Source organism: Cryptomeria japonica, chromosome 8 (genome assembly GCF_030272615.1).
Source record: "Cryptomeria japonica chromosome 8, Sugi_1.0, whole genome shotgun sequence".
Classification (NCBI taxonomy): Eukaryota; Viridiplantae; Streptophyta; class Pinopsida; order Cupressales; family Cupressaceae; genus Cryptomeria; species Cryptomeria japonica.
Genome location: NC_081412.1, coordinates 706558432 through 706630520, shown reverse-complemented (window position 1 = coordinate 706630520; position 72089 = coordinate 706558432). Strand labels below are relative to the sequence as shown.

The window sequence follows — 72089 nt, the reverse complement described above, 5'->3', positions numbered from 1 at the left end:
AATGTGCATGGACTACAAACCCATTGCAAGAGTAAATTAAAGTTGATAAAGTTGATTATGAATTATCTATTGGATGTTTTTTTTGTGTGTATTGAAACAATGCATGAAGAACATTTCAAACAAGGGATGTTAATAAATAGTCAAAGAAGAAGAATCAACCATATTGCTAAAATTTGTCTAAACAAACTAACAAATCTTCAAACTAAAACAACAAATACAATTACCCAAAGGCCCACAGAAAGAGGTGTTCAAAACTAAATACCAAGACAGATTATAATCAAATTTTTAAAAAACTTTATAGCTCTCTAGAACATATGACAATTTCTTTATGTAGCTGAAGGAATTAGAGTTTGATCTTTTCCAAAAGAAGGTTGCTTTTAGCTCGATCCCTGGTGACCCCTTGCAATTGAAAAGCAAGTGAGACAATTTGAAACAAGATATTGGCATAAAACTTTATCATTTCTGCTTCTTGATAAACGAAATGATTAGAAAACACAACCAAACATCTGCCTTTCCAAATATTAAGTAAAATAGTATACCTACAAAAATCTACCACCATATTATTATGAAGATCGTAACCCAAAATTGCAATTTTCCAACTCAAACCATGACAAAAAAAAATAATAAGGAAATGAATGGCAACAACCTTCCATTTTTTATCATAGAATCAATCCCAAAAAATATGTTTAAAACTTCTATGATGTTGACAAAAAGGACATTTGATTGGTTGAACCATCATACATTTCAAACTACTCGTTACATTTCAACCTATCTCAACGAGTAGTTTGAAATGTAGGATTTTCGAAGCCAATGTTTGACCAGTAGCCTCATCTTTAGACCTCCATATTTGGGCACTCAACTTCCTCCATGTCTTTTCATAAAACCTGCAATTCCATGTATGGTTCAATCTTGGGTTTACTTGCATATTCAGAAGGAGGCTGAAATAAACTTTCTTTAGAGGGAAGCAATAGAAGGGGGGCTTAGAAATACATGAACAATCTTTACAAAATTTGCATTGTAATGTGGTGCAAATCTTCATAATCAGTCCAATTGACACCAGAAATATGACAAAAATCAAGAATCCTTCAGACTTGTTGTTTAACTGAAACATTACTGGATGTTAGTGGTAGTATGGAAATGGCACACCTTTTATGCCTATTTGGCAAGTGGATTCTTAAATCTATGAACCAAGTGTTTGACATTGGTAATCAAAACCAATGTGAACTTTGACCACATAAATATTCTGAACCACAAAAGAATATAAGTACCTAGAACATTATTTGTTTGACATTTAAATAGTTTGTAATGTACACAATAACATTTGCAAGGTATAAATCTTCAGAGAAAGCTATCAATTGTTGCTACTATAATGAAGATCAAACAATCCCTCTTTGCTCTAATACTACTGTCATGTCAAGATTGAAAAATGGAACAAATCGAAATATTTAAAAATTTATTTATGGATAAGTGACAAGCAAATAAATTGAAAAAATAAAACTATAAAAACCAAATGTTATCAGAGTTGTGATGTTTTTGTTGTTCATAATAGTGAATTTGAATGCTTTTAATTTCAATTATGTGTATCTTTTTGTTATCAACATTTTTAGATCATATTACATTATCTATAATCAAGATGAAGAAAACAAACAAAAAAATTGAATCATAGGTCATATAATTTGATCCAAAATATTAATAACAAAAGACACATAATTTACATTTCAATTCATTATGCTATGTTAACCAATATGATTCACCTATAAGATTAATAATTTTGATTATCATATTTAATTTTAATGCATTGTGCCAATATCACTACAATAGAATTATCCAAACACAATTCGAAATGCAAGATGAGAAACTTATGGTATGGTAAATGAAAAGCTCATTTAGGGTGTGTGTGTGTATAGATATAATATATACACACATGTTTGAAAATAGGTAAACAATTTTCAAAAAAAAAAAAAAAATTAAATAAGCATGCAAGTTTGATTCAAACCATAAAATAGAAGAAAGGAGTCCATTTGTTGAGTATTGAGGAGTGATTAGTCTATCTTTAGAGGTGGAATAAGAGCCCACTCTAGCCAACAAACAAGGACAAGTATTTCTTAAGTGTTGGGTTATTTATTCAAATTGCATTGATTTTATTTGATTAATTTTAGCTTCTAGTAATTATTATTGTTTGTTGTAGTTTATCATTTAATTAGATTAATATTATTCTCCATTGTCATTCATGATTCTATTAGATTAATTTATGTTCAAACAACTATAGAATAAATGAATAGATATTCAGTCAATCCGTCAATTTTCTTTAAGTTATTAGGAATAGAATACATATTTAAAATTTGCTAAGAGAACTAGTAGGTAGAGGTCTATCACAAATGGCCATGGACATGCCTCAGATTTGAGGTTTAGACTTATAACTCTATTTAGATGTAAGGTGTACAATGACCCTTGTCATTTATGTTCTTTTTGGGGGACTAAAAGAATTAATAGTATTCTTTAAAGTAAGACCTAATGAACTTAATTTTTGGATAATTTAAATAGTATTATTTGTAATGTTCCCTTTTGGAATCTCCCTTATTCGGTCCCTAGAATAACAATTCCAGCTTAAGTCTTATGGGGGTAATTTATATTTAACTTAAATTTTCAAATATAATACATGTTTCACAGTAATCCTAGTTTATGTCCAAATAATATTAATAATCATTGAACTTATAAATATTCACATTAAACCCCAATTTCCATGATTCTATATAACAATGTAATGCCCTAGCTAGAGTAGAATGAGATTAGGAATGCCTGGTATTCTTAATGAGTCCTTGTAGGCAAGTTAGAAGATATTAAATTATGAAATGTGTGATTATAACAAATTCTAAGAACTTATTTGAGTAAACCATGAATTCATTTTAAAATAAATTTGTTATAGAATAGGAATAGGATAGGGTGACCAAGTGTGGTGCCCAAGAAACCATCTATCCTAAGCTCAATCGCAACTTAACCCCCTTTACCTCATGTGGCCCATGCCATCAATGAGGTAGCCTACCTAGTGAGGTTCCCTATCACCATTTTCCTCCACTTGTCATACTTGTCCTATAACCCATGGTTTACATATTCATTCAGCATGATAGAAGGTATGAGGGTTGTTACAGTAAGGTGCCCAGGAAGTATATTATTCATACACCCAAGGGTAGAATCTTTGTGCCCCCTTGGCCTCATGGGACTCCCCGATCCTAAACCATGAGGTGGTGTTCCTACAAGATAACCCCAACACAGTTTTCCTAACTATAACCTCTCTCCTTTTATCATGTTTATTCTAGTACTTAGAATAAACCCTCAGAAATATATCATATTTCATATTTATCATAACAGATATGAACATAGTGTATTATCTATCATGGATCTCAAAATATCGACAATAAACAGTATAGATATGTAGAACATAGGTATAATGGATATGTAAAAATAGTTATAACATTGTTGCAAAGTCTAAACATATGTGCATAGGAACTCATACCAAAATATCATCCTCACTTAGCAGTAGTTGCAGATTTGATCTCTTTATTTTGTTCTCTCCTTCCAAAATTGTTCCTTCTTCTATTCTTCGATCATACTCAGAAAATTTCTAGAACAGGTTTACAGTACTATTCCACATATATGAATTCAATATATTATCAACTAGGATTCCTCAGAATTTGCTAATATTCATCATGCACAAAAATACTTATGAAAGCAGTGATATATTTCATTTGCCAATGTGCATAAGCTTATTATATAAATGATGTTAATGCATGATAGCCTCGGTAAGATAAATGATTGAATGAGAGATAAATGAAGTCTCTCATTCAAACATTTATTATCGTGAAGGGGCACGATCAAGTGATGTCTTGATTGGCCATGTGCAAAAGACATGGTCGGTCAAGGCATCACTTGACCATACCCAGCCCACTACATATACCAAATGAAATGTGTGAGAATGGACATGGAAATAAAAATGCTCCTCCTCTCCTGCAACATAAAAGAAGACAGTCAGATTTATACAACAATTCAGTGATAGATAATACATAGAACAAGATAAATTTTAATTCTGATCCACAAAATTAACATGGTATCAGAGCCAGGTTTCCTTCTATAAATCCTAACCGCCTGAAGGAAGATCCGATTAAGATTAGATTGATATCTTGTTGAAAGTCTTGAATGGTCACATTGCAAGAACTTGTCCTCTCAAACTTAAACTACAAGCGTCCCTTGCTGAAGTCAAAAATTCAGACGTATGTTCAAAAAAATATGTTCTCTAGAAGAAACTCAAGATACCTTGTGATTGAGAGGGAGCTTACTAATCAAGATTGAGCACTTCTGAGGTAAAAATTGTAAATATTGATTATTATTATTAATACTAATAATTATTTTATGGGCCCTATGTAAATCATAAGGAAGTGACGACTTCCAAATGATTTCCACTTGTATTTTTGAGGTTATTGGAAGGTGACGATCTTACAATAACTCAAGATTATGGATAGAATCGCCGACTGAGGCAATCCATGTAAAATCTTGTGGATAGAATCGCCGATAGAGGCAATCCACATAAGAGCTTATGGATAGAATCACCGACTAAGGCAATCCACATAAGAGCTTGTGGATAGAATCGCCGATTGAGGCAATCCACGTAAGAGCTTGTGGATAGAATCGCCGACTGAGGCAATCCACACAAGAGCTCATGGATAGAATTGCCGACTGAGGCAATCCACACAAGAGCTCATGGATAGAATCATCGACTAGGGCAATCCACGTAAGAGCTTGTGGATAGAATCTCCGACTGAGGAATCCACGTAAGAGCTTGTGGATAGAATCGCCGACTGAGGCAATCCACACAAGAGCTCATGGATAGAATCATCGACTAAGGCAATCCACGTAAGAGCTCATGGATAGAATCACCGACTGAGGCAATCCACATGAGAGCTCATGTATAGAATCGCCGACTGAGGCAATCCACACAAGAGCTTGTGGATAGAATCACCGACTAAGGCAATCCACACAAGAGCTTATGGATAGAATCACTGACTGAGGCAATCCACTCAAGAGTTTGTGAATAGAATCATCGATAGAGGCAATTCACATCTTGAAACTATGGTCCCAAGATAAGCATCATACAATTTATGAATATTGCTCCCAATACCTTTTACATTTATCTTAGGGAGTGTTAATGCATGATAGCCTCAATAAGATAAATGATTGAATGAGAGATAAATGAAGTCTCTCATTCAAACATTTATTATCGTGAGGGGGCACGATCAAGTGATGTCTTGATCGGCCATGTCCAAAAGACATGGTCGGTCAAGGCATCGCTTGACCGTACCCAGCCCACTACATATACCAAATGAAATGTGTGAGAATGGACATGGAAATAAAAATGCTCCTCCTCTCCTGCAACATAAAAGAAGACAATCAGATTTATGCAACAATTCAGTGATAGATAATACATAGAACAAGATAAATTTTAATTCTGATCCACAAAATTAACAAATGATTGTAGCATAGAAAATTCATACTAGGCTTATGTGACTAGGTTACTGCCTTAAATATTTCCTTTTTTCTTTCTTTATTCCATTTGATCTTCTTCTCAGATATTTCTCTTTGCAAGTTGCTTATAGTAATCACTAACTATTGTGAATATGAGAAGTTTTGTTGATGTTTGATCTGCTATGGGATAGGAATCATATTCATGTCTTTCCTTTATATCTATCACTGTGAGGGAGGGGTCACACTTCTTCATCATGTATGCCCTTTGGCAAGAGACACACCCTTTCACCATTAGCACCCTAAGAAAGAGTCCAACCTTCATTATACATTCCCTTTGAAAGGGACACAACCTTTCACAATCAGGGTTGCCCCTCCTATTTAAATAAGATCTACACTTCTTATTTTTAAATTATCCCCCCTCAAATGAGGTTCTCTTCACACTTTTCCTTTCATGTCCTTTGACCTTTTAACTTAATGAAATTTTAATTATATTTAGTTATATTCTTTTATATTTTAATTTTATTATTATTATTTATTATTAAATTATATTACAGAGTGGGGACATTACATTATTTTAATAAATTAAAAAGTTCTTTTAAACACTTAAATATGAAAAGTTATTTTTAAATACTTGGAGGGAAATTTAGGTCCAAGGGTCCAAATTGAGAAGGTTGATAATCAAGTTTCATTATAACATCCTTCATTTCAAAGTTTTGTATTTTAATTAGCATCCAAGAACAAAAGCCCTTGGTTGTTTTAAAGGTTGAGAAGGTTGTAAACCATCTTGGATTTCCATTTGCAAATTTGGGGACAAAAACTTTGATATTCACTTACAGTATTTGTTGGCTTTTTCTGTGGCATTTTGTCCTTGATGTCAAAATTGGCTTTGGTTGGTGCCTTGGCTCATTTGGTTTCTCAGATTGACTCATGGACACTTGGTTCATTTTGGCACATTTGATATGATACAGATGACATGTTTATTTGGTTGGCATCTTGATTTACACTTGGTCATACTTCAGTGGTTTGGACAATAGTTTGTTTTTTTAATAACTCTTCAGTTGTATTGGCGATTATTTCAATTTAGTTTGGATGCTCTTGCACTATTCAGATTTTGTTACTTTTGGTTGGGCTAATTCCTTGTACTCATGTGCGGTTGGTAAGGACAGGTTGTTTGTCATCTATTTGTAGAAGATTTTTGGTGATATCATACTCATTGGTATATGGTTATTGTTACATCTCAATGTAACTAATTACACATTCTTTCATTGAATTATATATAGCATACATTTAGAGTTTGATAAGTGCTTTGATAAGGACTAATAGTTTTTCTCATTTATCAAAGTTTATACTTTAGTGACATATATGTCTTTATCTGGTTATTGTGATTCATTGGCAATATGAATAATCTCACATTACTTATTCAGATGACAGTTGTAACATGGCATTGGAATGACATATATAGGTTGTAAGGTCTTTCCAAATGAAGGTTTTATTTGCTCGAGCCACACATGTTTAACATAGCATCTTCTTTGTGATTTATATCGAGCTTACTTTATTATTGAGCTTGTTGATTTTCATTTGATATTGACTTAGGATTGAGCTTCACATATTTCAAATTGTGTCGATATATCATTGGGCATTTTATAATTCATATGATTTATTATATATTTTCAGGCTAAATGTTTTGGCACTTACATTTGGTAAAGAATAGTCTTGAAGTGACACTGGGATAGTCGGCTTTATGTGGTAGTGAGCCTCCTTTTTATGATTGTCATCTTATCATATATCACATGGCATTTTGTCTTGGACAGTCAGTATATTGAGTAGTTATAATTGTGTCGAGCTTATCGTCTTGGCAATCTGGTTTAAATGATGACTCAATCACATTCTGTAAGTCACATGGACAGTGACATAGAATGGACAGTATTATTTGGCAACCAATCTATCAATCTTTATATCAGTGGTATTTTGATATTCACATGGATTTCAAAAGATATTATCTATCATTTGCCTCGGACTTGAAATGATTATTTGTTTTGGCAAAGTTCTCAAAACTTTGCAAAGGGAAAATAGGGCAAAGTTTTTATTATTTTTGTTTGAAAAGGGTTTTTGAAACCCTAGCCACCACTCTCAAATTGCAAAACCTGTATGGTTACCATGGAAACATTATTGTTGATGCTAGCTAAAAGCAAGGAAAGGATAGTGAAGAGGATGTTTGACTCGGTCGAGCTGGATATGGAGGTAATCTTAGCAGTATCTATGTGGTTTCATTTTGGCATTTGGTTGGCATGGAAGAGGTAAAATCTAGATAAGATCTTTGTCATTTTGAAATGAAAATGCAAATGATTTTTTTTTTTCAGTGAAAGTGATAATGGTAAATATCTTTAGTTTGGTTTTTCCTTCTTCAGTTGGAAAAGTATTTTGAAACAAGGAAATACAAATCAATTAAGAGTAACTATATTTTTCAGTTTTTGTTTACCCGAGTTTAAACTTGAGGGTTTTGAAGTTTAGACAAGTTTTTTTGCTCTTTTAAAAAGAATGGCATTTGGCCATTGCTCGGTTACAATTTCAGAAGGGAAAAATGAGTTATTCTTGTTATTGAAAAGAAGGAATATAAATGTTCGTATCTTTGGTTTTACATACAGAGATAATGATTTAAACTTAGGAAGGTTGTTTATTCAAAACACAATATTACATGGAGTTGGTGCTCCTAAATTGAATTTGGTGCTTCAGATTTTGGTATTGGAGTTGGTGCTCCACCACCATCACAAATTTGGTGCTCTTTTGAATGAATAAAAAAGGAAAGCTTACGAGTGGTTTTTTATACCCCATGAGGGTTTTTCCACTCAGGAAAACATTGTGTTATGTGATGATCTGTTGTGGTTTCATTTTGTCTATTCAATTTTGTTTTTGTTTACATGATTGTCTACAAACTTGCATAAAAGTTTCAGTATTCATTTCATTCATATGTCAATACAAATTTGAGTAATGGTCTGATACTTGAATTAAATGTTTCATTATGTCACAAAAGTTCTTAAATGTATGTGTTGGTGTAAATAGTTATTCATCTTGGATATTATTACATATTGCTTAAATTTACTTAGGAAATGCATTTCATTGTAGTTTGGGTATGAGACACTTGGGTGTTTGTGCCACATTGGGATAGTGTGTGTAGGAGAATTTTCACCTTTTGTGGACTTATCTTGTTGTTATATTTCACATTCAGTGGGTGATCCACCTCATGTGGAATATTATATTGTTTATCCTACCTACCCACACCTATTTCCTACCTACCCTTGTTTCTTATTGAGTCACATGTCATGTTTGTGTGCTCACATATCCATATAGCCTTACCTATATAAGTAGGCTCATATTCATTGTATGTAACGCTTGCTGATCCAATTGATTAGTATTTTCTTGATCGAATACAGTTTATTCCTATCATCTATTTTGTTCCCTTTAATTTGTGCTTTCTAGTGCCTCTAGATCTTGGAAAAATCTCACATGATATCAGAGCAATTAGAGTGTCATTGGTTTGTCAATTGAGAAAAATTTGATATTATTTGGGGTTGTGTATTTTGGAGCTTTCTATTGCAGGTTTTTATTGAAACTTGATAAGTCAAATATGAGGTCACCATTGGATTGAGGAGGTCTAAGAGATTCAATTTTGTCTTTTGTTTCATTCAAATCAGACTTTGGAGGCCAAATCTAGAGGCATTTGAAGTTTGAAGCTACGGCAGTAATTTTCTAGAAATTATAATTTTCCAGGCAGTTTTCAAATAGTGATATCTCACTCATCCGGACTCGTTTTTTCAAGCAATTGTTTTTGTTTTGGGGTAGAATTTTGTGATCTGTATAGTGGTGTAGGATTTTTCTATTTTTTGGATACAAATTTTTCAAAAATCATGAAATCCCAATTTTTACAACTTTGGAGGCTTCGTTTGGGCTCATATGGACTCCTTTTCAGGTGCCTTTTTTTTTTGAAAGTGCATAATTTTTGTCTACTTTCATAATATGTCATTTTTTTGTAGTGATTTTCAGTAAAAATTTTACTTTTAGTATTTGGCCATTTTTGGCATATTTGATGCTTGCATTTTGCTTGGATCTTGATAGTTCTGATACTTAATGTTAAGTATAGATGCCAAGCTAATAAGATGAGAGGGGGGGGTGAATCATACAAACTTAATCTTCCATAAAAACAATAGATTCAACCTCGGTAACATATATTTCAGTAATATAACCAAAACTACTAAACATGCAAACTCAAAAGCATATAAACATCATAATACTCATAACACCAGATTTAACGTGGAAACCCAAATAGGGAAAAACCACTGTGGGATTTCGGACCCACTAAGAAATATACTCTTCTAGAGTATGCTCGGTTAAAAGCAAATTTTGTTAAAAATTACAAACACATTGCTAGATGTGACCCGGTTAAGGGATTTGCCTCAGATCTGTTAGGATCTTCACCTTGTTAGAGGTGACCTTGTTAAAGGATTTCAAACACTCAATCAGAATGTCACCTTGCTAGAGGGTTTTACAAATAAGACTGTTAAGTCCACTTGGTTAAGAGATTTTATGTCACTTCACAAAATAACAGTAATAAAAATCTATCTGCAACTTCACATCTAAAATGCTAAAGCAGATTCTTATTTGCTCAATACAATATAGGACTTATCTTGTCCATCTGCTGGGCTCTGTACTCTGTTATTCAAACATGTCTTCAAGCTTCTGTGCTCGGTAATCACTATGTAGCATCCTTGTGCATACACTTGCCCACATGCATTGTTTATCAACAGTTCCTTATTTATAAACAATTTGCTAACCGCTTAATCTCCTTGATCACATTTCTCATGATCAATCATAGCCATCAGATCTTCAAACTTGACCAGGTTCAATGTATCCTTCGATCTGAAAACGTTTTACCCTACCTCGGAACTTGTGCTAGGGTATTGCGGTTCAGTCTGCGTTGTAGATCTTCCTGCCGAAATTCCTTTGTCATAGATTCTTTAACAAACTTCATACACAGCATACCAATCATTTAATCATAACCAGCTCATCAGCTTCCTTCATTAAATAACGCATGTAATCATTTAATGCATTCTGTTATTACTCGGTTGCAACTCAGTAAATACTAAACTTCACTCGGTAGACATTCTGCCTTCATTAACCGATAGCGATAACCTTAGGGTTTACCGACTAGGTTCCTTAGGGTTTACCAACTAGGTTCTTTTCTCAGTAACATAGTATAGTATTAACCTTATAATCAACAACATATGTATGATATCAAAACAATCTAAACATCATGATCTCATCATTGTCTAACTCGGTAATAGTTGCCCATTGAATAACTTATTCCTCCCCTTTATTCATCACATTATTTCTGTGTCTTTTACTGATAACTTTATACTCATCAAATCATACTTCTTAAGATATGGCAACATCATACTGAATTAGAAAATCAATTACTTGACATCAATGACAAAATAATAATATTAAGACAGTAAACATCCTTAATCAGTTATATCCATAGTCATCAACAACCTTCTCAATATCCTTATTGAAATGCCAACAATCTCCCTTTGTTTGTTATAATGCCAACAATCTCCCTCTTTGGCATTGATGGCAAAACCAATTGATTTGACCTAATTGATTTGGATTGTTGTGAGATGCTGAAATGCTCTCCCCATGTCATCAGTCTTCTCCCCCATACATTAGTCTTCTCCTCTTTTCTTCAGTCTTCTCCCCCTTTGACAACAATGCCAAAAAGAAAAGAACTAAAACATAATTTCTTCCTGTATGAAGTGATTTCCTACTGTTATGTGTCAACTTAGTCTTGGTCAGAGCATTTTGTCTTCAATTCCTGTTCCCAATTATGTTTCCTACACACCTTTAGAAAACATCCTAAAGTGTGTAAATCAGCATCAATCCACACATAATATTTTGTAGATTCATCGAATTGATGTTTTCACCGAACTCGGTCAGTGAGTAGAAGATAGGGGTAGGACCCCTAACTTACTTCTGAGATACTCAAAAGTGTCCCTTGGCAGTGGCTTGGTGAAGATATCTGTTATTTGTTCCTTTGTGCTAATATACTCCAACACCACTTTCTTCTCTTGAGCTTCTTCTCTAAGATAATGATATTTGATAGAGATGTGCTTTGTCTTAGAGTGCATAATAGGATTCTTTGAAATGTTAATGGCACTAGTATTGTCACAAAATATAGTTACTGGCTCGGTAAATTTCTCATTTATACCTTCCAACAGTTGTTTGATCCATGCTATGTTGGTACAATTCAATGCTGCAATACGTATTCAGCTTTTGTTGTTGACTATGAAACACATCCTTGTTTCTTGCTAAGCCAACTCACTAGTCTATCTCCTAAAAAGAAAGCTCTTCCACTTGTGCTTTTCCTATCATCAATGTTGCATGCCCAATCAGCATCAATATAAACTTTTAAATCAAAGTCATTTCTTTTCTGATATACTAAGCCATAATCCTCAGTGCCTTTCAAGTATCTGAAAATTCTCTTGATTGTTGTCATGTGTGTTTCCTTGGGATCTGCAGAGAATCTTGCAACTATACCTATTGCATGTGCTATGTCTGGTCTGTTGTGAACAACATATTGTAGCTTTCCAATCATGGATCGGTAAAGTGTCTCGTCAACAGATGCAAATTCATCATTCTTTGATAATTTACAGTTGGTAGTCATAGGAGTGCTTACTAGTTTTGAATCCTTCATTCCAAATTTCTTCAAGATTTCCTTTATGTACTTGGATTGAGTAATGAAAATCTCATTTTTCATTTGCAATATCTGTAAACCTATAAAATACTTTATCTCACCGATTAATGACATCTCAAATTCTTTGCTCATTTCATTTTCAAAGTTCTTGCATAAAGAGTCATTTCCACAAAATATAATATCATCAACAAATATGGCTGAGATCAGTATTCCATTTTCATCATTCTTCATGTACATATTGTTGTTTTCACTTGTTCTTTTAAAACCAATCTTGATTAAATAAGAGTGCAATCTTTCATACCATGCTCTAGGTGCTTCTTTCAAACCATATAAAGCTTTGTTCAATTTACATACCTGATCTTTATTCTTGTCTTCAACAAATCCTTCAGGTTGTTCAATAAAAACTTCTTCTTCTAATATACCATTCAAAAATGCAAATTTGACATCCATTTGATATACCTTGAAAATTTTGAAAGAAGCATATGCCAACAATGTTCTTACTCCTTCACGTCTTGCCATAGGTGCAAACGTCTCACCATAGTCAATTCCTTCTTCTTGGGCATAACCTTTGCAAACTAGTCTTACTTTATTTCGAATGACCTCACCTTTTTCATTCAGCTTGTTTCTAAAAATCCACTTTGTACTGATTACATTTTTGTCCTTCGATCTTGGGATTAGTGTCCATGTGTCATTCTTCTTGATTTGATCAATCTCTTCTGTCATAGCATTTATCCAATCTTCACTATTAAATGCCTCTTTCACGATCCTCGGTTCAAATTCAGATATCAGACATGTGTTTTGTCTCAATTTGTTCCTTGTCATCACTGGATCATCCTTATCTCCTATAATCTGACTTGATGCATGATGTCTTCTGACATACTTGGCTAATACAGGCTCGGTAGGCTCTGTATGTTTTTCTTCATCACTCGGTAACTGGATATTCTTTTCATTTTCTTCAATAGTTATCTCGGTAAGACTTGTCGGTTGAACATAGACAAATTCATCATAATCTTCTAGTTCCTTGGAATTTCCTTCATCATTTCTTTCTGCAGATTCATCAATTTTCACATTTGCACTTTCTACTATTTTATTAGATGATTTGATCAGACATTTAAATGCTTTGCTTCTAGAGGAATAACCTAGAAATGTTCCTTCTTCACTTTTCTAATCAAACTTTCCATTTCTATCATCTTTGTGTACATAGCATCTACTTCCAAAGATTTTGAAGTAACTTACATTAGGTTTCTTGTCATACCAAATTTCATATGGTGTCTTCAAATTTCCTTTTTTCAGTTGTACTCGGTTCAGGGTGTAAACTGTTGTGCTTATTGCTTCTCTCCAAATGTTTGTGGCACTTTCTTTTCAATCATCAGGGTTCTGGCACAATCCACAATAGATCTGTTTCTTCTCTCAGCTATCCCATTTTGATGTGGAGTTCTTGGTGCAAAGACTTGTCTTTTAATACCATGATCATTGCAGAATAAGTTGAACTCATCAGATGTGAACTCTCCTCCTCTATCAGATCTAAGACATTTCAGTGGTCTTCCTATTTCATTTTCAACTCTTGCTTTGTACCATTTAAACATTTGAAAAGCTTCTGATTTTTCTTTTAAAAACATTACCAACATCATCCTTAAGTAATCATCCACAAATAATATGAAATATTTATCACCATAATAACTTTGAACTTTCATAGGACCACAAAGATCAGTGTGCACAAGATCTAAAATTCCCTTATAAGTGTAGGACTTACTTGTAAAGCTTGATCTTGTCATCTTACCCATATGGCATCCTCGGCACATAGCATTCTCAAGCTTTTCCAAACCCGGTAGACCTCTTACTTGGTGCTTCTTACTTATCTTGATCAGATTATCAAAATTTATATGACAAAACCTTTTATGCCATAACCAGGTATCATCTATCTTTGCATATAGACACTTATTCCGAGTTGAGTCAAGGTGAAATGTGTTACCTTTTGTTTGTGTCCTGGTAGCAGCTAACTTTCCATTCTTGTCATGAACTTTGACAATTCCTTTCTGAAATTCTATTCGGTAACCTGTGTTGTTTTGTTGTGCTACACTCAACAAATTGTATTTCAATCCTTCAACCCAATAAACATCATTACATTTAGCATTGTCAAGAAGTGTTATAGATCATTTACCTTTTGCCGAACATGGTGCATCATTACCAAATCTTGCATAGCCTCCATCATAATCTTCTAACATAACAAACTTATGTTTATCACCTGTCATGTGATGTGAGCATCCACTATCTATGATCCAAGAATCATTAGTATTTATGTGAGATATTAGGGCTTTTTCTTCATACCTTTCTTCATCTGATCCATCTTTGATAGCCACATAAACTACTTCCTTTGTATCAATTTCATTTGATTTATCATCATTTGATTCCTCATCGGCTATTAGGCATGACTTTCTATCTCTTCTTTTGAAATCTCGGTATCCTCGATAATGATTATCTTTCTGTATGTCATCTCGGTAATCTCCCTTTTTAGTAGAATCTTTGTCAGGATAGTTAGAAGCCATATGTCCTATCTTATCACAATTGAAACATTTCAAAGGTAGTTTTCCTTTATACTTACCTTTGCCTCTCGGTAACCTTCTGGCTAATAGTGCTTCAAACTCTTCTTGCTTTCTGATTTCTTCATACAGTTTGTGTACTTCCTCCATGTTCTTATGAAATCTTTCACTTGCTCCACTATGATCTCCTTCAAAATACTTACTCATTCTATCATTGTAATCATTAGATTTACCAAGATGAAAAGAACTGAATGCAAATTCAACTTTATTTATCGAAGACCCACTGTTATCAAAGTTACTTAACTCAAATGCATGTAGCTTACCAATAGTAGCATCTAAAGAAACTAGCATATTGGGTACAGACATCAATTCATTGATTGCAGAGACTCGGATTGCATAAGCTGGTAGAAGGGTTCTTAATAACTTACTTGTTATATCCTTTTCTTCAATAGTTCCACCTGCTCCTTTGATTTGATTGACAATCTCCTTTAGTCTTCTATTGTACTGGGTTATGTTCTCACCTTCATTCATCCTCATAGATTCAAGTTTCCCTCTTAGACTGTCCACTTTTTCTCTTTGAACATGTTCATCTTCACCATACACAGATATGAGCTTGTCCCACATTGCCTTTGCATCATTGCAGCCTTCTAGATCATTAAACTCTGAGTCGGTCAATGCAGATGTTATTTCAATCATTGCTTTGATATGTTCTTTCTTTGCCTTTATCTCTTCCATTGTCAATGGATAGGTGCTCGGTGTAATGAAATCATTCTCCAAATAATATACAGCATATTTTCCAACTCCTGATACGTGCAGCTTCATCCTTTTATGCCATGTAGAAAAACTTGACTTGTTCAGCTTCGGTGCATCCCTCTTATACATCTTTGGATCTTTGCCTCAAGTACCTTTAAACTTTTTCTTCTGGAGTCCAAAGCTCTGATACCAATTGATAGTTCCGATACTTAATGTTAAGTACAAATGCCAAGCTAATAAGATGAGAGGGGGGGGTGAATCATACAAACTTAATCTTCCATAAAAACAACAGATTCAACCTCGGTAACATATATTTCAGTAATATAACCAAAACTGCTAAACATGCAAACTCAAAAGCATATAAACATCATAATACTCATAACACCAGATTTAACTTGGAAACCCAAATAGGGAAAAACCACTGTGGTATTTCGGACCTACTAAGAAATATACTCTTCTAGAGTATGCTCGATTAAAAGCAAATTTTGTTAAAAATTACAAACACATTGCTAGATGTGACCCGGTTAAGGGATTTCCCTCATATCTATTAGGATCTTCACCTTGTTAGAGGTGACCTTGTTAAAGGATTTCAAACACCCAATCATGAGATCATGATGTTTAGATTGTTTTGTGTAAAGCGGAAAATCGAACCCCAGGTGTTCCCCACTCCAAAGAGAGAGAAAGGAGGTCACTAGGATTGACGGTTTTCACTTAGGAGAGACTTTACATTCAAAAGAGGGGTTGAAATTCACAAGATTCAATCCCACACAATGCAAGATTGAATTCTAAATGAGTTTCAAGGGTTGAGACAGCAAGGATACCCTCTTTTGTAAAGAATGTAGATAGAAGGATTGAACTAGGAGTACATGTGAAGTAGGAAAGATTCGCTTGTAAACGGAGATAGGGACACAGGATGAAGCTACGGACCTGAAATTAGCAGTAAAATGTCGAGATGATGTTGTCCTACAAATTTGAGCGAAAGTTGACGAGACGATGGCGCCCGGAGTGCACATGGTCCTCCGAAAAATCCGCGAAACGAAGGGGGATCTGTTCGTCTCTGCACAAGGATTCAAGATCTTCAATCATAGCCGTGTACCTGCAACCTACACACAGATAAGAGAGGAGGATTGGGGGGTTAGGGATTAGGGGTTTTCCTTTAGGTCAAACCCCGGTTTTGGAATTAACCAAGAAATGAGAATGTTGTAAATGTAAATGTTTGTAATGTAAACAAGTACTGATACCTTGTTGTAAGAATGTTTGTATTCCTACATGTGAAGGTGTAATGATGTTGTATGTTGTATGTTGTAGGTGATCTCCTCTTCAATGGTTGAATCCTTGTCTTGAATGCAACACCTAGCCTTGAATGGACACTTAGAATGCTCAATTGCTTGAAGGAATGTCTGAATGCTTGAATGTTTGAATGTTTGAATATTGCTTCCGCCTCTTGCTACTACCACCCTTTTTCTAGGAGGGGAAATGTAGTTTATATACTTGTCAATTAGGGTTAGGAGACTGATTTTTCCGACCTTAGGCCGACCTAGAAGCATTATTTTCCGAATTGCAAACTTAAAGACCCGATGCCCAACAACAGACCGGGCCCAAAATAGGGCCAGGGACCAGGGCACTGGGCGCCATGGTCCCACCTCCCGGGACAGCAGGGTGCAAGGAAGGATCAGGCCAAGGTGCAGAAATATGCAGTTTTTGATGTTGTAAACAGGTTTCGGGGTCTCCATTCAGGTTCAACGTTGCGCCGCCATCGTGAAGACCCAAATGCAGTCGAAATTGTAAGTGTCACAATTTTAGGACGCTACATTTTGATATCATACATATGTTGTTGATTATAAGGTTAATACTATACTATGTTACCGAGCAAAGAACCTAGTCGGTAAACCCTTGCTAGAGGGTTTTACAAATAAGACTGTTAAGTCCACTTGGTTAAGAGATTTTATGTCACTTCACAAAATAACAGTAATAAAAATCTATCTGCAACTTCACATCTAAAATGCTAAAGCAGATTCTTATTTGCTCAATACAATATAGGACTTATCTTGTCCATCTGCTGGGCTCTGTACTCTGTTATTCAAACATGTCTTCAAGCTTTTGTGCTTGGTAATCACTATGTAGCATCCATGTGCATACACTTTCCCACATGCATTGTTTATCAATAGTTCCTTATTTATAAACAATTTGCTAACCGCTTAATCTCCTTGATCACATTTCCCATGATCAATCATAGCCATCAGATCTTCAACCTTGACCAGGTTCAATGTATCCTTCGATCTGAAAATGTTTTACTCCGCCTTGGAACTTGCATACGTTTCTTGGAACTTGTGCTAGGGTATTGCGGTTCAATCTGCGTTGTAGATCTTCCTGCTGATTTTCCTTTGCCATAGATTCTTTAACAAACTTCATGCACGGCATACCAATCATTTAATCATAACCAACTCATTAGCTTCCTTCATTAAATAATGCATGTAATCATTTAATGCATTTTGTTATTACTTGGTTGCAACTCGGTAAATACTAAACTTCACTCGGTAGACATTTTGCCTTCATTAACTGATAGCGATAACCTTAGGGTTTACCGACTAGGTTCCTTAGGGTTTACCGACTAGGTTCTTTGCTCGATAACATAGTATAGTATTAATCTTATAATCAACAACATATGTATGATATCAAAACAATCTAAAAATCATGATCTCATCATTGTCTAACTCGGTAATAGTTGCCCATTGAATAACTAATTCCTCCCCTTTATTCATCACATTCTTTCTGTGTCTTTTACCGACAACTTTATACTCATCAAATCATACTTCTTAAGCTATGGCAACATCATATTGAATTAGAAAATCAATTACTTGACATCAATGACAAAATAATAATATTAAGACAATAAACATCCTTAATCAATTATATCCATAGTCATCAACAACCTTCTCAATATCCTTATTGAAATGCCAACAATCTCCCTTTGTCTATTATAATACCAACAGATCTCAATTTAGATCACTAGCAGTATTTGTTGAAGTCTCTTATATCTCATTTTGAGAAGTTGTAAATCAGAAGTCCACTTTGTCATTATTTGCAAGTGCCAACATGATATTTTTATGGGGGGTCAGTTGTTCATTTATATCTCTTGGTGAAATTCCATTCGGAGGCATCTTCAACTGCAGTATTCTACAGGGCTTCTTTGTTGGTGGCATCATTTTCATGTTTCCACATTTGAATATTTTATCATGATGTATGCTCTTGCATGAGAAATGTTGTACTTGCACTATCATAAAGTGTCACACCTCTTTGTATCTTGTTATTGTTGACATATTTGATGTAATCCTCTTGTACACATAGATTAGGAATATCTTGTGAGACTTGGTGCATGGCTCCAGTTGAGACTTAGATTGTACACATTTGTGCATGGCTCCCATGAGACTTGGATTGTACCAGTATTTTTGTTATTTCTGAGTATCCAGATGATGCTCACAGCAGGTTGTCTCCATGCCTGATCTTCTTTTTGTTGCAGCGAGTGATTCATTGTCATCGACTTGGTACCTGGTTTTGTCTCTTTATTCTTTATGGGGAGGTATTTTGGTCATCATCATTGGACCATCTCTTATGGGGGGACATAGTTTGCAGGAAATTTGACATTGAGGGAGGCTTCATGGTCTTTCTTCTCTCTTATGGGGGGGACATAGTTTTGTTCTTCTCATTCATCATTGAGAGCATTGTGTGCTTTCATCATCTCTCTTTTGGGGGAGAGTTTTTTCCCATTGGGTTTTTCTCTCTTTCCTCGTTTATGGGAGATTGCATTTGCATTTGTACATGGGTACCTAACATGGCCTCATAGCCGGGACCCATCTTGCATTTCTTAGTTGCATTGTAGACTTTAGTGCATTCCCCTAAGTTGCACTTAAGGGGGGGTGTTGGTGTAAATAATTATTCATCTTGGATATTATTACACCTTGCTTAAGTTTACTTAGGAAATGCATTTCATAGTAGTTTGGGTATGAGACACTTGGGTGTTTGTGCCACATTGGGATAGTGTGTGTAGGAGAATTTCCACCTTTTATGGACTTATCTTGTTGTTATATTTCACATTCAGTGGATGATACACCTCATGTGGAATATTATATTGTTTCTCCTACCTACTCACACCTATTTCCTACCTACCATTGTTTCTTATTGAGCCACATGTCATGTTTGTGTGCTCACATATCCATATAGCCTTGCCTATATAAGTAGGCTCATATTCATTGTATGTAACGCTTGATGATCCAGTTGATCAGTGTTTTCTTGATCGAATACAGTTTATTCCTATCATCTATTTTGTTTTCTCTAATTTGTGCTTTCCAGTGCCTCTATATCTTGGCAAAATCTCACAGTATGCATAAAGTTGTGTGAATATAAAGCATTGAGAAAGAATTGTTCAAGTATTGCTATATGAACAATTAACATTATGCTTTAACATGATAATGTGGAGTCATTTGTGATCATTCATTATGTTTTTAATATCTCTTTAATATGTCCATGTTCACTCAACAATTAAAGGTAAAATTAAGCTACTCCAAGGTCATTGTGTTTCTTTTTAGTTGCTCCAAATCAAATTTGTGTGTCAAGTTAAAATTTGGAAAAGTTTTATAATACTCTGATTCACCCCAACCCCCCTCCCCCCCTCTCAGAGTATTTCGTCTTCCAATAGTATCTCCATGTAGGAGTTGCATATGAGTTGAATTTGGTGTTGATTTTAGAATTTACAAAATCAACCAATTTATATCTTGCAAACAAATTGACAATTTATAGGGAATAAGGATTTTTATGCTCATTTGATGACCAACCAACTAAGTGATTCACCTTTAAAATATTATTTTAGGGTAATTAGCATTTTTTTAGTGTGATCTAATAATTAACTTGTCATTTGTGAAGGGATTTTAGGTTTCCAACATAAATGACAACATTTCAACAACATATTGTGTGTGATGGAATTGCGAATTCAAAGTATTGTAAAACTTATAAAGATTCAACCACATAAAACCCTAGTTCTACAATGAAATCCACCATACATCAATGAAGAACCTAAAAACCTACAAAACATCACATATGAAATATTATACCATTCACATTCTCATTAGGGTTTGATCTTCATTATCTTCCTATCTTCATTGATCTTGCTTGATATGATTATGGTTGCTGTCATATTTTGTAGTGTGCACAAGAGCTCAATAAAGGATGGATTGTGGTTGTGTATGTAATTCAACAGTATATAGATGCTTGATTGATTGATTCCCATATGGAGAGATGGGGAAAAGATCTCTTTTATAGAGAATACCTTAGAAATGGAGGGTTGGGATTAAGAAGTGGATGGATAAATGGTCGGCTTAGATTAGAGGGTATGTATAGAAAATAGGAAAATATTAAAGAGGTGGTTAAAGGTAAATTAAGAGATGAATGATAAGTGTCATGGAGGGAAAAAGCTAATGAATTAATTTAATTAAATAAAAATATGTTTAATTAATAGAAGAGGTGGAATCAATTAAATAAATAATATTTATTTAATTTAGAGAAATGACAATTTAAATAAATAAAAATATTAATTTAATGGAGAAAGGCTAGAAGAGGATTAATGAGTTAATTAAATAAATAGAAGGCTTAGGATAAAAGAATTAAATAAATAAAATATTTATTGAATTAAGTTAGGACAATTTTAGGTGTCTAAACATTTTTTTTTTAGCAACCAACAAGATTGTCAACTTTGGGAAGCAATTTTTATGTTTTAGAGGGTCTCATAGAAGCAAATATCCTTCTTGTGAATGTCTTGACATTCTAAAAGATTTAGATATTTTCAATTTCTTATGATATTATTGGAAAAATGGGAAAGAAAGAAATAAAGAAACAAAATAAAAATAGTTCATAATTTTTTACATTTAAAGTCATTCTAAATATAGAGAGTGAGAGTGAAAGTAAACAATGTTATTAACTCTCCCAAAATGATAATGAATCTTTAATGCACTAAAAAGCAACTAAGGGAAATATGACTCTAAGATACATTAACCCTACTATTCCCCTTAAATATGGAGTCAAAAATAATAAAGTATATACAAAATGGTCACTATAATTGACAACAAAAGTCTCTCCAACCTCTTCAAATTCCTTTTTAAGTTTACACCAATGCAACATTTGTGCCTAGCATTTTAGACAATATTGTCTTGTCTAAACAATGTTTCATATTAATCGCTTTGATCAGCAATATTTCATATAAGGTTGATGCTAATATTGATGCCCATATTAATTGATCACAACATTGATATGGATACTACTAAACACCATATTGATTAAGAATGTATAGTTCGCAACAAAATGCTATTGATCAATAATTGGAAGATTACTGATCACAAAAGGAGTTATGTCAGAAGATAATCATAATGACAAGAATCTCAATAGGTATGCAATTATTAAGAAATCTCTAACAATTAAAATTCCCAAACAATTGTCTCATTTCATATAACTAATTTACAAATGAAAAAACAACGTAACCATTGACAAGGGGAAACAACGAGTCAACAACAACAATAACATTTGTTATGCAATCATTGGGGATAGGCCATGGACTCAATCGTTGGATTATGGGGGCCTCCCCTTTCATTGTAGAAGATGCTTCTCAATGGGTCAATTAGCTTTGGACTGTTCTCTCTTATGTCGCAGAGGTGTTGCTACTTGGTGGAAGGATGCTATTGAAGATCACTTAATGGTCAATGCTTCTGGGTCTGATTCTGTCAACTCCTCTTTGAAGGATGATGTCTCCACCCGTGATGAGGTGCCCCTTACTGCTGATGAAACCTTTGTCGATGTTACTGCTACCATGGACTCTCCTGCCCCTTTGGCTCCTACATTTGTTGCTCCTACTCCACAACTCCACTCTACTCCTAGCGATTATACTCTTGTTGTTGTTTTGCAATAGCAGTCTAGCAGTAACTTGGCAGGGTCTTCCCCCCCTGATTTTTCTTTGAATGTTCCTAATAATAGTGTGGCCTGGACGGTTGTTTGTCGTAGGTGGAATGGGAAATCTGCCCAAGTTTTGGGTGTTTCTCCCCACTCTTGAGTTGGGTTTTGGGTTGTTGCAGGTTTGACAGGTTTGTTCAACCTATCTGACCTTGTTTATTTGGGGTTTATACCCCTACTTGGTCTGTTTATCACCTTTGGGCTGTTGTTTGCTTTTTTATAGCCTTTTGGCTATGTAAAGGGTTAGCGCCCTTGTTAACGTTGTTTTTTTAATCAAAAACATTTGTTATACAACAACAATAACAAGTTGAAGGATAGCATAATCATTTGACAATTTTGTCTAGTAATGACTACACATGAATAATAAATAATGATACCAATGACAATTGAGAGCGGGGGGGTGTGAATCAGTTGTCAATTAAATTTAAACCAAAAACAACTTAGCCAACTTAATGCTTAATACCGATAAACCAGTTCAATATGTCGGTAGACAGTTTTAATAGTTAATTACTATACTGGTAAGGATTAGTGCATGAAACATAAACACAAAGTTATCCACAACACATAACACCAATATTTGTACGTGGAAACCCTGTAAGGGGAAAAACCATGGTGGGAAACCTTACCCACAATCAAATAATACTATTGCAGATAGTAAGTGTACATAAATGGGGTCTGCACATGCAGAAAGGCCAACTGCCTAGAGCTCACTACTCAATCACAAAATGGGAGTCACACTGACTACAGTTGGATGGTTAAATCCAATAAGAATGTACTGCACAAAATAGCATCTTCATATGCTGGATTCAGTACCGGTGTAGTTCTGATTGTCTTCAAAAAACCTTCCTTCAATCTTCAAATGATGTATGTGTGTATAGCTCTGCTTTTTTTCGCATATACCTTCACACAATCCTTTTTTGCATTCCACATTTGATCTTACAAATAAGATCTTACATTTATACCATAACCTAAGACCAATTTTAGTAGGTTGGCTCTACAAGCTATTACAATAAAAACATTTTACAAACAATATAATATCTGATGCAATAACCGATTGAACATGTCAACTTAATGCATTTACAACAATAATTAATCATCTCCATAGCGTGCCATGTTGATATGGAAAAGATAAACCTGTCGGTGTAACCCTAGACCTATTTGCTGGTAACAGCAAATATGCAACTATGAATATACCAATGAACAAAACTCCAGGACAAGATGTCCAAACGATGTCTTCGACATAACCATGTGTTTTCCATATCATTCCAAGTGTCGGTGATCATTATATATTGTCGGTGTACCAGATATCGGTGACTGTGCATGAGTCACTTGCTTGCCGGTGAATGCTGCTAATTCTCCAAAGTGCCAAAGTTGATAAGAGTTTAGTAGGTGTTGACATCAATGACAAAACCATACCAAAATACCAACATGTTTATTGTAACCATAGGAAATACTCATAGTCACTAGTAACAACAATCATTTTTTCTATTCACAAGGCTTTCAAACCCAATTATCCTAGGTGTTTTCACTAACATAGATAACCATGTTCTTGCCTCAATTCTAGCTGCCGATGCAAAGGTTTCATTGTAGTCAATTCCCTCTTTATGTGAATATCCTTTACACACTAATCTTGCTTTGTTTCTGATTACCTTACCATCTTCATTGTGTTTATTTCTAAATACCCATTTAGTTCCAATTACATTTTTGTCTTTAGGCCGGGGAACCAATGTCCATGTATTATTCTTTTCAATTTGTTCTAATTCATCTTCCATTGCTTTAATCCAATGTTTATCTTCACATGCCTCAATAACAGATGTTGGTTCAATACGAGAAATTAAGCATACCTCTTCATTTTTCAGTCTTCCTCTTGTCATAACACCTTGATACTTATTCCCAATTATCTGACTTTCAGAGTGATTCAGTCTTACATACATGGGTTTGTTCACTTCTTGTTGTTCTTCAGTCACTGTGGAATTCTCTGATGATGTTGATGAGACTAGATCCACACTCTGTATTGATTCATTTATGATCATCTCAACTGCCAGTTCAGAATCTATAGACTTTGAATTTCCTATAAATTGTTCATCTATCTTTACATTAGCACTCTCAATGATTTTCTGCAATCTTTTATTAAAACATCTATATGCCTTGCTCTTAAAAAAATAACCAAGAAATATTCCTTCATCACTTCTAGGATCAAATTTACCAATATACTCATCTCTCCTTATATAACATTTGCTTCCAAATATTTTGAAATATTTAAGAGTAGGAGTATTATCAAACCATAGTTCATAAGGGGTCCTACCGGTTTCACCTTTGATGTGAACTCTGTTAAAAGTGTAAATCGTTGTATTTACTGCTTCTCTCCAATACACATGAGGTAGATTTGCTTCCAATATCATGCTTCTAGCTGCATCCTGAATAGTTTTGATCTTCCTTTCCACAATTTCATTCTGTCGAGGTGTCTGGGGTGTTGATAGTTGTCTTTTGATTCCATTCACTTCACAGAAGGTATTAAACTCCTTAGATGTAAATTTTCCTCCTTGATCTGATCTTAAACATTTGATTTTCTTACCGGTTTCATTCTCTACCATTGCCTTGAACAGTTTGAATTTTCCAAAAGCTTCTGATTTCTCCCTGAGAAAAGTAACCCAACACATTCTAGAATATTCATCAATAATTAGCATAAAGTATCTATCTCCCTATAGACTTCTTGTTCTTGTCAGACCACACAAGTCAGTATGAATTAAATCAAGAACATTATTGGATTTCTCATAAATACTCTTAAAAGTTGTTCTAACTTGCTTTCCCATTTGGCATTCCTTACATACTGGATTATGAGGTTTTACAATCTTGGGTAAATCCCTTACTGCCTCAGTTGAACTGATCTTTACAATGCAATCAAGATTTACATGACAAAGTCTCTTATGCCATAACCAACTTTCATCAATATGTGCAATCAAGCATGTCTTTTCATTGTTATTCAAATGAAAGATATTACCTCTAGTATGATTACCAGTTGCAATCTCCAAACCAGTTTTATTCATGATTTTGCATTTATCATTCTTGAACTGTAACTGAAATCCGTTTTCAACTAATTGCCCAACACTCAAAAGATTATGCTTCAAACCTTCAACATAATAAACATTATCAGTATTGTACTTACCATCAAAAGATATAGTGCCTTTTCATTTGATCAAACAAGTTTTATCATCCCCAAATCTTACTAGACCTCAATTGTATTCCTGAAAAAATAAGAATTTACTTTTATCACCAGTCATATGATGTGAACATCCGGAATCTATGATCCATTCATCTTTTTCTTCAATTTTAGTTGCCAGGGCCTGCTCTACCAGTGGAACAGTAGGTGTCAATTGATCTTCTTTTATTGCAACAAAAGCCCATCCATTATCTGTCGGTTCTTCATTAGAATCGTCAGTAACTCCTTCATCAGCATAGTAACTGTTAGGTCTCGGAGACAACTGAGAGGGGGGGGTGAATCAGTTGTCAAATAAATTCAAACCAAAAATAATTTAACCAACTTAATGCTTAATGTCGGTAAACCAGTTAAGTATGTCGGTAGACAGTTATAACAGTTAATTGCTATATCGGTAAAGATTAGTGCATGAAACATAAACACAAAGTCATCCACAACACATAACACCAATATTTGTACGTGGAAACCCTATAAGGGGAAAAACCACGGTGGGAAACCTTACCCACAATCAGATGATACTACTGCAGATAGTAAGTGTACATAAATGGGGTCTGCACATGCAGAAAGGCCAACAGCCTAAAGCTCACTGCTCAATCACAAAATGGGAGTCACACTGACTACAGTTGGATGGTTAAATCCAATAAGAATGTACTGCACAAAATAGCATCTTCATATGCTGGATTCAGTACCGGTGTAATGCTGATATGCTTTCACAAAAACCTAGTTTCACCTTCAAATGATGTCTTTGTGTATAGCTCTGCTTAATCTCACATATACCTTCACACAATCCTTTTTCGCATTCCACATTTGATCTTACAAATAAGATCTTACATTTATACCATAACCTAAGACCAATTTTAGTAGGTCAGCTCTACAAGATATTACAATAAAAATATTTTACAAACAATATAATATCCGATGCAATAACCGATTGAACATGTCATCTTAATGCATTTGCAACAATAATTAATCATCTCCATAGCGTGCCATGTTGATTTGGAAAAGATAAGCCTGTCGGTGTAACCCTAGACCTATTTGTCAGTAACAGCAAATATGCAACTGTGAATATACCAATGAACAAAACTCCAAGACAAGATGTCCAAACGATGTCTTCGACATAACCATGTGTCTTCCATATCATTCCAAGTGTCGATGATCATTATATCTTGTCGGTGCACCATATACCAGTAACTGTGCAATAGTTACTTGCTTGCCGGTGAATGTTGTTGGATCTTCAAAGTGCTAGTGTTTTAGTAGGAGTTGACATCAATGACAAAACCATACCAAAATACCAACAGTAACATGATTTATCTTTGTTCTTCTTAAATCCGTATCTCTGATATTCAGGGTTAGGCTTATATGTCCTTTTAGCTTCCTCTCTCAATCTTGCATGTCTACCGGGACATCTAGATGTCATATGACCAACTTTATTGCAATTAAAACATTTAAGTGGTGCTTTACCTTCATACTTACTTCCAATAGGATCTTTAGGCATTTTTATTGCAAATAGTGCTTCAAGTTCTTCATTTTCCCTCTTGATATCTTCAAGTTCTTTTGCATAAAGTGTTTTCCAATCAGATTTGTCAAATGATGATGATGATGATGATGTTGCAGATGATGCTTTGAAGGCTAAATCTATCTTAATTGTAGCAACAGGACCAAATTCCTCAAGTTCAAATGCTGAAAGTTTTCCAACCAAGGTATCTCTAGATACTGATGTATTAGGCATTGTTCTCATCTCATTAATAGCAGTTACTTTCATTTTGTATGTCAGTGGCAATGCTCTCAAAATTTTAGAAACAATTTCATCTTCACTTAAGGATCATCCACAACATTGTATTCCCAAAACAATTTCATTAACCCTTTTCATAAAAGCAAAAATTATTTCATCTTCTTCTATTTTCAAATTTTCATACCTGACCAGGAAGCATTCTAGTTTTGCAATTTTGACAGTGGTATCTCCTTCATTCAGTATCTTCAATTTATCACAAATAGTTTTAGTAGTAGATCGGTCTGATAATCCCATGATTTGTTGTTCTGACAAGGTGCTCAAGAGTACTTCTCTTGCTTTGCAATCATTCTCTTGATCCTTACCCAGTGTGGGTAGATTAAGTTGATTCGGTGTAGGACCAACATGGTCATTCTTTGTAACTTCCCATATGTCTCTTCCAATGCAATTCAGATGTGTCTCCATTCTGATCTTCTATATACCATAGTTAGTTTCATCGAATTTCAGATTGTCCTTCCGAAAAAAGTTTGTTGTCATAGAATCTCCTCAAGTTGTTAAACTTCTGCAAAAAAAGGACTTAGCTCTTATACCAATTGTTAGGACCCAGGAGGTAACTAAGAAGGGGGGTGAATCAGTTGACTATGAATTTCAACCCAAATACAACTTAATCAAACTTGATACTTAATACCGGTAAACCAAACTTAATGTCGATTGACAGATTAGCAGTTAATATTAATACCGATGAAACTTAATGCATAAAAGAGAAAGAGAAACAACATCCACAACACATAACACAGAGATTTGTACGTGGAAACCCTGTAAGGGGAAAAACCACGGTGGGAAACCTTACCCACAATCAGATGATACTACTGCAAATAGTATGTGTATACAAATGGGGTCTGCACATGCAAAAAGGCCAACCGCCTAGAGCTCACTGCTCAATCACAAAATAAAAGTCACGCTGACTACAATTGGATGGTTAAATCCAATGATAATGTACTGCTCAAAGTAGCATCTCCAATGCTAGATTCAGTATCGTTAAGTTGTGATAATCACCTTCAAACCTTCCTTGAACCTTCTCTATGGTTTGCTCATATGATCTTCAATATTCGTACATACCATGTTACAATACCATAAACCATATACCGTTACATTCCTATACATTATCTCACAAATGAGATCTTACATATATACCAAAACCTAAGACCAAAAGTGTAGGTCGTCTCACTAAGAATATTACAATAAAATCAATTACAAACAAGTTAAAATGCGATGCATCATGTCGACTCAATACATTTATAACAATATCCAATCAATGAATCATCTCCATATCATGTCGTGTTGATCTGGAATAGATAATGCATATCGGTCCATAACCTAGACCAATTTGCCGATATCAGCAAATATGTCAGCCCGATTAGACCAATAAACAAAATACCAAAATCAAGTATCCAAACCATGTCTTTGACATAACCAAGTGATCTCCAGATGATAACAAGTCATCCTCAGTGTCAGTGAACAATATACCGGTGACTGTGCATAAGTCACTGAACATGTCGGTGAACACAAAGTGTTGGTTCATCATAACCATAGATCTCCAAAAGGATAAATGTTGACATCAATGACAAAAAAAATGCAACACATCCATAATACCAATAATATCACCAATAATTTATGTTGGTAAAAATTTCAATCAAAGCTATTTTTAAAAGTCGTGATATTTTTGAGAAAATGTTGAGAACCGTATCAAGAAAAGATATATCAAAATTTATGGCAATATTTTAAAGATATCTACTTTTATGCACGATTTTCAACCATACAAATTGCTCTCCAACTCATGCCATGGTTGTACAACTCCTTCTAGCTAAGTTCCAAATCAATGATTTTGAGGGTTATATTAGAGTGCTACACCAGATATTTGGTGAGTTGTTTGAGCTTTGGGAGTGTTGTACCAACATTTGGAGGGTTAAATCTATTATGGGACTTTATTTCCATTAAAGAATGTAAAGAGAAAGTGAGAAAGTATGAAGATTTGAATAAGCTAATTAGGACATTTCTCTAGTCCAAATGGGATGGACATGTTAGTTTTATTGCTGCCTCTTGGGATCATTATCCCACCAAAACACAAGGGTGGCTTAGAAGTTATTGACCCTAAAACTCAAGGGTCGTGCCTTCCTACAAAATAGATCATCAAAGAGATGGAAGGGGATGAACCTTGGAAAATATTGGTTCATACTTCGGTTTGTCGAGATGCAGCTAATCACAAATGGTAGTCTATTAATTGGGTAGATAAAATTATTATGTCCCCCTTTTTCAAAATGAAGGTCTATTTTCCTTTGCAGACCATTTGGAAGGCTTGGCAACAAATTTGCCATTTTCTTGAGTGGAATGGTTCTTCACTACAGCATGGTTGTAGTTTTGCTTCGTCATCAATTTGGTGGAATAAACTTGTAAATTATCATAATTTAACTTTAGCTATTTGTTTTCATAAACATGCTTATTATTTGTTTAGGAAAGATGTCTGATAGTTTAAAGATATTTGGGATTTTAATTCCCTTGATTGGACTGCATGGCTGAAAATCAAAGAACAATATGGGCTCCATGTCAAGTATAGAGATTTCTTATATTTGTGCAATCATTAGTTCAACCAGAGTTAGCCATGAAATTATGTTCTCCTAAATATTGCATTTTTTTAAAAGACTAAAAATGGATGACTGCTTCTCATTTCCATTATTTTCCGCTTAAGAAAATATATCTTTATTCTCTGCCTCCTTGGAAGATCCTTTCCCGTCTCAACCATAAATGAAAATATAAAATCACTGCTAAAAGGTGGACCAAAATGAGTGCACAAATATAGAAATCCAAAATTGATGTGGATACCCAATTGTTGGCTTGAAAAGTTCTACATCATAAGTTATCCATTGGTAATAGATTAAGATGCATCAAAGTTCAGCTAGCTAACTACTCTTTTTGTTCATGCATTTAAAACATGAAACACATTTTTGAGACTATCCCTCTACTAAAAAGGAATGGAATGGTATCTTTAAAAACTTTTATGCTTATTTTCTTCATAAGTTGATTTGGAAAGGGGCACTCGGCTTTGGTTTGCGTGATGATATCATTGTCAATTCGCTCAAACAAGTTATTTCAAGACATACTTGAAAAAATAAATGTGTTGCTATGTTCTCAAGTAATTATTTTTAAGAAACCGGTATTCTAAAGCTTTACTCTAAAATTAATTTTCAAATCGCTTTTTTGTTTTCATGGCTTCCAGACTTGGCAAAAAAAAATGTTTTGGCAATGACACAACTTCAACTTCAGGATCAAGTTAATCAACTTCAGAACAACTGTAACATGAACTTTTGTAGAGTGCTTCAGCTAAGTAATCCTTATGCCATTTGATGGCTCATCAGTGTATGTAAGAAGTCTCGGTTCTATTGTTAAAATTTGTAATATGTATTCAATTATGAGTCTTTTGTGAGCTGTTATTCTCTTATCTTTTGCTACCTTTTGGTAGCTTATATTATTTGTAAATTTGTTTTGTTCAATACAAAAAAAAATGTAAAGAGATAAATGAATACTTATGTAATAAAAGAGGTTTATATTGTTAAGTTAAAATAAATAAAGAACATATAGAATAGTTGTTAATTTTCACAAGATGAATTTATATAATATAATATTTGTTAAAGACGGGTGTGACGAATGGAACCACCCTTTATTGTTCTAATAAACCTGTGAACACTATTATGTAAGGCAAGGGAACAAGAAAAAGGAATTATTGGGAGAGACTGTAGGAACGAGATTTCAGGTTAGTGAGCATTGAAAAAGGGGACACGCAGCATGTGTCCAACCCAACGTATGGTGTGCACTCGACACTGTCCTGGGGAGGTCTTGTATATTGACACTTGTGTTGAGCATTGTTCCTTGTGGAACCATCACCTGTGTAGAGCAACACAGTGCGCTTATTCCTCCTAGATTGCTCACAAACGAAAGACGCTGAACCAAGGATCCATTCCACAGTCTATTGGTTTTTCTGCACAATACAATAAAGATAAGTATTTTATGGCATTATCAATTGAGTAATGAATTTGTGATGTCATAATTTGTTATCTTCAAATTGAATGAATGAAACCTAACTTGTGATGCTATATTTATTTGTTGTTCTTTTTAATTAAGTGCACTTTGTGGTGCTATATTTATTGCTGCATAGTTAAATCTAAGAAGTAAATTTTATTGCTGCATTTAAATTTTGGAAATTAGTGTGATTACAAAATCAATAACAAGTGTTGTTTTCTACCAGCATTATAGAAAATTATATTAATCACATGGGATGATGTACAGTTGTATCAGACAATTATAGTGTTGTACCTGAATTTGGGAGTGCTGGGGATTCATTTGGAGGCCTCTATCAGCAGCCATGTTGCATAAATTCCATCATTCACCCACTTGCGAGTTAATCCGAGAAAATTTTAATTCTAAAAACTTGTTTGCAGCTTCCATACCAGTATCATAACCAAAACTTGTTTGCAGCTTCCGTACCAGTATCATAACCATTTCCCCATATTGTAACTCAATAACATTGATGTTGTTGTTGGTGCCATATTGGTTGCAATTCAGATCTGAGTGTAGTTTAGGGTTATTTGAGGCTTTTGATGAAATTTCCAACTTCATAGACGTAATCAACATTTATATTACAAGTTACAATTGCTATTACAGTTTGCTTATTTTTTTGAAGATTAGAAAACACCAGAAAATTACAAAGGAAATAATAAGGGACATTACATAGGTATCCCACAGTTTATCTACATCTCTTCTCATATTCTAAATGCTAGCATGAAGTTGATTGTACAACATAGGATGATTAAGGAATTTTGATTCTCGTTTTCCATTTGCCTCAGTTCTATCACCTGCACAATGAAAGCATTTTGTCCACATTCTAGTAACCAGCCACCTGTATCAAACAATTGTAGTGCTGTACCTAAATTTGGGCGTGTTGGGGATTCATTTGGAGGCCTCTATCAGCAGCCATGTTGCATAGATTCCACCATTCACCCACTTGTGAGTTAATCTGGGAAAATTTTAATTCTGAAAACTTGTTTGCAGCTTCCATACCAGTATCAAAACCATTTCCCCATATTGGAACTCAATAACATTGATGTTGTTGTTGGTGCCATAATGATTGCAATTCAGATCTGAGTGTAGTTTAGGGTTATTTGAGGGTTTTGATGAAATTTCCAACTTCATAGACGTAATCAACATTTAGATTACAAGTTACAGTTGCTGTTCCAGTTTGTTTATCTTTTAAAATATTAGAAAACACCAAAAAATTACAAAGGAAATAATAAGGGGACATTACATAGGTATCTCACAGTTTATCTACATCTCTTCTCACATTCTGAATGCTGGCATGAAGTTGATTGTACACAGATGGCTGACATGGGATGTTTAAGTAATTTTGATTCTCATTTTCCATTTGCCTCAAGTTCTATCACCTGCACAATGAAAGCATTTTGTCCACATTTTAGTAACCAGCCACCTACAAAACAAATGCATCCCATCCTATCCCTTTTTCCTAAGAAAAACAATACAGAAGGAATACGAAATCAAAGACAATCAACTTCAACGGGAGATTTATTATTACTTTTGCACCTTGCAGATAAGTAGAAACCTGTATTTTTTAATAGTTGGCCCCTTGGCTAATGTGGTAGCCAATGTGAAATACCTTTGGTGTTGTTTTCATACTCGTGATATGATAATACCTTACCATAGGATAACTATGGAAAACTTCAGTTGAGGCTTGGAACAAACTCACACCAAATTCTTTCAAGCAAATAAAAGAGCAGCAGTGACAAATTTCTTCAAGACTCGAATGGAGGATATTAAATGAGATTAAAAAAACTTGTATTTGAATATAAAAAGGAGATGGAGAAGGGATTCAAGACATGTGACCATATATGTAAGAGAATCATTTCAAATAGTTGAACTAAAGACTACAGTTAATTTCATACCTGATTTGTAATGGACATGAAATTGATTTGACATAGAAAATCGGCCACTCACTCTTTGACCACAATCATATCACAGAAATTAGTACTAATGATCAATTGTACAGCAAGTTTGAACATATTAATCTTTGCAGGAGCTCCTGAAGGAGAGCCTCCAAAGATTAATATGTTCAAAACTGCTGTACAATTAAGTACTGATCCAAAGGAAACTGTGAGTGCCAATTAAGTACTGATCCAAGGGAAACTGTTTTTCTTGCCCCTGCAGGGTTCCAGTGCTTAGTTTCCTTTCGAGCTTCAGTTGGAATTCTTTTCTAATCCTATTTGTAATGTGTGATGTATGGCATGGTAGCTCTTGGAAATATTTTTGCAGTCAACATTTTGGTCATTTTACTAAAGAGTTAAATTTTTATACATTGGTATATTTTTGGAAGTAATCCTGGCTTAACAGCAATCTGATAGCTTATTTGAAATTAATCAGTTTGTTTCAGGATTTTATATCAATAGATAGTGTGATTCTAATAACAAAAAAAATGCAAATATTCTTCAAGGAAGAAATGGATTTTAAAGGCCTAAAAGGCTTAATAAATCCTTCTTTCCAATATACCATGCAAGAGGGATAAAGATACAAGATCGACCTGTAAATGATAGTAATTCAATTCAAGAAAGCTTAAATCTGACATTGCTAATGCAAATATATGTCAAATATGAAATACCCTTCAAAACATACAAAAAGAGTAAAGCTTTAGACTTTAGAGCAAGACCTGAAGACTGGATGATTAAATTTTATACCTGGTGAATTGTAATCAACACCCTGAATTTTCCTTTTTTGGCAGTATGTTAGCTTCAGCCGTAAATGAAATGCATAACAATTTTCAGATTACAATTAACTGAAAGCAAACTGCTGAAATGTGACAAGCCAGCCAAAACCACTTATTTAGTGGGATGCATATACATTACTAGAAATTAAAATTGCATCTTCCACTCGTCCAATAGTGAGCGAGGGGCACATCCACTTATTCAGTAAGAAAACTTTTAAAATACTTAAGTAAATATCAAAATTATGGGCACATCCATCAATGAGAAAGCTTAGACAAATACTGAGAATAAAGCAAGCTCCTTCCACTTATCCAAAGGTGGGTGATTACGATGAACCACTTGTTCAGTGGGGTAAATACGAGCATAATCAAATTCAACTCACTAGCGGTAATACCATCCAGTGTTACAATAATAATTGCTTAGGAAATGGAAATCCCTTCGGTGGTATGACCATCCAAAGCTTACAATCTAAGTCCATATACAAATAAACCCTGAACAACTACTGTGATAGAATGTTAATAGGTTAATAATGCTGATACAAGTGTTGATGTGAAAAATTAACTGTTGGAAAACCCCTAGAGGTACCCAAAATCAAAAAACCAATTCATCCAACCAGAAATAACAACAGTATACCTTAAATAGATGACTGGGAAAGCTGGTACAAGTTTGCAACGGACTGTACGCACATTGTAATAGGTCTGGAACAGCTAGCAACACTTCGGAAAACTTCACCAACTCACTTCCATGTACACCCCAAACTACAACTTCATTGAAAAGGCTCCAAAACCATTCCTAAGCATGTACAAACATCACCAAGACTTCTGAAAGGAGCATATATCAGACTAATAACTAATCAGAATTAACAAAGGTCTGATTTGGGTGCTGATAACAGCAAGCAACACTTACAAAAACTTCACCAACTCACTTCCATGTACACAGCAAACTGCAACTTCATCGAAAACACTCTAAAACCATTCCTAAGAATGTCCAAACATCACCAAAACTTCTGAAAGGAGCATATATCAGACTAATAACTAATCAGAATTAACAAAGGTCTGATTTGGGTGCTGATAACAGCAAGCAACACTTACAAAAACTTCACCAACTCACTTCCATGTACACCGCAAACTGCAACTTCATCAAAAACACTCTAAAACCATTCCTAAGAATGTCCAAACATCACGAAAACTTCTGAAAGGAGCATATATCAGACTGTAATAACTAATCAGAACACAGGTCTGATTTGGGTGCTGATACAGCCCATACATCCCCTAAAAGGTCATTCCAACTCTACTATTATTCTTTTCTCCACTTTGAAAAGGACTACGCCTCAAAACTCCAAACAGGAACATGGCGACATGTTGATGTGTCTTTTGTACACAACCAAACACAGAATAAAATACCTAAAGGTACCTTATCCTCTCTTGAACAAAGTTTCCCGACTGCTGAAGATCTCGCCGAAGGATCAGTCGGAGTAACTCCAAGGTTCTGATATGTAGGTTCTCTACGTGTGGATAAGCTCTTGCGGTATGATGTGATTTTGCTGGAATCACAAGGGGACTTACATTTGACTGCTTGAGCATTTGATCTACTGGAACTCAAGTCCTATCTACTAGTTGGAGGATAAAGAAATGGCAAAAGGTACAGAGTTTAGAGAGTCTACTCTAAGACCTAGAATGCAAGAAGATGGATGAACGACTAGGTGGAGTCCTACTGGGTTGGGTCTCACCATCAGGTTGAACAATTCAACACCAACTCAGTGCGATCTTCTAAGGGATGTTTCAAATATGTCCAAATCTTACACCATCAGATACTGATCACCATTCAAGATAATGTGTGAACAACAGAGGTGTTATAACTCGGGATTAAGCTCGTTCTATGCCAGTTGACCACGCAAGGCACTCTTACAGTCAACAAAAGGCTAGTGGTTTGGACTAGGTGGATTCCACGCGAGTGCATTCAATAAATTCTTTCACTCAATTTAATAATCTATCATCTAAAATGAAGATTCAACAAGAGACCATGCATATTGCAAAGAAACAACACACTTCACCATAACTTCAATGAAAATGGAGTTTATTTACAATCAATGGCAACAATTTCTTGCCTTGTCCTCCTAATCTACTCTAATTGCTATTCTATCAGCTGACTATTCACTATTTCTAACTATTCACCCACTATTAACTATTAGCTTTTACAAAAGTGGAGCCAAGGCTTTATATAGAGAGCCCTTTACAAATTGACGGCTCTGATTGACTTAGAATCAATGGCTAGGATTCCAAGATAGAAACCCTAATTAGGGTTTGTTACAACAAACTTCCTTAGCCAATTAGAAAATTACATTCCAAGGGCGAGGACCAATAAGAAGCAGGGGTAGGTACATCGAAGTTTGTGCCACCTCCAATGAGTCAGGTACATTGAATCTGGACATGCTGAGGTGGACAAATCCGACTGGAAGAATGATGACTGGGATGCCACCTTGTCTAACGCTTGTGACTTGGTTGATCCTCTTTTGTCTTTTGACATGATGAATGATGTACTTCCTTTGTTTGACCAGGCTTCCTTATTGTCAAGTCTTTCTTCTCCGGTAGCACACCTCCGCCTGGAAGTGCTGGCAAAGCCCTTTCTTTGTCATCTTGTGAAAGAATGAAGTCTTGAGGCTAACTTGAACTCCTTGAACACTCCTAGTCTTCCAATGCTTCCAAGCACCTTCAGTCTTCCCTTTTTCCTGTGGAATGTCCTTGATGACAATGGACTGGGAGAGGTCGTCCTTGCCCTGGCCTGGTCTTCTTCTATCTGCAAAACAAACCAAAAGATGATTAAGGATACATAATAAATTTATTTAACATAACAATTTCTACCTTAAATCATCAATAAGAGTTATCAAAAATGAAGTTCGCTTGAAATCCTTCCCAGGGACAGGCCCCATAAAATTTCGCCCTGGACCCTGGCCAAGGACAAGACCTATTTGGGATTTTTGCCCTGGACCCTCTGGAAGGGTCAAGAGCGAAATTCTTGTTTAAGCTCAAATTCCATCATTTTATTGGTTCAAAATGCCTCCAAGACAAGCATATGCTATCTTTCTCTTGTCCAAAGCCTAGGAATCCATGTCTTGACCTTCATCTTGAGCAAGTTAGGTAAAATTGAGAATTTCGCCCTGGACCCTTAGGAAGGGTCAGGAGCGAATTTCTTCCCTTAGCTCAAAATACTCACTTTTTTCACTCACAATCCCCTTTAGGGCATGCCTGTGGTAATATTTAAGCCCAATCTACCTTGATCATGGTCTTGGCCTAGCACAAATTTGAAAGAAAAAGGACATTTTTGTGAATTTCGCCCTGGACCCTGGAAGGGTCAGGAGCGAATTTCTAGTTTTAGGCTTGATCTTAAACTTCCTTTACCTCAAATCATCTTGCAAGGCAAGAATACCTCACTCCACCTTCAACCATGCCACAAGAATCAATGTTTTGGCTTCACCCAAGGAGAAAAAGGTGGATTTGTAGAATTTTGCTCTGGACCATCCGGAAGGGTCAGGAGCGAAATTCATGTTTTGCTTGTTTTCCCTCACTCAACTCCATTCCTCTCATTTTGCCTCTCACCTCTGGATCTACCTCTCAACTTGCTTGACAACATTTACTTGGCCTCAAAATGGCTAAAAGGAGAATTTCGCTAAAAAACATGGCCAGGGACAGGACCTATAAGGGATTTCGCCCTGGACCCTTTGGAAGGGTCAGGAGCGAAATTCATGATTTGGCTCAATTCCTTCAAATTTGATAATCACTAGCAAGTCAAAGTCACACCTAAGGACACTTCCATTCCTAATTCACCTTGAACCACCCTAGACTTACCATAAAATTGAGAGAAAAGAGTGGTTTTGTGAAATTTCACTCTGGACCCTTTGGAAGGGTCAGGAGCGAAATTTCAACTCTAGGCTTGACTCTTCATCTTTTCAACTCCAATCTTCTTTGCAAGGTAAAAATACACCACTCTTCGCCCAAGGAACAAGGTTTGGGGCCTAAACATGGAAGCAAAAGAGGTTTATCTAGAATTTCGCTCTGGACCCTTTGGAAGGGTCAGGAGCGAAATTCTTGTTCTAGGCAAGAACACATCAAAGTCTTTCCAACCATGCCACAAAACTCAAGAATTTGACCATCTTCAAGAAGAAAATATGAGTTTCCAAGAATTTCACTCTGGACCCTTTGGAAGGGTCAAGAGCGAAATTCTAGTTTTAGGACAAAATCTTTCACATTTTTACATCCCATCACTTCAAAAGGCAAAGACATGCTAATCCACTTCCAAATATGTCCAAAGAACTAGAATGTTGGTCTAGACAAGGAAGAAAATGAGGTTTATAGGGAATTTCGCTGGACCATTTGGAAGGGTCAGGAGCGAAATTTCCATTCTTGGACAAAACCCTCACTTTTCAATACTTTCAATCACTTCCTTAGGAAAGAACATATCAAAACCTTCACAACATGCCTTGGAAACTAAGACCTTGGTCTAATCCAGGAAGGAAAGGGTGTCTTCTAAGAATTTCGCTCTGGACCCTTTGGAAGGGTCAGGAGCGAAATTCATATTCTTGATTGATTTCTCACCTCTTTCATCCAATCCATCTTCAAAATTGATCAAACTCACCCTCTTCTTGCCATATTCAAGTCCACTTGCCATCCACTTGGCTCAAAAATCTTCATTTTCAATGCCTTCGGCCAAAATTGAGGGTCAAATGAGGATTTCGCTCTGGACCCTTTGGAAGGGTCAGGAGTGAAATTCTCATTTTGAGCTAATTTCTTACTTCCTTTCTCCTTTTCATGCCTTGGACACACTTTGTTAGGCTTCCTTCCATCATGACCATGCAAATTTTCTCGTTAAGTTGACACATAGCTCAAGATTTTGTGAAAAATAGGGATTTATATGAATTTCGCTTTGGACCCTCTGGAAGGGTCAGGAGCGAAATTCCTATTTGGGCTCAAATCCTGACTTCATTTTCACATTTCTTCACTCCAAATAAGTGTTTTTCCTTCACAAATGCCTGGGAATGAGCTAGTTCATGGCTTTGGGCAATGTAGAGTGTCTTATAGAGGATTTCGCTCTGGACCCTTTGGAAGGGTCAGGAGCAAAATTCTCATTTTAGGCTCAATTCAGCTTCAAACTGACTTGACTTTGTCTTAGACTTGATCCTAGATCCATTTCCTTCCATATCCTTGCAAATTTGCTCAACCATTCAATGACTTAGGTCCTTTGTGAAATTTCACTCTGGACCCTTTGGAAGGGTTAGAAGCGAAATTGAAATTCGCTTTGGACCCTTTGGAAGGGTCAAGAGCGAAATTTGACATTTTAGCCTCTCCGTCAGGATTCTTTTATGGAATATAATGTGGTTTCGGACCTCCAGGAGTTATAATGCAAAATCTAGTTTTTGGAGGATTCTTCAATTTTCCAGACTTAGTCAAATTTCAGGATCAGGATGACATTCCAAACAGCCAAATTTCAGGACATTTGAAGATCACGATGACATTCCAGACTTCATAACTCACAAATTTGACTTAACTCAGACCTTCAAGGATGATATTCACTCACCAAGCTTCATTGACCTCCTCAAACTCAAACAAGACACAATTAGCAACAAGAGCAAAACCTTGTCCTAAGGAAGACTTTCAAAGATGACCCTAACCCAAAGCATCCACTGACTCACCTCTAGCTAAAACAGAGCCTGCTCTCTTAGTGATCCCTCTAGCAACACTCAGCATGCAAAGGCTAATAGACAAAACCCTAAAAGACCTAGAAACAAACCCTAGAAAGCAAAAAAGTAGGGGTCCCCATTTGCAATGGGGCGATGTGTGAATACGTCAACACACAAAAATATCAGCACTACACTTCCTCCTTCCAACACCCTCCTTGCTCAGTATGGCCCAACAAGTACACATGGTACGCCCAGCTCTGATTGTCTCTTCCAACGTCCTCTTAGATGAATGGTCTACAATAATGATTGTGTGGCGCTAAAATAACAAGAAATAATATTTATCAAACCCTTATACTTGCAATGAATTTGTACAGATAGGTTTGGAATGGTATGGCCAGCTTGACTCATGTTAAAGTCACGTACACACCAAAAAAGAAACTCTGCAAACTCAAAGTAAACACCCCAAATCACTGCAAATATCTTTACTTTCTACAACTTCAAATGAATCTTCAACATGCAACACGATGGTGGCCTTTGAATGAAACTCTTATCACAAAAACTCACACCCTTGCTGAGCTATCAACTCAGCAACCTTGTGAAACATGGAAACAACCCCGAAGTGTGGGACCTTGCACAAGGGGGTTGAATCTCCGGAGAAGGCCGGCTTCCTTCTCAATCCGGGTGCAAGTGTTGAACCAACTCAACACTTCAAAACTTACTCCTAAGCCTATCCTCAAACTTGCAGAGGTAAAAGGAAGAGATAAACACTTGAAATAAAAGGAGGTGATGCACCAAGAAGAGTTTGTTCCTCTCCCCACCTGAATGGCACAAAGAATCAACTGAAATACCCAAGCGATGCACAAACTTCAGTTGCATGAGTGACCCAAACGCATGTATGGAGGTTAGAATTTGCCAAGTGTCAAGAGGGGAGAAGGATTCCCACAAGTCACACTCAGAAAAAACAAGTTAACACAGCATATATGGAGAGAAGAGCCACAAAACATACACTTATGATGAAGGTAAGGGAACATACACAGCATGCATAAGTTGAAGGAAGGCAAGAATGTAATTTCAATTCATTCAAAGGCCAAAGGCCAAACTTACAGTTGTAGAAATGCAAAAAATAATTACAAGTCTTCAAGAGAAGAGAAAGAGCATAGGAAAACTCAAGGCAGCAGGGAGAGAACCCTTTACAATGAGGCTTAAAAGCCTTATATAGAAAAATGGTTACAAGAGTGATCATGACCCCTGCATGTCAGTCTGGGAGTGCAGGGAAGTGCATGCCCTTGACTTCAGTACTTGCAAGCAACCTAACCATACCCACAAAAGGCAACCCTAAGAAGGTGGATTGATTGATCTTCCAAAGTCAGAGTATGCAGACATGACATAAGTCACCACAACAAGCATGGCCCCGTACCTCCCCTAATGGAAATCCTGCCAAAAAACATTAAATGCATCCTTGTGGCTCCACAAAAGAAAGTGCATAAGTCACCAGAACTGTCGGAGCATTTAAAGCCTTGAGTGTCAATCACGCCATCCAGAAGTGTCGCCAGTCGGAAAGAAGTTCGGGGACTTCGGAAGCTCGGGCTGCCGAAGTGGGGAAAAAAAGGAAAGAACCTTGGAACCTCAGGGTTCCGAGGTTCCAAGAAGGAGAAAGGTGAGCAGTAGAGAATTTCGGAACCTCGGGGTTCCAGAGTTCCGGAGAACTGGAAAAGGGGGCAAAGGGAAGTGTTGACGTGTTTTTTATGACAACATCTAACACAGAATAAAGTTGCCTAACGGTCACTTCACTCTCTCTTGATCAAAGTACGATTGCATGCTAAGATTGCAAGAAGTTCAAACAACCGACTCCAAGGTTCCTTCAATGCGTGGACGTGACTTAGTTGGCTGATGTGATTGCTGGTAATCCAAGGGGCCTTACGTGTGCATCGTTCTTTCACTTCTTTGTTGTGGCTGGAACTCCATCATCGGATATGGCAATTTTGCGATGCTATTGCTTCAAATGGACTAAAATGAACTGAAAGTAAAGGGGAAAGGGTTAGAAGGATCTAAATCTACTCCTAAGGACAGTGATAACAATGTATAGTGCTCTAGTGGACAAATTTCAAATAAACCAAGCTCTACTTCGCCAAGTTCAACTACAACGCTGCAAGAACTGGTGCAATCTTCTGAGGATATTGAAGGATTTTCAAATCGAGAAAGTGCATTTGAATACCCAAAACGGCGCAATCCAAACGACTGTCCACAACCGAACTTAGCACAAGTTTAGTGGCTCAGGCTAACTTTACACTGCAACTTACAATCAACAAGATACAAAAAGTATGAACCATGGAAATTCATCAGACACCATTACATTCTCCATTGAAATCAAAGCACTTTACTATTTCTAATCCAAGCGAGGAAGGTGAAACCATGAAAGCTTTGAAAAAATAATTGAAGTGGACACCATCAAAGAACAATGTTTCACTATTATTTTCTCAAAAACTTATCGCAACAATTTCATACAAAGCTCCCTCCCCTTTACAAATGAGGGGGGTCACCCCTTATATAGGCTTCAAGCCCTGGCTACATGCAAAACCCTAATTAGGGTTTTCCCTAAAAGATTCTCCACTCAAGATGCAACAAGGTGGGAATCTCCAATTAATAACCCATCATGCCCATATACAATTAATTCAAAAGTACCCAAAATAGCATCCATTGCGCATTAAATGCACCACCTCCTTCAAATTCACCCAACATGCGTTGAATATTCATCCACGCAAAAATCACCCCATTATGTCATAAATGCTCCATCATTTCCACATGCGGCGGTTGCATGCAAAAGGAATCTGCCATAAATTCAACATGCAATGACCAGGTTGCCATTTGGTCAAATATTCCGGCAATGAATGCGCCACCACATTGCCATGCGTTCAATAGATCCTCGCCATGCAAATGGACTCTGCCATCGTATATCCGCTCCTGCACATCTGGAATTGTTGGAGGAAAATTCAATTCAGGAAGAATTTTCTTGAAGTCTCTTCAACTTTCCTTGCTCAAAGAAGGTTTTTCATCAATTCTGCACATTTCCTATTTTTTAGGAAAATTTCCAAATTAGGGTTCCGCGGTCCAAGAGAGAGAAAATTCTCCTACGAATCCAAATCTATAAAACTTTTGAAATTTGGATGTGATTTGATGCTCGAGAATGGATTTTTCAATTTTTTCCCTAGAGGGGAAATTTCTTGTTCAGTTCATCCCTGAGTCCTTCCTTGCCTTAGAAATTTTATGTTCAATTCATCCTTGGGTGTATTTCTTCCTTGCTTGGAATTTTGTCCTAAAGGAAGGAATTTCCAACACTTAGCCAAATTTTCACCTTTTTCAAGAACTCTATCATAAAGGAAGGAATTTCCAACACTTAGCCAAATTTTCACCTTTTTCAGGAACTTTGTCATGAAGGAAGGAATTTCCAACACTTAGTCAATTTTTCACCTTTCCTGGAATTATGTCCTGAAGGAAGGAATTTCCATTACTTTGTGAATTGTCCATGTCTCCTTTTCAACATCCCTATTTTTTGGGGATCCTCCTAAAATTTAGGAGCCAGGTTCATTGGATGAAGAATTTCACCCCGATTCTGAATCTATAAAATTTTCCACACTTGGTCGAGATTTGGTGTCTAAAAATAGCATATTCAAAAATTTGCCCGAGAAGAATTATGCGTTTTATTCTTCCTTGACTCCTTGGATTCTATGCCTTAGGCAAAATTTCAATTTTTTAGCTTGGGTGAAATTTTCACCATGCCAAGGATTCATGAATTTTCTTTCTGTGAATGGCTTCATGAATTTAGCGCCCCAGCCCAGACCTGGGCGCATTTTGGCTCTTTCCATGGAGAGGTGGATTTTTGCACTTGTGAATGACTTCATGAATTCAGCGCCCCAGCCCAGAACTGGGCGCATTTTGGCTCTGTCCATGGAGAGGTGGATTATTGCACTTGTGAATGGCATCTTCAATTCAGCGCCCCAGCCCAGACTTGGGCGCATTTTGGCTCTGTCCATGGAGAGGTGGATTATTGCACTTGTGAATGGCATCTTCAATTCAGCGCCCCAGCCCAGTCTTGGGCGCATTTTCACCACGTTCATGGATTCATGGATTTTTCCATCATTTCAAGCTCTTCGTCAGGATATATATATGAAATATAACATTTAAGTATAAGTTTTCTTATACTTTAAGTTATATTTCATATATATTGTCAGGATGTTTGAGAGTGGTTTCAGGTCCATAGGAATCATAATGCAAATTCTGGATTTTGGAAGATCTTCCAAATTTCCAGACTTAGTCAAATTTCAGGCCATTTTCGGATCAGGATGACATTGGTGGATTGATGTGAATTTCTGGACTTGGATGATTTTGCATGCTTTCCTCTTCTGGAATAGGAGTTCCAAACTTAACCAAATCTTGACCACTCTCTGTGCCTTCTGACTTTTCCGGATTTAGAAATGGTCTTCAAGAACGCTTAGTCTTCAGCGTCTTTGGAGATATTCAGCTTTCAATGTTTTCCTGTGAAGATCCTGCCAAAAATAGATTTTCCCAAATAGTAAGTGTTTCAAAATGTCAAGGTTTGGGCAAAATAGGTCACAAAAGCACTTACTAAAAATAGAAACTTACTAAAAATAGAACTTACTAAAAATAGTAAGTTTATTTTTTGGCAAAATTAGACCAATCCGAGACTTAGTAAAATCACTAAAAAATAGGAACTTTCTAAAAATAGAAAGTTGCTCTGTTTTGGCTCAAATTTTAGTGGGAGGTTCCTTGAAGGGTCTTGATTCCACTTGTATGTTCATCTTTCTCGAAACCCTAACAGGAACCCCTAAAATCTAGGACAGAAGGCAAAAAACCCTAAAATTCACAAAACGAATCCCAGACTTAGCCGAATTTGCTCAAACGAAAGGTAGACTTGACCAATATGATCCGCGAACACCTGCAAAGCAAAGATACTGACGAGGCTGCTGCGAAAAGGCCACAAAAACGCAAGCCAGAAAACTGGGAGGGCCTAAAAAGAAGGGGGTCCCCATTTGCAATGGGGCGATGTGTGAAAACGTCACAACAAGAAGGAACTTCGAAACCTCGGGGTTCTAGAGTTCCGGGGGAACTAGAGAGAAAAGGCAAGGAGGGAAGGAACTTCAGAATCTCGGGGTTTCGGAGTTCCAGAGAAAACAAAGAAAGGCTAAGGAACTTCGGAACCTCGGGGTTCCAGAGTTCCGGGGAAGAGAGAGAAGAGGAGGGAACTTCGTAACCTCAGGGTTCCAAAGTTTCGGAGAAGACAAGGGAAAGAAACTTTGGAACCTCGAAGTTCCGAAGTTCCAGGGAACTGGCAAGGGAAAGGCGGAACTGAGCAAAGGAACTTCGGAACCTCGAGATTCCAGAGTTCCGGGGAAGGGAAAAAGAAAAGAAAGGAACTTCGAAACCTCGGGGTTCCGGAGTTCCGGGGAAGGGAAGAAGAAAAGAAAGGAACTTAAGAACCTCAAGGTTCCGGAGTTCTAGAGAAGGAAAAGCGAGATAAGGCAAAAAGAAGGAACTTCGGAACCTTGGGGTTCCAGAGTTCTGAGGAAGGAAGAAAAGGCCAAGGGAGGAACCTCCTCCGGACAAGGCAACACTTCACACTTCATGATTCTTCTGCTTTCTTTTTTATCAACTAGGGCAGTGTTGGTCCATAGATCATATCTCTGATCGGTTCTTACTGATGGACCAAGAGTGTCACAAAATGACAACATTTTTGGCGATTTCTGTGGGATGCTTGCCTGCTAAGCATATAGATCAGTAGCCTGTGTAATCCATTGGGCGCAGAGTCACAACTACAAAAAAAAAGAAAACTCTCTCCTCTGTAACCTACAAAGGATCAAGATAAGCCATTCTGAAGGAGAACAGCCTGTGCTCGTGCACTTCTTGGAAAACAAGAAACCTAACTTATATTTACATTGTTACAATAAGAGGCAACTGATTTCTTTTGCCTCTGTCAAAGAGGAACCTTTTGAAGAAGCTGACCCCCCCTTATACCATTGTTACATTCACCATCTAGCTGCAATGGTTGAAATCTCTTGTATGCATGCATTAGATCACACATACTACTCATGTGGTGAAAGAACACTTCACCATTTACCTTGCCACCATAGGGAAGCCATAGAAAATAGCCACCTGAGACATTCGGGGATGCATGAAGCATACACATGGTAGCAAGGGGGGAGTTTTTTAGAGGTCAGCTAGCATCAAAAGAACTACTCCATGCAAAAGAGAAGGCATCTGTTTAATACAAGGGGGCATCATTTTTTCCACAATAGCCGACCTCTTGGCATGAGTTGAAACCAAAAGAAAAGGCCTCGAACTCACATGGTGATGAAAAGTATACCATATCTTTGTCTTGGCCAGCACAAGGGGGCTCTTCAGACACATCAAATTGGAAACTTTGAAGCTCGGGTATACTGTCAAGTTGAGCAACCAGAAGACTATCGGCATTTTCTTTGCAACTTTAAACTTTAATCTGAAAACTGAAAGATATGAGAATGCAACAACTGAATTGAAAAGGATTCAACATCAAAAGCACAACACACAAGACACAAGGTTTTACATGGAAACCCAATGTGGGAAAACCATGGTGAGAAATACCACTAGGATCTACCGTCCAAATCTGGACTCACAGTTGAAAATCCTTTACAAATATTTTAGGGTGACCAACCCAAGGAATCACCAAATTCCTTTTGCTAAGAGCACCAACTCTAAACTCTTATCAGAGCACTAACTCTACAATCTGAATATCAACTCAAATATGATTTTTAAGTCAATTACAAACTGAACAATAGCCAAAGTTCTTATTCTGAGTTCAAAAATATTATAAGTGTTATTCTTTCAATCTGAATATTAAACATTCTAAACTCTCTGCATTGGACCATACAGAAAACACATAAATGTTGATCGAAATATCTGTGTTCTAAATAAATCTGCACAAAAGAATGTATTGACTCTGCATATGATCTGTACTGAATGATATTCTGTGTTCAATCAATTCGAACTGACAAAAATCTGAAAACTGTGAACAAAGATCTTCAACCCACCAATACTTTGTTAAATCAAACAACTATATCAGATACAAATTGAGAAATATCAAAATGGTACATTAATTTCAAATGCTTGCAAAATGAAACAGCTATACCATTGGCTTGACAAAACCCTCCTCAATCTGCCGTCAAGTTCTGTTCTTCAATATGAGTGCATGGTTCCAATACTCGTTGCTGTGATCAGAATGTCTTCACTGTATTTATCTTGTCATGAAAGTATAGACTTTTTCATCATATCAAAACCTCTCAACGTTTTTCATATATTTTTTTTCTCTTCAAAATTTGCTCACCCTTCTTATAGCTTCAAATGATGATCAAGCAATAAATAAGAATGACTGTTGTGACAGTTGGTAACTGTTATGAGAACAGTTATAATTATGTGTTAATTATAATTTAACAATTAACTGTCTATATTCAAAGAATTTCAAACTGCTTGTAAAATTTGTCATAATTTATTTTAACTTAAACAAACTAAAGGTAGTTCGATTAGATGTTTAGAAGTTAAAACCATCTCCAACTAATTCCACTTTATAAAAACATCACAAAAATCAGTCTGCTACCAATGCCATGCATAGTTTTAAAGCTCGTGGACTCGCCACGGACTCGCGAGTCCATGGGAGCCACGAGTCCATCTGAAAGAGTCGCGAGTCTTTCAGGTGGACTCGCGCGACCCAAAAAAAAAGTCATGCAAGCTTTAAAATTGAGTTTTTAAAAAAAAAACTGCCTTCATTTGGCATATCTGAGGGAGCGAAAATTTAAAAAAAAATAACACCCGACGCCTTTATAAAATAATAAAAGTATTTTTGGCCTCGCGGGGCACTGCCCCTCGACCCCGCCCTGTATCGCGACAGGGAACACACAAGGGGCACTGCCCCTTGACCCCAACTTAACCCCCGTCGAAAAATATAGGGGGAAATTGCGCCAATGGAAGTAGGGAAAATTTAACCTCCGAGTCTGATTAGGCTCCATATAAAAGCATAATTAGCATTGAAGAAATCTTGGTATTATACATTTTAGAGTTGAAAGTTTGAAACTATGAGTATGTGACATGTGTAATGTTTCAATTATGGCTCTTATGTTCTCTAAATGCATTAATTTCTTTATGTTGTTTTGTAAAACTACAGTTTTTTATTTTGCCGAGTCTTTCACGAGTCCGAGTCCAAGTCCAAATTTTTGGTTTGCCGAGTCCGTGGCGAGTCCGAGTTTTTCAACTATGATGCCATGTGTAATAAGCAGACACCAAATATTACTCAGAATAATACATACTTGGCAATTCTGAAACAATTGAAGCCGTAAACTGAACCTGAGCGAACATGAAATAAATGATGATACTGCTGGAGATACAAATTACGGACTACATTCTCATCTGATGTTACTTCTGAAGATACATACGATAATCACAACAGATCTGGAAATAATCAAAGTATGGTACAGCAAAATAGAGACTTCAACTTGATTTATATGAAATCTGGAATAGCAAATATATTTGACATCAATGGCAATTCTGATTTCCAGATTTCACTAACAATCCCTCCACTAAATTGGGCTCCTATTTTTAAGGCTAACTTGTCATAGTTTGGAAGCATGATTTACTCTCAATTTGTCATAAAATGACATAGCAATTTGTCATAAATCCTTGCATAGCAACTTGTCATGGTTCTTTGCATAGAAATATGTCATAATTTTTGACATAGAAATGTGTCATAATTTGTCATAATCATGCCTTTTTTGAATTCAATTGCCACTTTCGAATCTTTCATGCCAATTTCATATCCTCCTCAATTTGCCTATAAATTGAGCCCATTTCTTCATCTTTTTCAACCACAATTTGAGTAACCTTATGCTGTTAATTTCATCTCATTTTGCTATCCAATTGCTTTCAAGTCAATAGCATCTTGTAGGTGAGATCCACATGTATCCATTTGAAGGAGAAAGAATAACAATGGAGGTCAATGAAGGAGATTTCTACAATATGGTTTGCATTTAGTTTGAATATCTTGTCTTCATCCCTTTGTTGATTGAATTAGGATTTGATTTCATAAGCTTGCTAGGTTTTGTGGTTGCCTAATTGTATGCTTTTGATGCTTATTCCTATTTTCCTAGTTACAAAAGCAATTTAATTTCGTTAATACTCATTCATGGAAGATAAAAGTCAGATTTTTGTGTAGGGTTATTATAGTGGTATCACAACCACTTTTTTTGCCAGCTTGTGGGTGCAAATGTGATGCAAATTTATCAGTGAAAAACTGATCAAGAAATCAGGTATTACCAAAGGGAAAAGAGAAAGGAAGAGACCATGAGCGATAGGAATAAGGAAATCAACCTCCACGAGGTCATTAGAAATGAAAACAGAGAGCTGGCCAAAGAATTTCATTCCACAATTAGTGATTCTACGGCAGAGATTGTGAGGAATTTAAAAAGGAATGAATCAACAATAGTGCTGACAGAACTAATCCAAATGGTGCTAAAGGAAGTCACTCAGCCAATGTTGGGGTTTTAGTCAATCCATCAACTATAATATTCAAAGCCAATTTTTTGCTGAGAGAAGAAGAGGATCCATTTGAGGAAGAGCAGAAAGTACCACCAAGACTTGAGGATGATATGCCAAGCTATCATGCTGAATATAGTGCCCTGAACCCAACCATCTATCATGACATGTCATTCATGGAGTATTAGCTATGAAAACTAGGAATGATCATCCTACAAGAAGGAAGATATCAGGATCAGTCAAGGCGATATATACAACAGCAGTTGGGAAAGATCACTATACCCACCTATGATGTATCTAATGGGGTCACAACTACAATTGGTTGCAGAAATTGGATACCCGATTCTCCTTAAACCCTATGTATCAAGAGAAAGAAACCAAGTTTGCTACACTTTACCTAGAGGGTGTGGCTCGTGAGTGGTGGCACCATGGCATTGTGACCCAAGGACATGGCTCAATCACTACCAAAGAGGAGTTCAGCCAAAGATTGATGAGGAGGTTTGACATAAAAGATCCAGAGATTTATTTCAACGAGTTAACACAATTGAGGCAAGAGAGCACAGTTGAGCACCATGGGGCAAAATTTCAGAGGCTATCAATGATGGTTGTAAGATGTGATAGAGAGGAGACTCAGTTCTTTTTGCAAAGGATCTATCTGAACCACTTAAGGGTTTGGTAAGGGTATTTAATCTAAATTCCTTGCAAGAGGCCATCAGGGAAGCCCTAAATTGAAGGATTCAATGATAAAAAACAAATCATACTCCAAGAATGCACTACCAATTCAGCATAATAAACCTCCTCATAAGAGTTTCCCTCAACCTAAGGCACTATCCCCAAAACCAAACAAGGTTATGGAATCTAAGAATGAACTTCGAAGGAAAAATTTAAAAACTATGCTTCACATGTAAAGAGCCATGGCAGCCAAGTCACAGATGTTTGGGAAAAGGACAGATCACTACATTGAGGTGGTTTCGATGATGATTCTAAGGCAAGAGAATTTGGACTTGAGGTGGAGTGTGAGGATCAAGAAGGTGAGCATTGATGTGGCAAACTTGCAGCACTTTTAGGAGCACCTAAATAACACCCTCTTTGGGTAAGCGAAGTCCTATAGGGGCATGAGGTAATAGTTTTGATTGATAGTCGGACAACAACTTCATTGATGAGGGATAGGTGGCTAAGAAGGTTTCGAGGACTAAAGACTTTGAGGGGTTCAATGTTACAATGGTTGATGGGTTTACTATTCTATGTAGTCAACGGATTCAATTGTTGGTGTTGACTCTACGTGGGCAAAATATGTGATATGACTTCAATGTTATTGGCATTGGTGAGATGGATTTGGTATTGGGAGTGCAATGGTTACACTCACTTGGTGAGTACACACAAAATTATCAGACTTTCCAATTGAATTCAAATCCAATGGGAAGGAGGTAGTTCTTTATGGCCTCTCCAATGAGGTTCTCATGATGGTTTCACCAAAGAGGATGCAAAGAGCTTTTTGTAGAGACCAAGTGGCTTGGGTAATAGAATTCTTGATTATAGATATAGGCTCGTCCAAGGATGGGAGGTCTTATCATATTGGCATTCAATCCATCTTGGATAAACATAGAAAGGTGTTCAATGAAATCTATCTAGGTTTACTACTAAATAGGGGTTTCCATCATGTGATTGAGCTATAGGAAGGAGCAAAACCTGTAATCACTACACTATATCATTATCCTAGGAGGTACAAGGAGGAGATTAAGAAGATGGTACTTTGAGGATGTGCATTGACTATAGACCCCTCAACAAAAAGAAAATGAAGAATTGCTACCCCATACCCATGATTGATGAGTAGATAGATGAGCTTCATGGTGCAGTGTACTTCAAAATCAATTTTTGGTCATGTAACCATCAAATTAAGGTTAGAGATGAGGATGTGTACAACACAACTTTCCAATATTACTATGGGCATTATGAGTTCTTGGTCATGCTATTTGGGTCAACTAATGCACCTGCCACCTTCAAATCATGTATGAATCAAGTACCTATTTACAATTGAAGAAATTTGTATTAGTTTTCTTTGATGATATCTTGATTTACAATATAGCATTGGAGGGTCACTTGAAGCACATGAATAAGGTGCTTTGCATACAAGAGCAACATTCATTCTACACCAAAGCATTAAAATATGATTTTGTTTTGACGAAAGTATTCTATTTGGGACATAAGATTAGTGCCCAAGGGGTTAGCAAGTGTAAGGTATTGAAATCAGGACTTCAGCAACTATGTTAATAAAGCCAATAATTTCATGGGATCACCTCACATTAGGGAGGAGATTGAATTTGATTGATCCAACTCTAAAAGGATTGAATAAAGATCAAATTAATTCCTTCCTTTGTTTGCGTTGAATTGTATTTGAAATAGGTTTGAATTGCAATGCTAGATCTAGGACAAACAATGAGATTTTGGCATAAAATAATAGTAACAGTAAGTTCCAGATGTCATGCAGAGCTGTAAAGTTGAATCTGAGAATGGGAAATGGATCAGAACCAATGGCATAAAAATTAGGCTGAATTGTCAGGACCAGGAGGTGTGGGGCGACCTGGTCCTAAGAATATTGAATGCAAACAAATTGAATCTTTTCTAGATCAGAAGGACGCATGGAATCTCCTATCGAAAGCTCATTAGAATATCGAATGTTTGTTGATGGGGCTTTGCCTTAGGTCAAACCCCAGTTTAGAAATTAACCTTGAAATTAAAATAGTAATTGAACTTGGAAATAGAATTGAATTGAAGTAGAATGCTTTCCTTTTGAGGGAAAGGCTAGATCTGAAAATACTTGAAATTGAACTTGATACCTTGACGAAACTTGCTATAATCCTTGTACAAGGGTTTAGGATGTGTAATGTCCCCTAATGGGAATTCCCTTGATTTAGTCCTGAAACAACAATTCTGACTTAAAGTGAGAATTGTAATGCATTTCTAAATATAATTTCATTGATTCTATAGACATTTTTTCTATAATATTTAAATCATAATGCTAAGAATAATTTTGGAAGATGGGGACTTATCTTGATAGCCTCCTCTGATTTGTGCTCATCATAAATATAGTAATATCTCTCCCCAAAATCTGATCATAAATGTGGCTTTGTCTTCCTCCAATTTTCTGCTTTATAGCAATATATGCTTCCCTTCATGATATTAACACTCTTCATATATTTTGATATAAATCTGAATTACGTTTCATATCTGCAAAATCTTCTCTGATATAAATTTTCCTTTCTATATCTGCAAGATCTTTATATTTACATATCTTCTACATTAACATCCTCCTTAATATCTGTATGAACTTCTTGTTATACAAGTAGATCTGATATAGCATTACTTTTCATACATCTACTTATATATTTAATTCTTTGTATATTCATTTTGCATACTTTTCTTTAATGTTTACTCTTCACATATTTCCCTACTACACCTTTGAAACTGCTATAATTCTGATCACTAGTCTGATACCAAGTGATCATAATCTCGTCCTTAAAATCTTTCATATGCACTTCAGAATTAATCTTCTACATAATGTATTAACTTCTTGTGTGTATTTCCCCTTATGAACTAACTTGGTAAGTTGGGACAATTATCTAGAATCCCATTCTTACTCTATCAAGTGATTGCAATTTAAACCAAGTGAAGGATATTGCACAAATTATCAACTGTTATTTCCTACAAAGTATGCCAGATTGATATAGAATTGATAGCAACATCTGATATACAATTATGAGATATACTATAAATGAGATTACTTAATTACTTATCGTGATAAAGGAAAGATGCTGGTCTGATGTACGATATGCTGGTCTGATGTACGATATGCCTCCACAGAAACACGTTTCCCCCTCCCTGGCCCAAGTCCCCCCATCCCTGAAACCCATCCCCAAAACTTTGTCCCCCCATCTCCAACGGCCGTATATGCAATGGCTTAATCTGTCTGATATATCAATTTCTTATACAAAAGCATATGTATTGCTAACAGCGATACGATACTGTTCCAGATCGATAATTAAATGCCCCCCTGAACACCGTTGTTATTAAATTTGCTTGCTGCCGTAACACTTATCCAAATCGCATATAGCTCTTTCGAATCACTTCAGATGAATGGATGATGGGTTCTGGCACTTGATAATTTTGGCCTTTGGCCTTCCCACGAACTTCTTCAAATCTGGGAATAAAGAATAAATACCCATTCCACGATGCCCATTTGTGAGGATATGATATCCCTTTAATATGTGATGAGAGGTTGTGACGGTGAGGATATGATAGCTCTTTCGAATCACTTCAGATGAATGGATGATGGGTTCTGGCACTCGATAATTTTGGCCTTTGGCCTTCCCACCAACTTCTTCAAATCTGGGAATAAAGAATAAATACCCATTCCACGATGCCCATTTGCGAGGATATGATATCCCTTTAATATGTGATGAGAGGTTGTGACGGTGAGGAGATAAAGCCTTTCTTCAATCGTGACCCTTCATAAATGCCTAATTGCACCCTTAGTTATGGATTATTAGCATATACATCTTTAATTAGATCTCTCCATAAACTGCATGATAAGGCGTTGGTCTCTAATTCGATGATAAGTGGTTATCATCGTGTTTCTTCATGATTAATTATCGATCATTAACATAACAATATTCTTTGTTGATTACTAACAAATGAAAGATTATTGTTTGTCTACCATAATTCGAGGTGCTGGAGATGATTTGATAAATCGAAGGATTAGTCTTCTATGGATTGGTCCCCAAGCTCTTCATGCCTGAACCGAAAATAATCATATTTGATTCTTCGAAGCATTCTTATCATTGATTCTTCTCTCAATTACCAATTCTTCCCTAAAATGCCCAGGTCCTGGTCCTGGTTCATGCCCGGTCCTGGTCCGAGCCTTGTTCGACCTGGGTCCCACCCGGGTCCTGCCCAAGCGGCTGGGTTCCCTATGGGTCCTGGCCGCCTGGGCAGGACCCAGGTGGGACCCAGGTTGAACCAGGGAGGACTCGGGTGTAACGTCCTAGGGTTATTGTGACACTATCCAAACTTCACTGACCTTTCAACACAGCAAACTACAACCGACAGATATTATTCCCCCTAGATTCACATAGCTAGATTGCAACTTAAATTAATTATAAAGGAACAGATAAATAAATGAGGACAACTTAATTGTTTTATCATTTTCTCTGGAATAACAGAATTACAACTATTTGTTGCTCTGCAGATCCAAAGTTAGACCAAGTATGGAAACCTTTACAGTACTCTAAAAAATTGTAATGAGATGTATGAACAGTCTCCTAGCTGAGCTGGATGATACCTTGTATGGATTCCCTGGTCTGAAATATTTTCTACTGTCCTCAATTGCCTAGCTGAGTGTAAACAAGGGGTTATTGAATGTGCTTGCCTCAGGTATGAGGGTGATGATTTTTCTTTGGGTGTGGTGCTGGATAGATTTGATAGGCCAACCTTATGAAATTGGTTTCTCTCATTCAAAACAACTAGTCTAAAGTTGGCTCGATTATTGATGGACTAGGAACAGTGAACATTTATAATTTTGATGTTTGAAGTTTGAACATATATATATATAAAATTAAAATATATATATATATATATATATATATGTACGGACGAACCCGTACCCGTACCCAAGAAGAAAAAAAAATTTGCCGAATCCTCTAATCCATACCCGAATCCGAACCTGAATCCAAACCGGAACCGGTAACTTAGATTCTTCTTAATCATTATTTTTGAGCCCTAATCGATCTTCATATTAGGTGTTAGTTTGCCTCCTTGTATGTAATTGTTTAATGGCCATTCAATATAGAGTCGTTGTTTATCTACTAATCACTTGGTAGACCCTTTTTTTATATATGATTTCTACGTAGCTGGTTATATTGCCAAGCATGAGTATGATCAATGGTATTAACACCGTCTTTGCCGATCCTATACTTTGTCTTCAGAATATTGAGGATGACTGGCAATGGTGTTGTTAAGCTATGTATTATTGATATTTATGATCACCAATGCACATTGATTAGTATTAGTGTTGCTTGTTCCTTCTGATGAGAAGTTTAAAACTTTAATTTAAACTTATCTAATTGTTTATTCATTTAGCTATCTTTAGACTAATCGTTATTGATTAACCGTTATATCCTAAACACAGCTTTCTCACTTTAACAATTATTTGTTATTGTTGTTCCTTGCCTATGTCTAGTTCATGGGTTTAGATGGGGACATCACAAGATATCATGTAGAATGTCTTCATAGAATGTTGATCTTGAATGCTTGAACTTGACTTGACTTATCCTTCAATGCTTGATGAATATTTTGATTGCTTGCTCACTTAGGCTTGATTTGCTAGAGTGCAATTAATTTCCAAATTGAGAGATCTCTTCTATTTATACTTAAATGTGCCACAATTGCTTGAATTTTCGAAACAGGCTGACACAAAGCCAAATTTCCAGCCCACAAGAGGTGACCGTTGAGAGGTCCTAATTTGGGTCCAGATTGGGAGGCCCTGGGCGTCATGGTCCTAAGTCAAGACCAAGACGCCCTACTCAAATCAAAACAGGAGTTGAGGAAGGGGTTGAAAATGCAAATTTCAGGAGGGTGTGAACAACATCAAAGCAGGTATAGAGCACTGAAGGCCAAAATGCCAAGGTGAGGCCTAGGTGAGGATGAAATTGTATAGGGATAAAATTTACGACTCTACAACATGGATGAGGCAAAGATTAGGGCAATGGAGGGTTGGCCTAGGCCTAGAACTTTGTCACATTTGAGGATATTTGTAGGACTTTGCAGCTACTATAGGAGATTTTTGACAAATTTGACAAAAACGGGAGCCTTTTTGGGGGCACTTTAGCACAAAGAACATTTGACAAGCTATATAGTATATACAATCTTTCCTCAAGGAAAATGGTGCTGAGAAGTTGAAGCCTTGATTTTATGGACCCTATAATATCATAAAGAGGATTGTTGAGGTTGCATATGAACCGGAACTTCCAAAGAATAACTAGATTCATAACATTTTTCATGTGCCATGCCTTAAGAAGGCCCTTGGGTAATAGGTCACTCCTCCATTAGATCTGCCTCACTTGATGATTAAGGAAAATTGATTTTGAAGCCTGAGGCATTTGTGGATGTAAGAGAAAAGAAGCTTAGAAACAAGGTTATTCCATAGTATTTGGTGAAATGGAAGAATCTTCAATTTGAGGACACTACATGGGAAGGAGTGGAGACCTTTGAGCACCAAAGTTTGAAATTACTTGAGAACAAACAATTTGGGGATGGGAAAAGTGTCATGACTCTTAGTTGATTGGCCAACAACTAACAAAAGGTGTTTTTTGATGAATAAGTGTTAGCTTTATCATTTATAGAAAAAAAATTACACATTCACAAAAAAAAGGTGGTGGATATAAAATTACACCCCTAGAGTCCATATGGGGCCAACGTTCAAATCATAAAACATAAAAAGCCAAACCGCTAAGCGGCAATAGTGATAGTAGCGAGGTCCCAATCACTCAGTTTGCCCAAAACATCAATAGGGTCTCCACTAGGGTCCCAACCCTTGTCATCTTTATCTTTATTTTTTTCTTCTTCATGAGCCAATGAAATTGGAAGAGCTAGTTGAGGAAACTTGTTGGAATCAAACTAGCTAGAGGCTCCACCAAAACGCAACCCAGGAGTTCCTCCTATGGGAGGTGGAGAGGCAATGAGCAGTCCACAACCAACACCATTATCCACAATTTCCTTTGGAAGTCAGAGAAGCCTACGAGTGAGCTGCCAAGAGCAGGAAGGCTCCATCCCCACCAATGCTCACAAGGAGGCGAGTGACCCTCAAAAAAGGAGAGAAAATGAGGGAACTGTTAGGTCCCGGAGACAACTGAGAGGGGGGGGTGAATCAGCTGTCTAATAAATTCAAACCAAAAACTAATTAAGCAACTTAATGCTTAATACCAGTAAACCAGTTAAGTATGCCGGTAGACAGTGTTAACAGTAAATTGCTATACCAGTAAGGATTAATGTATGAAACATAAACACAAAGTCATCCACAACACATGACACCAATATTTGTACATGGAAACCCTGTAAGGGGAAAAACCATGGTAGGAAACCTTACCCACAATCAGATGATACTACTGTAGATAGTAAGTGTACATAAATGGGGTCTGCACATGCAGAAAGGCCAACAGCCTAGAGCTCACTGCTCAATTACAAAATGGGAGTCACACTGACTACAATTGGATGGTTAAATCCAATAAGAATGTACTGCACAAAATAGCATCTTCATATGCTAGATTCAGTACCGGTGTAATGCTGATATGCTTCTACAAAAACCTAACTTCACCTTCAAATGATGTCTTCGTGTATATCCCTGCTTGATCTCGCATATACCTTCACTTAATTCTTTTTCGCATTCCACACTTGATCTTACAAATAAGATCTTACATTTATACCATACCCTAAGACCAATTTTAGTAGGTCGGCTCTACAAGATATTACAATAAAACATTTTTACAAACAATATAATATCCGATGCAATAACCGATTAAACATGTCGGCTTAATGCATTTACAACAATAATAAATCATTTCCATGGCGTGCCATGCTGATCTGGAAAAGATAAACCTACCGGTGTAACCCTAGATAACCTGGACCTATTTGCCGGTAAAAGCAAATATGCAAATATGAATATATCAATGATTAATTCTTCAAAACAAAGTGGCCACACGATGTCTTCGACATTACCAAGTGTCTTCCATATCATTCCAGGTATCGGTGAACAATATATCCTGCCGGTGAACCATATACCAGTAACTGTTGCACAGTTTACTTGCTTGCCGATGAATGTTGCTGGATCTCCAAAGTAGGTGTTGACATCAATGACAAAACCATACCAAAATACCAACAGGAACTCTAGCCGAAACATAAGGGAAATTCCTAAAATGGTCGAGAAGAACCTTTAGGTGACCCACTTTTAATGCAATTTTATTAGCTTGCACCTAGATCTATAATAACACATTAGAACAAATAATTGCTTTAGAAAAAAATGAAATATGCTGATCAATAGAGCAATTAGCAAAAATTGCAGAATTTCTATCTTTCCATACGCAAAGAGAATCTCCACCCTGAAAACCTATTGAATCTAATTGAATTTGTGTGTGATACAAGGCCAATCCCTCAAAAGAATCATATGCCAAGAAAAAGGCTCTAGTCGAAAGGGCTTAAAAAAGTCATGATTCTTGGTCCAAAGTTTCTAAGCTCTGAGAAAGAACCAAATTAAAGACTCTGACTGCCAATAGAAAGGGCAACGAGGATCTTCGGCACCCAAATGAGAAAGTCTAGAGCCCACAAGAAGGGCTTGGAAAAGAATACAAGCAAAGTGGGCCAATTTCAGTTCTATAATGGTTGATCAAATAGTGTGAAATCAACGTTGCCACAAAAAATGGTGAGTGCAAATGCCATCTCTAGTTTAAAGTTGGCACCATGGACAAATCAAGAGAGGTTCAACAATAACCATGTTGGGTCTTATAATTGCAAAAGGCAATGTTTGGACCCCACTCCCAATCTTTCCACTAAGGCTTGGAAGAATGGATTCCAATTTTTTGAACCATATCAAGCAAAATTGCCCCAATGATAGTATCAAAAGTTTCATGATCTTAGTTAGAAAGATGAAACTTAGCATTAGTTTCATTCCATTACATGAGATTCATAGAAGTTCTTGGTAATAAATCCCACAAACATTGAAAATTCCTTTCTTGTGAAATCTTAGGGCCAACACCCGAGGCAATCTAGCTAAAGGGCAACCTTGATCTTGCAAAACTGAGGAACACTGATATTTTGTTGTTTGATGGAAATAACACCACAGAAGCTTGAACCATTTTAGAAAAGTTGGGGTTTCATGGCTTCCCAAGCTCTCCAAATGCTCTTAACAACAAAAGTTCCTTCAATGGGAACTACATTCTTCATGGTAAGAAGGGTTTGAAAACCAATCTCCCCAAGCAAGTCATCCAAATATATATCTAGAGGAGATACAATGCCAAACCAAGACTTTCCAAGCTTCATCTCCTGTAAGGGCACAAATACTCCATTTGGCACAAAGCACCAAACCTGGCTGCTATGTGGATAACCCAACCTTCCAGAGTCTAGACAAATGAGAGAGACAATAACATTCCCAAGTGCCCCTATGAAAACCTTTCTGGTTCTTTAAGGAAACCCTAAAGGAAATCATGGAGAAGCTTTTCTAGCTTCATGTAAGACTTTCCAAACTTCATCTCCTGTAAGGGCACAAATACTCCATTTGGCACAAAGCACCAAACCTGGCTGCTATGTGGATAACAGCCCCAACCTTCCAGAGTCTAGACAAATGAGAGAGACAATAACATTCCCAAGTGACCCTATGAAAACCTTTCTGGTTCTTTAAGGAACCCTAAAGGAAATCATGGAGAAGCTTTTCTAGCTTCATGTAAGAGGCTTTAGAAGGAGCCCAACATGAAGAATAATGCATATGGGTGACTGCAAAGAAAAGAAATATGAAAATTTCTCCATGACCAATTCATTTCTAATCGAAGGCATTCAACCAAGGAGGCATGAGGAGAAAGGATTGTCCATAACACTGACTCTTGTGCCATTGAATGGCCAAGGTAGAGGCTTGACAGGAAGTATGCAAACATAAAAGGTATTTTCTAACACCATTATAAAATTAAAAATAAAAAATAAAATATTTGAAATAGAAATCTGGTGCCTAGTTTTGGGCCAACCCATATTTTAAATAAATATAAAATAAAATAAAGATAAGCTCAAATTCCTGGTCAGCTTATTTTTGGGCCTAGCACCCTACTTCAAGCACTATGCACACACACACACAAACACACACACTCCATATATTTGTAAAAGGGTGCAGTCAGCTGGAGAATTGACAAGATTTTTTGGAATTTTCCCTAATGTTGTTTTTGCCAAGACAAAATCAAAAGCAGGTCTTCAACTTTAGGGTGTGTCCCTTGACCTTATTTTGTCAGTTTTCCTCTATTTTGCATTTATCTCGGGTCTAAATTTTTAATTATCCTATTTTGACATGTGCCAAATTGTGTTTCAAGATTAGCAGCAGTAGGTGTGATCCCAGCAAACCATTTTCAGGTCCTGCAGATCTAATAATTGAGGAAGACCTGGACGTTGCAAACCTGATCTGAAGTAAGCAAGTCAATGGGCTTCATCCAACTGTCACAGAAGACCATCACATTGCCTCAACACCCCCAATCTGCAGCTGTGCAGTGTTTTTGGAGGACTTCAGGCAGCTGGTTTAGATCTGGGATCAATCTTACCCTAGCAACCAGGCAGAAAGTGCAACCCAGGACTGATCTGAATCTTTCCTACTCGGAAATTGGTGCAACAGCAGGCTTATGACAAGGACAAATCGAGTTTCAAGACCATATTTAAATCTGGTAACTCATTGTAATAAATCAGACCCAAAATTTCAATTGAAATATATGCTCAATTGTCTAAACCCTTGACTGGTTAAAATTCTGAGTTTGCTGATTGATTTGAAAAGCAATTTTAATTTGGTTACTGCTCATTCGTGGAAGAGAGAAATCAGATTTCTGTCTAGGGTTATTACTGTCAATAATTTTCTTCCTTTTGATACAATATTATTGCTCAAGAGTTTTTTCTTCACTGTCTTGTGGCAGCTACAGCCTCCTTGTTCAATACAAACTGTGGTAGATGAGGGCATTGTACATTTTTTTAAGGCCTCCAAAACTATACAGGCATCACAATGAAGCACTTCTTTAAAAAACACACCCTTCCTGATTTCATGTACCAGCATTGCTGGTCGGGATCCAGAGTTCTTGAACAAGCTATTTTCCTTTGCAGTAGATGCAGAGGATTATTAAAAATATTTGACGTCATAAAATCTTCCTAATCAACTTTTGCTACTTTCTGTCAACAAGGATTTCTGCTGCTCGCATGATTTCTTTCTCCACTGAAACAGTTCTGAAATGTGGGGAAATGGAATACATTGAAAAAGATTCACGTACCATCTTGGATAGTTCAAACACTGGACATTTGTCTTCTCGATAAGAATCCATTCTTTGACTGGGAACACAACTCACATTAACTGAATCCTGAACTAGGAGAACCACAAATACAAAAAGTGTACCAATGTCCTGACAATGTTCAGGAAAAGCCTAAACCTAGACAGAACTAATAAGCAATTAATTGCCCATTGTTTTAAGCCTTATGCAACAAATCAATTTTGCAAGTTTTTCTTTACAAAGTTTGAATTGTTCCACCTATAATGCCATTAACCTGCTCAAAGCATGAATCATATAAAATTTCCAGGCATATAAGCTAATGCACATGAAAAACATAGATGAACTACATTTACATAAAAGAAAAGTCACATTCTAATGATGCAATATAGGAAGACCTTTCATATCTGAAGACTTTGAGCGAGAAACTAATCCTAGGTAGAGTGGTGGACTAATTTGTGGTGGAGTGGAGGGAAGTAGAGTGCCTAGAAATTCATAATTCATTATCATGGCTAACCATTTTCTTCTGCAAATGTTTTACTAATTGCTTGCCTGACATAACCACATTGACATGTGCACTGGATGTACTTGTTCTCACTGACCCCTTTAAGTTGCTTTGAAATTCATGTTGAAGAATTTGTGTGAATGAAGGGATACATCATTGCTTGATCTTGTTGCTTCGGCTTTAATATGAACTTGAAGTAACAAAATATGGTTTCCAAAATCAATATAAACACACCAAACTAATTTCCAATGTTCTGTACATAACATTATAGATTATCTTTAGAAATTTGGTTAATAAAAAGTGTTTTTCATCATTGTTGTAAAAAAATAATCAGGACCTAAAAATATCCATGATTGACGTCAAACCTATAATGAGAATTGGGAGTAAGAAGACCACAGACTCCATGGCAGATTATATTTATTGATTAACCCTAAAATGAGAATTGGGAGTAAGAAGACCACAGACTACATGGCAGATTATATTTATTGATTATCCCTAAAGGCCAGTGAATAAAATATTAAAAAACAATTATTTAAAGCACGCAACATTATCACTAAAGCATAATATATGCAGAACAATAGAGCCAATGTAGCACAGAAAGACCATCCAGGAATTGAGTAAAGAAAGCTCAAATAGAGCCAATGTAGCACACAGATAGATTTGAAATCCAAGAATCCAAAGTTTTCACATGAGGCCAAAGACTCTAAGAAGGGCAAAGGAAAAGGAGAAAATAATTACACATGCTCAAAAGGTAATAAACCTAGAATTGGAAATCAAGATTTATATTGAAGATGATATCAACATCCCAATAATATTCTAGCTTCTAGGAGATAAATGCAAAGTCATAAAAAACTGAGCAAGATTCCAGCTTGTCTAATTTCACTGTCAGCGGGGTTTCTCAAATAAGTAAATGAGTAAATTACAAGAGGAAGTGACCTTCCTGGCAGAAGCAAAATCTGCACAAACAAGTAGCAGATGCTGCAGAAACATAGATCTGCACAACGTAAATACTAGAAATATATTAAAAGTGAATGTCGGAAAAGCACAGAAGAAATAAGTTTGAGAAAAATAATGGTATGAACAATACTCAGAGCTTCAAAGTGGGCAATGTATGCAAATAAAGAAACTTCTCAAAAACATAATTAGACAGAACACTGTAGGGTTTCAAAAAGAAATCAATGCTTCAAGGTCAAACAGACAAAGACAAAACCTTACTGTTTCAAGGCAGGAAACCAGGTCAGATGTTCTCTGGCAAAAAAGCTAAAAAGAGGCAGCCTGGCCCAGCAATCAATCTCTAGTTGAGTGACTGCAGGGACCTCCTCCCTCCCCTACAAAATCTCTGAACTAACCATGTCAAATAACAACTTTATAAAAATGGTTACAAGAAACTCCTTAATAGAATTCTACATGATAGGAGTAAAACTATCTGAATAGAAATGGTTTCGACATTAACAATAAATGAATTGTCTCAGTGCAAAGCTTCACACTAGCTTAAAGTTGCATATGCCTCTTTTCAAAGAAATTGAAATGCAATCAATATGAACAACGACATAATTTGTGTAGAAACCAGGTTAGCTTTAAGTTGGATATCTCTTTTCAAAAAAAATTAAATGCAATCAATAAGAGAAAGGACATCATTATTACACTAGCCAGAAGTATGTAATCTAATGTTTCATCAAACCAAAAAAAGGTAACCTGCACTCTTCTTTTCAACCAATAACCTTGAAATTCTTTCTTCATGTTCTAAAATTCTAAACCATAACTCATTACATCATTCAAATGCCTGTTTTAGCCATTATTTTAAATTCATAGCAACTTAATAGTTAATAACACAACTCTCAGAGATGCAAATCATTCATAGTTCATACTTCATAGATATACAAAAATTCCACTAATCTGAAATACTCCATGTCAAGAAAAGCATGTAAACATTTAGGTTGTTAGTCAAGCTGCAGATAACTGATAAGTGATCATTCAATCTTCAAAAAAGATGCTAAGATCCCATTTGCAATGGCAAGAAGAAAAATTGCTCTCAGCATTCACAAGTTATTTCAATTGGTAATTACTGATAAAGTTGATATGCAAGCTCAGAGCAACTTCCAGCAATTCATTTTACTTAAAGACTACAGCAAGATCAGTTTTAATACATTGATGTTAGATGTGGGAAGCTAACATTTTAAGCCCCGCTAGCAGCAATATGTAATGCTGTAAACATTGGAGATTAGCTGCAATGCATGAAATGTTTGAGAGACATTACCATGCCCTGAGGCTTGACCATGCTAGATTCACTAGAAGGTGAATTACTCTTGGTGTTTAATTGAAACAGCTGCATTACCTAAGACTTCAACCCTGTGTACATGGCATTCAAAACTTCTAACAATGAGTGACCCATGTAAGCAGTTATAACAATGGAATGTAAGCCTAAATGTATTGAAATTTTGAACACTCTGAAATCACTTTAAAACTGACCCAATTACCTCCTTTGTGACTTCAAATGGGCACAAGAAACCATTCTGTACAGGAATACTAATATTACTAGGAATGATTGCATTTAAGACATGGATGGCATGTATCTGAATCCAAATGGCACTGCTTCAAACAAGTATGTGAACACCATGGAAGAATTTTACCACATTTCCTAAAACAGGTAATGTTGTCATGACCTCCCAAATGGCAATTTTGTGTGCATCTGTGACCACATTTTAGAGTAGCTTCACATTTTAAACGACAAAAGGCAGACTTAAAATCTTTTAATGTGCGAACTCGAAATACTTGCTCTTCGTGATTAGGACAACACAGTTTCATTCTAGTTCCAACCCATCCATTTTTACTTAAACGATCTACGATGTCAGCCCATATTTGACTTTTCTCTGCAAGAAGTTCTGCATTCCCAAACATATATAGTCCCAATCTAGCCCTACTCAGAGCAACAAGAATTCTGTTTGGAATCCCCAAAAAACCTATAGATTCTGAATATGAATATTGTGTTTGAGTTGCATTCCTTACCAAGGAAAGAATTACAATGTTACTTTCTTCCCCCTGAAACTCATCAACAGATCTTACCATTGGTGCATCTCCCATGTGGTCTTTATCCCGGACCCTCTTTTTTCTAGAAAAATACTGCAAAAAACGCTGACTTATCTCATTAGCTTGAGATCTATACATGCTAAGGATTGTTATATCCCTTGAAGAATAGCCACAATTGTTCATTAGATACAGAGAAAACTCAACCACCAAATCAGCCTCCCCATGATTGAATTTGCTACCTGAAATATCCATGCAACTTTCTACATTTGAATGATCCAGGAAATACACATTGCTCAGAACCCCTTTAACATTGTCTAAGGTTTGAACACATCTGTGATCTCTAACGGTAGGATAAAAACCTGTGAGAAGATAAGCAATTGCAGGCCTCATTCTCCTCTGTACTTGTAGTGTTTTATATTCAATTCCATTTGTCACCAATCTTTCAAACAATGAAACATCGAAGTTGTAATTAAGGGCAAGTTGCGAGGAAGCAACAGAAGGTCGGAGCTGCAAGTGATCTCCTATGAGAATTAGATGCTCAATGTGAGGATTTAAGCAAGCTAACAGCTGACCTTCCAAGACTTCTGCTGCTTCCTCTACTATCATTACCTGTGGTTTTATCGAGTACAATATATCAAAGAACCTTGCTGCTACAGTAGTGGTCATGCCCAAGATTTTTGCACTTCTTAATACGTATTGTTGAATTTTGCTTTTTGTCTTCACCATTTCATTGATTAAAGATTCATATTCAGGAGCCAAATTCCAGAATGCTTTCTGCCCATGCAATTTAATTTGGTTCAACCAATACCCATCTAATTTCTTCCTAGAAAGGGCATCCAACTTCCATACATCCTCAATTTTACCATACTCAAGAAATAAACCAATACTTACAGGATCATCCTCAATATCTTCGAACTTCAATGATTGATTCTGGGTAGTGTTTTCAATTTTAGACTCCACAACTGAGTGCAGGCAAGCAGTAGGGTGTACCTTATCATTGCCAACCAACCATGACTGGTAAATGTCATCCTCTGGACAATAATTGCAAAAAAATAAACTGTCCATATGTTCTTCTTTCGCAACCCTAACAAGAGCTTTCCTAGTTACATGCTCTGCATACATACACTTCGCATGAAAGTTTAATTTATCAGTCATCTCTTCTTGAATACATCTAAGCCTCACTTTTGCACGACCAAGAATCTTTGGAAGCCGAATTCTGAATTTCCTTTGAAACCTTTCTAGGCTGCATTGCTGCAAAACCTGGCTCTTGCTTCCAGTCCCAAGGCGAACTAGGCTTGTTTCATACTTGTAAATCCCTTCAAGGAACTGATCCAAGGCCCTATTGGTGTAGCATACCACAATTATGGGACCATTTAGCTTCATACTGGCAAGCAATTGCTCTGTGATGAAGAGACCAACGAATGTTTTCCCAGTGCCTGCTGGGCCCTGAATGATCGCTAGCTTCTTTGAGAGTCCATGCCTGATTGCTGCCTCCTGACTGTCATCAATATCAGCAGTGAGAAACCCAGGTAATTCTGGTTCAGAATGTGGGCCATTGCCTTCTGCAAGGTTGGCCTCCTGACCATGATCCCAATCAGCATCCTCATTACCCCAAACACAATTCTCAGCATCTACACCACATCCTGTGTCTGTTCCTTCAGTTATTATAGAATCCAATTCCCCTCCCCAACCATCATTGGCCCTCACATTTCCCCCAGCTGCTTGTTTCTCGGATTGTCCATCTTGATCTGTACCCATCAGTTCTCTTGCAGAAGATGCCGATTCCCCTTCCCAGCCATCATCACCAGCAATCTCATTGATCAATGCTTCCCAACCTCTAGCTGTTCCTTCATTAATCACAGATGTCTCTTCCCTTCCCCAGCCACTATCACTAGCACTCCCATTGGTCCATGGTCCCCAAACTGTATCTATCCCTTGAACAGCAGTTCCATTGCTCCCTGCAGCCCAATCAGTATCATTTCCTTCATTTTTTATAGACATCAGTTCCTCTCCCCAACCATTGGCAGCCATCTCACTGCCCCCTGCAGCCAAATTCTCCACTTCCCCAACCCAACCAGTACCACCTCCGCTGCCACTGCTTGACACCAAATACCCTGGCACCCCAACCTCAGTCTCTACAAACACAAGATGCCTCAAAAAAACAAGCTTCTCCATTTCCTTCCTCTGTAGCACCTTCAACACATGCTGATAGGCCTCAAAAAAAGCACTGGTGGACTCAAACATAACATATTCGACTCCATACTCAAATTTAGCCTCCAGCTTATCAATGCCTCTCACCCCAATTTTATTCTCAACATGTAAATCCCTGGGTCTTCTTGATGAAACCACGGCCCAGAAAAACGTCTCAAACTCATCTCCAGAAATGCAAAGCAGGGAATTGTACATTAACAATTTTCCATTGGCCCAATCCACATAGTTATGTCCTTCTATGCCGCTGAACTTCAAAACATATTCCATTCCTGACTCAAAATGCAAATAAGAGAATCAAAAACAAACAAAAAAAAATCACTGATTTTGTAAGGCTTACCCATAACTCTAACAGACAATGCAGCAAGGCTGCAGTGTAGCAGTTATAATATTCATTCAAAAGTGACCCACGGTTAAAAATCTTACGGATGCACTGCAAGCTTACCCACAGGAGTCTCAAAAGAAGCCCATAGCCTCACCCCAGGCATACCAGTTAGTCAAGCAAGGGAAAAATGGGATAGCTCTTTTACAATGCCACCCAAAACTTTAACAAGGCTCTCCATAAGTCTAAAATTCAATAAGAGAGATTCTAGTGTAGCAATTACAGCCTACATTTCACCATGAACCAAGTTTAAAAATCTTTAAAACGTGCTTCAAGCTTATCCACACAGTGTTAAAGCCAACCCATAATCTCACCCAAGATATATACCATGCAATAAAAAAAATGCAAAACGACCACTTTGTATTGACTCAATTTATACATCTAGCAGTTGCGGTGTAACAATTATGGCGTACATTTCAGTGTAAACAAGCGTAAAAAGCTTTTAAATGTGCTTCAAGCTCACCCCACGCATGTGAAAACCAGCCCATAATCTCCGCTAACGTTTACTATACAGTAATAAAAAATGCAAAACAGAACCTTGGATTGACTCAATTTAAACTACAAGCGGATGCCATGTAGCAATTATGGTGTACATTCCAATGTAACCTAAGCTTACAAATATTTAAAATGTGCCAAGCTTGTCCCGCACAATTGTTAAACCAGACCATAACCCCATCCAACGATTACCTAGCCCTCGAACAAATATATATTTTAATAGATAAAAAAAAGTTGTTTTACATGGATTCAATTCACAAAATTAGATTGTCTTCTACACTATTATTTGAACACATTATCCACACCCAGTTTAACAACGTATTACCTCGACTACTCAATTTTTAAATGTACTAGATACCCAGTTTTGCATTGCCCCACTTCCCACAAGACCAGCTGAACTACTGAATTTCAAAATTGACCCACTTTTGCATTGACCCAATTTTAAAAAATGTTCATCTAAGTCGTTTAATTCTTAAAACACTACTACAACATACCTGAATTTTCTGCTCTCATGCCCACCATTTTCACACTGTTATATATCTGTATGTCCGTGAGCGACTTGCAGTTGAAATTGCAGGATTTTCTCCTTCTGAGCTCCCTCACAGCCTGCCTATAAGGAGTAATGAGGTCTTCTCTGATAAGCCTGAAATGGGTTTCCAGATACTCTTCTACACTTCCATAACTGCCTTCAATTTTGTTCACAGGAAGCTGACTGGTGTTCTCCTTCATAAACTCTTCCTCCTCCTCCTCTATCACCTTTATGTCTCTGAAACCCATGTCAATATACACAATCAGTATCTGTTCGTTGCATACACAATGCGTATGTCCTACCTGCTACCAAAATCTGTGTCATACAGCAAATCCAAAGTAGCATGAACGATGGAGTATAACAGTGGCATAACGTGGAAGAAAGAATGACTCCTGCTGAATTTAGTGAGAGAAGCGCCACCACCATGCTTATTATGATTACAATTGTATAGTTTTATTACTGAGAGTTCTATTTCCTAGGAAAAAAATATTATTTATTGCATGGGGTTCAGAAGTGCCTAGTGAACCTTTATCTGTCTAGAAACATACATAATTCGGGCAACCCCCATTATAAAGACGAGCTGAATGGAGGTCTTCCTGTTTTAGCCTTCAGACCTTTTTCGTCGGCTTTTAATTCATCACAACTTCAATAATAACGGTACTTTTTTGTAATAGATGGCTCCATTTAGTCGTGTCAGAATGTTAGTTTTGAAATTGATTTTACCAAATTATTTTTAGAATTAAAATATGTTATAAGAAAGGGTGGCAATAAAAATAATATGTTAAATTTCAATAACAACACATAATTATATTTTTAATCCATTTTACATTTGAGAGTTCTTAGAAGATCATGAAGGTCACTTATTTTCTTTTAGTTTTAATATGGATTTATTGTTTAAATTTATAAGAAGGGAAAAATTACTTTTGCAATAAAGTTATTTAAATGATTTGGGTGGTTTGTTTTACTTTCTTTTATTATTTTAAAAAGTTAAATCTTGTCATGTTCATCTATTTATGTATGATGTTTATTTGTTTTGTATGCAAACTTTATATATAAAGGCGAACCTCTTTGTAATTAGTTATTATGATATCTAATAGAATACTATTTCTTTTGACAACATGATAATAGAGCAAGGGTCATGTGAAAGGGACTTTTTCATTTATGGAATAGGGTTTCCTTTGAAAGAAAAATTGAGGGTTTTTTGTGCACGAAATCATGTCTAATGTTTTAAGAGGAAATCGTGAATATTAGCAAGGCAAATTACGAAGTTTGATTTGTGCAAAAATGGTGACTAGTAGAAGAAAGAAATTGTGCGTTGAAGGTGGTTTTAGCACAACCAACTCTAAGAAAATGTTTGATAACTTATTCCTCTCGAAAATTAAGGAATTATGCTCCAAGGTTCCTTTCCAGTCAAGAGGAGTAAGTGATCAATCATTTACTCATATTTGGATGTATTAAAACCATCATCAGTAGAATTTACGCTAGGAGGACCACTTCAAAGTGGACTCAAATAAACAACCTTTCATTGAACCAAGCAGGAGAGTGACAAATTCACTATTTTAGAGTGACTTGGTCACCAATTACTTAAGTTAGGTCAACATAGTCAGATGAGAAGTGAGAAAAGGAACTATGTGGAAACATTAATTTAGCCACAAAACCCTAATCTAATAACCCATATCACTAATTCTTGTGGATCTTGTGCTCTAATTGTTGTCAATACCTCATAATCTAAAATGGCCTTTTTCCAAGAAAATGATAATTCTCCCCTCAATATTCCTAGGAATGAACATAACTACCTAAAACTTCAAAATATTGTTGTCCAAAGTTTATTTATGGTGAATCTAAAATAGTGGAAGATCGCATTAAAACCTTTATTCAAACATGTAATTGATCTTAGATCGAACACAAAGATGTGGTTTATAGACTATCCCCTTACTATTTGGGTGAATTTGCATTCAGTTGGTATTTAATCTATCTCCTATGTCTATTATAAACTAGCTCCAATTAAAGAACAAGTTCTTAAACCAATTTAAGATCTACACAAATCATGTCATCCTTAGTCATCAATATAAAAGAGAGTCCATTAAACCCTTGAGAATTTTTAACACTGGCTTCTATAGCGTGAATAAGAAACTACCATATTCATATACAATGGAAGAGGCAAAAGCCATTTGGGCCTATTTCATATCTTTGGATCCATTAAGTAGTCTATTTTTGTGAAGAGTGTCTACTGATACTATAAATACTTTAGAAATGTTTTACTCTAAAATAATTACATTCTTACAACATATGGATCCGATGGTACGGGAACTTTTGGGTCTTTACCTTCTTTGGTTTCTCAGGTATAGCCAATCAAATCCTAGTGATTAACAATGCTTTAGCCAAGCACACACCTTTGATGAATCCAATTTTAAGTGTAACAATAATGAAGGAAAACTGAGAGGGGGGGCTAAATCAATTTTCACCGGATTAAACAAATTAAGCACAATCTCATATCTTATCAATAGTAATAAGAACAGAAATGAACACAATAACAGCAACACACATAACACCAAGATTTTGACGTGGAAAACCCAGTTAAGGGAAAAACCACGATGGGAACCTACCCACAATAAGATGATACTCTGCAGTAGTATGTGTAAATATTACAATGGGGCATACACATGCATTCAAGCACACTGCCTTATCGTTGGTTGCAGATTTGGGAGAGTGTTTGGGATGTTCATGTGTATCTTCAATTCAGATGGTTCTAGATTTGGTGCTCCGCAAGTCATATCTAGGACACACTTAAGTTCTATCTCCCCAACCTATAAGATAATTTTTGCTAGCCCCCATGATATCATATCCTAGAGGAGGACATTAAAGATAGGCTATTGATGGCTCAAGCTCAACATGAGTCAATTTTTAACAATAGAATTGAAGAGATCCCTCCAACTTAGATTCCACCACTCAATTAACCTCTAAATTGGAATCCATTAAAAAGACAATGTCTCAAGTTACAAATGAACTCACTAACATTGAGAGTGAATTTTTCACGAGCTATTGATCAAAATTGGAATCAAGGTAATAGCTCCCAAAAATACAATTAGAGTATCTAAAACATCCATAATAGAAACTAACCTATAGAGGCTTAATAGGCAATCGAATATCGAGCCGAATAATGGAAGGGTTAGCAACCTATTGGATGGAATGAATAATGTAAATTTGGTTGATTACTCCAATGCCACTTTTCATGGCATCTAGTTGTAGATTTCATGAAACCATGCATCGCTTTCAGGTTAACTATCTTGAGATGTAGAGGATGTCCCAATTAATGCAAGATGATCAAGTTTTT

The 72089-nt window shown here is 36.4% G+C and overlaps 1 protein-coding gene across 3 annotated transcripts; it reads right to left on the bottom strand.

The window, feature by feature from the left end:
- Positions 1 to 31862: 31862 nt before the first annotated feature.
- LOC131071300 (uncharacterized) lies at positions 31863 to 69356 on the bottom strand. 3 transcript variants are annotated; one of them, XR_009112495.2, is made up of 4 exons: positions 68721 to 69354; positions 64592 to 67621; positions 64372 to 64463; positions 31863 to 32986 (listed from the first exon to the last, which is right to left on the bottom strand). XR_009112495.2 is itself a non-coding variant. In XM_058007096.2 (3 exons), exons 1-3 carry the CDS (start codon positions 69001 to 69003, stop codon positions 32957 to 32959), a joined length of 2814 nt encoding a protein of 937 aa, XP_057863079.2. In that variant the 5' UTR covers positions 69004 to 69356; the 3' UTR covers positions 31863 to 32956. The 3 variants fall into 3 exon arrangements, 1 of the variants encoding a protein (XP_057863079.2); XR_009358669.1 differs by having other exon boundaries at positions 64372 to 67621; positions 68721 to 69355; XM_058007096.2 differs by lacking the exon at positions 64372 to 64463 and having other exon boundaries at positions 65121 to 67621; positions 68721 to 69356.
- Between the last annotated feature and the right edge of the window lie 2733 nt (positions 69357 to 72089).

Excerpts from the sequence above, each read along its gene's own strand:
- LOC131071300 (XM_058007096.2), bottom strand. The coding sequence starts at position 69,003 with ATGGGTTTCAGAGACATAAAGGTGATAGAGGAGGAGGAGGAAGAGTTT. Across the intron at positions 67,622-68,720 it reads CATGAGAGCAGAAAATTCAG|GAATGGAATATGTTTTGAAG; the intron begins GTATGTTGTAGT and ends ATTTTGAGTCAG. Across the intron at positions 32,987-65,120 it reads ACATTGTAATTCTTTCCTTG|GTGATAGAACTTGAGGCAAA; the intron begins GTAAGGAATGCA and ends TTCATTGTGCAG.